Source organism: Nipponia nippon, unplaced genomic scaffold, assembly GCF_047370975.1.
Source record: "Nipponia nippon isolate SJK-2023a ecotype South Korea unplaced genomic scaffold, ASM4737097v1 scaffold_2, whole genome shotgun sequence".
Lineage (NCBI taxonomy): Eukaryota > Metazoa > Chordata > Aves > Pelecaniformes > Threskiornithidae > Nipponia > Nipponia nippon.
The window spans coordinates 44704872-44776796 of NW_028262336.1; the positions used below are offsets into that span (position 1 = coordinate 44704872).

The 71925-nt window shown below is 45.4% G+C and overlaps 1 protein-coding gene across 1 annotated transcript; it reads right to left on the minus strand.

Moving 5' to 3' along the window:
* Positions 1-10596: 10596 nt before the first annotated feature.
* PTCHD1 (patched domain containing 1) lies at positions 10597-48797 on the minus strand. The gene is made up of 3 exons (XM_087758489.1): positions 48315-48797; positions 34413-35073; positions 10597-16072 (listed from the first exon to the last, which is right to left on the minus strand). The coding sequence occupies exons 1-3, from the start codon at positions 48741-48743 to the stop codon at positions 14418-14420; spliced, it is 2745 nt and encodes a 914-aa protein (XP_087614615.1). The 5' UTR covers positions 48744-48797; the 3' UTR covers positions 10597-14417.
* Between the last annotated feature and the right edge of the window lie 23128 nt (positions 48798-71925).

Consider the following 71925-nt stretch of genomic DNA (forward strand, 5'->3'; position numbering starts at 1 on the left):
TTCTGTACTCTTTCCAAGTGTCATGCCCACAGTGTTCAGCTGAAGACTCATCAGCTCCAAGGAGAAGAGAAAAAAATGTCTTCCATGTCTTCTGTATGTTATTCTTTTAATAAACTGGGTAAGGATTATATGTGGTGGCTTTGTAACATTGCCATAGTTTTTACTCATGGTGAAGTGGTGACCAAGTGCAACCTCAGATACTCTTCTGCAGACCTGCTGTTTAACCAGTTTTTCCACACCTTGTGTTTGCACCACTGACTTCTCTTTCCCCTGTGAATTTGCCTTTTCTGAATTTCTTCCCATTCTTCCAATGTCAAGTGCATTTTGACTTCTGTTCTCAACCTTTGAGATTCTGCAGTCCTTCCTGACTTTTAGACAATATTTTATTAATATAGTCTCCCTTACACTATCCTTGCTGGTAGTAGTGAAAACATTGAATAGAGCTGGCCGTAGGCAGCTGATGTGGGATCTGCCTTTCATGTGTCTGCTAAGGGTGACATTGAGTCCGCAAAATATATGCATACAGACACACAGTGCAAATGTGTAACGGTAGAGTACAGAGATGGAGTTGAAATTTGACATGATAATTCCTATTGTGCCGCAATAACTCTGGGATGAACACAATTAAATGTCATACTCATTTTTTTTCCCAAATAGTGCCCTTTGACACTGTAATTGCTTTGTATTCAAAGCACAGATCAAAACTGCTACCACAAAGAATACTATGATTCTGTAACCATTGAAAAAAATAATGATATGGCCTCTCCACATATGATTTAATTCTAGCACTCACTGTACTTACACTAGACTCACAGTACATTTTTTGTAAAAATTAGTAGCATGCTTGCCCCTTGCTTCCTCAGCAGTATTTTGGATATCAGTCGTTAGATCATCTTTCTCTGTTTCTGTGGTTTAGTGAGAAAAGCAGAAAGTTGTTCATTTTGCCAGAATTACAGATTGCTTTCCCTTGCCAATGGAAGTTCTGTTGGCTCAAGTTGGAGGGGAATGGGCTGAGATCACCCTTTTGCACTGGAATATCTTATGTGGATGTGTGTGAGATAAATGAGGATGAGAATAAACGAGGAGAGAGAAGGAGGATGGCAGTGCAGGAGGGCAAGGTACAAGGAAAATCTTTCTCTACAGAAAGACAGAGCTGTCTGGAAATGTGCCCCTCTCCCAGAGGAGAGGGGGAGAGTCCTGCTGGAGGTCTGTGAAGCAGTGACTTTGCATGTCATGGAGACTTGGTGGGACTAGTCCATGGATCAAACTTGGGCAAACTGGCAGGAGCCTGGCTTTCTGCAGAGCTGCGCGTCACCTCCCTGTTTTTAGGGCATGCTGGAGATTCACCTGTTCTCCACCCACACATGGAAGACTTTTTTTCCCCTCTTCTTTTCCCATGGGCTTTGTGGCCAAGGAGAGAGCCCAGGCATTAGAAACACCCTTTGGTATTTCATTACTGGCAGAACAGACCATAAACACATTGCTGGAAAAATGCAGTCCTTTAAGCAGTGACCTAGTTAAGGCTCCTACATCTGCAGAAATTTGGTTTTCCCACCTAGGCAGCTCCTAGCTAACCCCTGGTAAGCTGCTCCTTTTCGCTCCCACTTTCTCTGGAAGGCCGTAGCTCTCTCTTTGCAGGTGTAACTCAATCAAACAGGCATTGCATATTCCTCGCTAGTCATTCCCTAGTTCCCCAGGCACTGACTGAGCCATTGCCTACCCATCGGCCTCGCCAGCGAGTTGCATAATGCTGCAGAGACACAATGGAGAAAGGGATATTTTTAAATGTGTGCTTTATTTTTTTTTAAACCTGTATAAATAAATACAAAATGACAAAGAGGTTCATGTTTACTAAACATTGCATTTGATTGTATGACATTACACAGTGTGTGTCACAATAGTTCACCTTGTAATTGTGTCCTTTTAGCTGTTGGTGCATAATTCTATAACTCATAGGATACAATTAGTCCTGAAGCTGCATCCAGCCACCCTTTTAGTGGAACCCCTGAGTGCTTACAATTGCAAGAGTGTATTAGGGGAGCGCTTGAGCCAATTGGCTGAAATTGGGGAATTTCATAAGAGAGCTCTGGCATAGCAAAAGAAGAAGCTAATGGGAGGGGTAGGATAGATTCTCAAGAAAAGAAAAAGTATTAAAGCTTCGGAGCATTTTTATTTCTGATTTTCTTCCCCTTAGTGGTTAACAGAAATATATCTGAAGTAATCAAAGTCAGCAGAGATCACAGGTTCCTTTAGGAATATGATTTTTTTCACGCTCACTGAGAGCAGGCAAATGGACAAACCTTGCATGATCAGTTTTTACCTGAAGAGCTGGTTCATATTTTGATAAGGGTAAAAATATACTCAACCACTTGATGAAATGCTGATTCTCCAAACCGCTTACCATCCTCACCCAGTAAAGGTCAACTGCCAAGGTTTTATAGACATACTCGGGTCATGATTTGCTTGCTTGCTTCTTTAAATTGCACTCCATGTGCTTTTTCACATTCATTCTCTCTAATTCTCTTCAGAAGGCTTGAATAGAGCTACTTTACCTTCACATTTAGAGCATATAAAAGTATTTGCTGGAAACAATTTTTGCATTCTGTTCAGCCTGTTTAAAGCAAATTGTTGTTTTCAGGTAGATTAGAATTTTGTATAGATTTTTCCTGTTATTCTGTGAAATATATATATTTCATATGTATTTTAGGAATGGGCGTAGCTGTAAAGGATGACCCTTGACTACTTGAGATCTATGATTGGACACCTCAGTATGGTTTATATTTGCTCACTGGCTAACTTAATGTATATTTATGGGAACTATGTCTAAAGAAACAATTATGGATTTGAGTGGTGTCAGCACCAGGGAGCTGGTGACATTACACATAAACCATAACAAGAAGTTAAAAACTGTAGAGAGGTTTTGGACTTTGATGATCTTTCCCTGACTTTATTTTTCCTGGATCAGGGGATTTTGGGTAACATTTAGCTGATTCTGCATTCAAATCCTTGTTTCCATACGAGTACCATGTTTGCTATTGTTTGCATTTGCTATTGCCTTCCTGTGAAGTACTGCTCACTTGAGGTTCATCTTCCCCATCTTCCCCGGATGGTGGAGTTACAGCTCAATACCTTCCTTCCTTTTGGCAGCATTTTGAAATAAGCTTGGTGGGTATCTACCTTACCGGGGAACTATTTACCACTTCACTGTTCCATAAACCGATTGTACCCAAACACAGGTACCCCGCTGCTTTGATGCTGGACATACTGCTGTTACGTGGGTCTGTGACAAGGCTGAGACATTATAGAAGTAAGTCAGAAAAGATATGTCTTTTCTCAGCTCACATTCTTCCTCTCCCCTCCTGCACAGAAGTTTTTGGAAACGATTTTATATGCTTCAAATTTGTCGGACTGAGTAAGACTTTCCTATCAGGACAAAGGTAAAAATGTGAACTTTTTTTAAAAAAGAAAACCCAATATTTTCTGCTGAAAATCTCAAATCCAGCAACTCTATCCTCCTCTCCTCCCCTTTCCAATGTTTTATTTCCACTGGGCAACATGTTTTGAAGCCAGCTGTTATACTCTGCTTGGAGTATACTGAAAACCCATAGTTCTTCCTGGCTTAGGAGTAGAATATTGAGCACCTTTTGCAAATTTGGTAGTGGAAAATGAGGCTCACAAAATCACTGGTAATTGAGCCTCATAAAATCAGCTGCCACTTAACAAAAATAATGGGACTTTTACTTGCTTTCCAATCCTCTCCTTCCCGCTGTGGCCACCTTCATTTCCAAATGTACTGACAGAGGACAGAGATGGCAGGTGCAGAAAACCTTCTGGGGTGAATAAAACAGTTCATATTTAAAAAGATTTGTTTGATCTAAACAAAGTCTTTTTCACCAAACAGTTGTCTCAATAAAACCTGCAGTATGAATCTCAGATGGGCTGCGTGGCATGAAGCCAAAGGCTGAGGGCTACCAGGCACTGGAAAAGCGCAGGCATAAGTATGCCTGGATGGCATCCATAGCACATCTACATCTTAGCACATCTACAGAATACCACAGAGGCCAATTTTTCTTATAAGCTTTTAAAGAACATTAAAAATATGAATGCTCTCTTTTGTATGTCTCTCTGATGAAGGAGTAATAGAGCTTTGCCCTGCAGTGGCTGGGTTATGGGTTGTTTCCCATTACCCCTGTGCTGGTCCGTGCTCGCCTCTGTGTCCCAGGTCCTCGGTCACTTGGGCAGTGCCAGAGGGACTGTCTGCCTTAGAAAGCAGACTGACAGAACGAAACTCAGCCTTTGGCTACAAGGGGAAGAGGAAAACAGTTGTCTGGAATGTGATGGGCCGTGCTTTAAAGAAGTGTTATTAGCTATAACTCCCGTGAAGTCTGTGGAGAGGTGCTGATGTACACAAAGAGTACATCATTAAAGTATTTTTCCCATCATTTTTTCCATTTCTCCCTTACCCAGACTCCACAGTTTAAAGCTCTGTTGGTTGCAGTTGTCAATAATTTAAAACTCTTACCTTATTTTCAGCCTGGTGCTGGAACAGGCCACCTGAAGAGCTCTCCGGGGCTGTGAGTACATTTGGGAGTTTTTCTGTGTAGGTTGTTATGGAGTTCTCTACAATAAATTTAAGCATTTCTCATCTCAGTCAAATTTTTGTCTCCCTTGAATTTCCTGTTTCCAATATGTATTCGTCTTTTCTACCTATGAACGTTCTCCATAAACTTATTATTTGCTTCTCACTTCAAACATTTTGTATTCTGAGATCTTGGCTTTTGAAGCACATGCTGGGCAAAAAAAGGAACTCACTGATGTTAGCAATCCTTTCCATAATTCTGAAGTCACGTATCTCAGCTCAAAATTTCCCCTTTCTAAGCCCAATTCTTTTAACCTTTTCCTGTAAATTAGATTCTTCAGGCTTGGTGTCACCACTGACTGCGAGGCAATAATTCTTCCTTTGATGGAGAGGTCTGGAGAGTGACGAATTAGTAGTTTAAATGGTGTTCTCTCTCTCTCTCTTTACTCTCCCCATTTCTGCAGCTTCTATATTATAAATCTGCTGTATAGCATCCACACAGATGGTGATATTAAACATAATATTATGATCTGACACTGAGCTTTGAATGTTTCTCTTTTCTAGATCTAACAATATATGGTACATCACTCGTGTATATTACAGGTATGTCAGAGCAGCAAAATGTTCTTGGCTTTCCTCCGCTAGCTGCTGTAGCCACCCTTCCAGTAAGATCCAAGCTATTGACAGAAATGGCTCCCATCGGAGGGGCTAATGAGCAGGAATAATCCTGAAATTATAATGTGGCCACTGCCTCTGGAGCCAACAACGGGAAAGGCTCAGCAGAATCCCACCTCTCTTGCACGCAGGGGTACAGTATACTGATTGGTAAAACTGTCAATAGGCAAGTCTGGAACAGCTTGCAACAGCATGCTGAGAGGAGAGAAAAAGAGAGAAATTCAATCGCAGATGTTCTTGACTCAGGAATCACCTTAAGAGAGCCGGTATTTCCCACTTCCCACTGTAGGTAATGTGCCTGAGGGCTCACTTTGTCCAGAAAGAAAACTGATCGTGTCTTCAAAAGAAAAGAAAAAAAATCCCTCCAACACATGAGTATTTTATCAGGAAGGTATGGCTATTTCAGAAACATTAAAAGTCAGCTGCTCTTCTCTAAGAATTGTAGTAAAAAAGAGTGAGGGTCCATTTGTTATTTTTCAGTGAGTTATGAGCCAGAATCTATTTGACTGATCTCTTTTTCTGTATGATATTGTATATATATCATGCTAAAGTCTCCAGCTCTGGGCTCCAGAGTAGATTATGAATGATATCTACCTTTTATTCCGAAGCAATGAGGTACTGAATCTATATTTGAATTCATATAATTAGGCAGCTGTGAATTGTTATTTTCCGTACATGGACAGACCCTGTCTTTTATTAGACAGCCTTAATATACATTACAGCTGCAAATCTTACATATGCTCATATAATTTTGCTCACTCCTCATTCTACCTTAGACCTTCCTTCACTTTGCAACTCAGTTTTATATATCAATTCTCTTCCATCCACCTGACAAAATAAAACCTGAGTATTTTCCCTTCTCAACAGCTCTGCATTTCTGCAGCTAGTTTCTTTGTTCCTAAACTCCTTACCAACTTCTCTGTTGCTCCCCCCTTGCTGATTCATTACTAATTTCAGGACAGCTAAACCATTCTTCCTACCAGCTTTCGACTACGTTTCTGGGTTGGCTTTTCCTCCTTTTTCTATGGAGCCAACTTGAGTTGGGCGTATGAAAATACATAATTGGTATGGGGGTGTATGCACTATATATATATATTAGTGGAGCATCTCATTTTTCTGAATATAGCTGACACATAAAATCATTTTTACTTGTACCATCAGTGAACAGATTGCTTATTATGAAATATAATCAGTATGTGAAGGTATATTTTTTTGAAAATTGTGTTTTCTGGCATCAATTTGTTTGTATACATTTAAAATTTTGTTTCCAGCAAACTTCACCTGCGCAACTCGGTAATTTCTAAGAGGATAAGCATCAGTCTTGCTCAAAAGTATGTCTGTTCACAGAACAGATCATATTTAAGGGGACTGAATGTGGCCAAAGAGAATCAGAATAGAATATTCTGCATTAATTTATAATATACTCTATTGTATATAGTCCAGCTACTAGAATCTTTAACATGATCCTTATATTTTCCATATCTATAAATTTTCAAGTGGACTTTTATTTCTGCTGGTGGATTGTAAGATGTCTTATTCCCCATTTCTTTGTAGCTAGGTGCTTGGCATATATTCCAGTTATTCTCTGCCAGTAAACTGAAATCAGAAAAAGAAATCCAGTTCTTCTCAACAAGTTCTATATTGCCATTAACCTTTACATGTTTAAGTGATGTTTACAGGATGAATGTAAATGTGAGCACACTTCAGTTTTGAGTCCACAGTCTTGCCTAGTTCTGCGTGCAAATTAGTTGTACAAATAAAGAAATGTGGTATTTTCGAATGACAATATTCTGATTTGCGTGCAGCAGTGCAAGAATTGCACGTGGAATTGACGTGCTGTTTGTGAACATTTGTTGGGCTCAGCTATATTCCTTGATAACCTAAAAATCAGACTTAACATGCCTCTATTCTGAAGGTATACATACAGATGAATTCTCAGAATAAAACGTACTGATTACACATTTGGAAAGCCTGATTTTTGTAAATTAGGTCTATGGAGAATTGCATGAACAGCTCTTGCTAATGTAGACAAATGAGGCACACCAGCCTCGTACTGGAGTTTTGCTCTTTGAGTTCCTGTGCGATGCTTAGATGTAGCCTCTCTTACATTGGATTAGCAGTTAGAAAATGGATATAATTTGATTTGCTGTTTCAGCCAGAATTTCTGCCAACAGTGCTTGTGGATCCCAAATTTAAGGCAATGCGAGAAAGAACGACTGGAAGGGACAAGGCCAGGAGCTGTAACAGGTGACAGAAGTCACCTTTAAATTGCAGACCCAAAATTCCCATTAAACTAAAGTGGCTGAAAGCCCTTGGCAGCCAAAAGCCCACCAGCTCTCAGGCCTGCTGCTGTTTGCAGTGACTTGGGCTTGGGTCTGGCTCACCTGCTTTTTAGAGTAAATTGATTTTGATCTCATTGCTGCAACCAGGTGTGACAGAGCAGCCATAACTATCACCCTTGTCACTCGGTGCAGTGGTTTCCTTCTCCACCAAAGCAGCTGGTCCAGGTGGGCCTATCGGAGTGCTGCTCTCCTTCCCCAAAACATTAGGAAAAGGTGTAAATGGGTGGTCTACCTGGGTGTAGGAAGAGAATGATGGACCACAGTCATCAGAAGATCCTGGGGCAGTGGCTGCGGTTCTGCTGGGGAGCAGGAGAGGTGGGTCTCTCAGTTATGACGGGGCTTCCTAACTTTGTGGATGCTAAGGTGTTGGTAAGAAAATTTCTAATAGTAATAATTCTGTTCAATGGTAATACTTCAGGTCTACCTACCAGATCTCGGTAGGTCTAGTTCTTGTCTGAGCAGATAACACTAGTTTTTGGTCAAATCAATTTGAGATTTTTACCTTAGCTGTTGCTTTGCCTGCTTGGGCTGGGGTTCTGCTGCTGGATTAGCCAGGAACGCCCCCCCCCAAAATGACTTGGATCTCAATAACATGGAAATGAATAGACGTGAAGTGAATGCATTTTCCCTGTGCTTGTTGCTGAGCAGTGTGCAGCCTGGGACAAGAGGGGCTGCTGAAGCAGTGTGCCCTTTGTCTCTGGGACGTCGCCGGCTCCGTGCTGCAGCAGGTGCCCCTGAACTGCTCCACCACTCCTCCCTGATGGGAGCTGGAGAGGATGCACAGCCTGATTATTTGGGTTAGGCCAGGTAAATTGGTTTGTTAGGTTGGTGATGGCATGGGACTTCTGTAGCAGTTTGGGAGCACAGGAAGCAAAGAGAGAGACAGCCATTTTATTTTAGGCTTATGCTATACATTGAGATTCATTATACAATTTTTTCCCTAAATTAATACAAAAATAGTAAAAATAGGTTAAAAAAAGCCCAAACGAAAACCCCTGACATCTTGCAAGCCATTTATTTGACGCACAGATTAAGACTTCTTGGAGCTTAAGTAACCTAGAATTATTTATGCTGACTTTTCCTTTTCTTTTCCCAAATTAAAAAAGGTGATGACTTGCAGAACACCAACTACATCAGTCTGATTCTTGCCTGAGAAGTGGCTGCCCCAGGCAGCCGCAAGTGATGCTGAGGTGCCCTCTCTCCAGGCAGGAAGCTGTGCCAGGACAACGGGGCGAGTGGTGGCACTGTGGGACATGCCACTCTGTCCCAACCTACGTGCCATGGGCAGGAATACGTCTTCGAATCCCCTCCTGGGATGCCTTTGCCATGTTTTTCTCTCCCCCCCGCCCCCCCCCCCCCGCCAAGTTCTCACTTGTGCTTTCCTGGCAGCAGACGGGTTTCACAAGGGCTCCCTGGGGACTCACCCCCCCCACCCCCGCCACAATTTGGAGTTAAAGCTCCCCCCCCCCCCGCCCCGTTCTCTAATGGGACTGGGAAGGGGGTGAGGGGGGATGAGGTTTCCCCTGCCCTAGGCTAGGGTCCCTGGGGGTGCCCTGCGGTGATGGTGTGGTGCCTGGCCATGGGTGGAGGATGCTGCCTACCTAGGGAAAGGGGCTCTCTCCCCTCCACACCTCCTTCTCATCAGAGCTCTGTGTACCCCAGGAAGGCTTACTTATTTCAAAATATTTAAGTAAATAAATGACAAGTAGTTTTTGTGATAAATGTAGGAATAAAACCATGGAAGAAATACTTTGCCCCTACATAGCTAATTGTATAATTCAATTTGTATGGATCGGAGTTTTAATACCCACGAAGGCAGGGGAGGAAAAGGTTCTGGGTAATTCTTTCTGACCAGGGTCTTCCCAAAAGTGGCTTCCCACAAGGCTTGTGCCTTACCACATGAGCTCTGGTTCAGCAAAACCCAGCAGCACTATCATAACGTGAGGCAGATGAGGAGCTAGCTGTGCGGGCTGCGCACACCCCTGGGACCTGCCGGGCCGGGCTGTGGGATGGTGGCATGGGAAGCGTCCCTGCCACAGCGCCTGGTCTGGCGTCCCCAACGCCCATGCAGCAGAGCCGCCCCTGCCCCTCCTGCGCTCCCCTCCTGCCACCAGCTCCCAACCATGCGAGAGCGGCTACAGCAATTGGGGGTCCACAGTGAACCCAAGGCTAGCTCCCGTTAACTCTGCTTCCCTTCCCTGCATCTCCTTGAACGCGCTATCTTCCAAAGTTAACAACTAGGAGAAACACCAGTTTGCTAAATTTTGAATCAATCAGTTCTCCCACAAAAACCACTTGCTAAAGAGCTGTTTCTGGCTTTCTCACTGCTTTTAAGAGAAGTCACGGTCTTCCTACTGACTCTCCTGAATTCTGACCAGTTGTGTCACCACTCTCATTTGTTTTCCCTTTGAATAAAAATAAACAAGGTGTTGGCTGAGGTGGGATTTGGTGGCTCACAGGAGGATAGTCAGCCTAGAGAAAAGCATTTAAAAGTACACCTTTCAATTTACAGTACATGTTTTACCTGAATTCAGTGCTGGCTCAGAAAGCTTCTGAGAGCAGATGCGAATCCTCACATGGCTCAACGTAACCTCAGGCCACTTTGGTACTGTCTTCCCTCCAGGTTCATGCAGTTGACACTTATCATGTGTGTTTGCTTGTCTTTGGAAAAGAAGGTCTTGTTCTTTGCCAGACAGGTTTTTCTCAGCCTTCACAGCTCTAATTTTAATCTAAGTAGAACATTTTCACTTAAACCTTTGGGCAGAAAATTCTGGCTTCAGCAATTTATTTTTATAAAGTAGTTATTCCAGCTATACCAACTTTTCTCTCTTCATTTTTCCTCCAATTAGAGTACTTGTAACTTGAAAATGAACTTGTGCTAAGACAACATTAGGAATTACGTTACAAGAAAACTGGACTGATCGTGATGGTCATATGCACTTAGGTTCATTCTTTTTCCCCGTGCTTACCCCATAGTAAAAATATACTGTACACCATACCTTACTGTATGGAAATTTTAATGTTTGTAGAAGATATATGTGCTCAGTGAGCCACAGTCCTATATAGTCTTGTTAGCCTTCATTAAAATTTTTGCTGTTAGATTTCAGTCAGTGCCTGACAGTGTATAATACTCTGTTTTACTCGCTGAATTTATACAAAAATTGGGTCATCTATATTGCAAACAAAACCACAGTGATACCTGGGCTAAAAAGCCACTTAAGAGTATGACAAAAAACTGCTTAAGCCTAGGTAGTCTTCCAAAATGGAGGTTCACCAGTAAGGGTAAAATTTTATGCACAGTTAGCCACTGGGAGTGCTTTGGACTGAGAACAGGGCACAGCATCCGCACCTATTAATCAATCGGCGCAGTGAGGACCAATTGACTTTGGTGAAGATAATTGCTCCAGACGAAAGAGTCAAAGAGGAGGAAGGCCAAAGTGGGTTAGCATAGTCTGAAACCTTGAGAACATGCCGTTTCTGGTTCACGTTGAGGTATTCAAGCTACCTGTAGAGAAGGAGTATTTGGTGCCTCTCTCAGACACATCAGGATTCAGGCAGAAATCTCACGGACCTGGGCTGAGGATGCCTTGGACATTTTCATGGCTTTACCTCGCCAAGCCTGGAAGTGGGGAGCGGAGTGGCAGCTTGAGGTGAAACACGGTGAAAAATGTAAGTTGTTTTTGGCTCTGTTTTGGGTTTCCTCTGCTTTGGGGATGCTTCAGAGACTGTCACCTGCCTGGCCTGTCCTTCCCTGTGCGGAGAGGGGCACGGCACCTCTTCCCCCTCCCAGTCCCAGCTGGTCAGCAGGAGTTACTAGTTACTGGTGGGGTAACACGGCACTGGGGGGAACTGCTAGGGGAGGAATCTGCCCTTAAAAAAATTTTTAAGAATGGGCTGGACAAACATCCTTCAGAAACGATATAAATGTCATTGGCTCTGCCTTGGGGCAAGGGGGTGGGCTGCATGACTTCTCACTCTGTCTTCTGTGGACACCCAAGCACATCCTGCGGCACTTTGCCATAGGAGTGCCTCCACATTCTTTTTCTGACAGGTTTGGAGATAGAGGATTAATTTTATCACTGGTTTTATCACCTTCCTTGAAGATCTCTGAAGGCCTCACATGCTGAGATTTAATGAGAGATCTGTGAAACTACAAGCTTGTCTTTGGACATCTCTTTAAAGACGCTCCTATCTATGCATTTCAATTAGATATGAAGAGGTTTATGGTAGCCATCTTTGCGTCAAGTGTTTGCAAGTGATAGCATCAGGGATAGCAGAGGTGTAAAATCAGTGTTTGCCACGTATTCCTCTCTGCAGTATACAAGCAACCTCTTTCACACATCTCGCATTTCCAGGTGTCCCACAAGCCAGTAGATTGCTGCTGCCAAAGTGGTTTGCAATCCTCTGTAACTCTCAAATAATTTGCTAATGCCCTCAGAAGTTTAAAAGCCACTGCAGCTGCCTGTTGAACAGCCAGGAGATAGGGTGACTGTTATTTAAATGACATAACGACCATCACAGAAAATCTACGGTGAATTATATTTGAGGAATGATTTTTGGCTGGAAAACATAGCCCCAAGCCTGAGTCTAAAGAAAACAGGGGAAACAGATCTTTCCCCTACCCTCACATTCATTTGGCTGTCTTCAAGGTGTCCGCCTGATTTCTGCCAAGGCTGAAGTTGTTGTTACAGCTTCCCAGCTGCTACTGCAGCAAATGTTGCTTGTCCAAGCAAAGAGCCTGTGCATTCCTGGACACAGCTTCCTTTCCTTCTGGTCAGAGAGGGGACTTATCCAGGGGAAAGTAAACGTTGCCTGCTGCGCTGCCAACTTGTTTTGCTAGTCAGTATGTAACATTTTGCTTCAGGGCAAAATACCTGGTTATCTTATTTTCTGCTAGGGAGAAAGCTTCAGAAGTATCTCTGCTTGAAAATTAATATTCATGAGGTGCAGGTTTTGCACAGGGCATTTGGGGGGTCACTGGGATTGGATGCTAAAGAGAAGTTTCATGCAATGAAGCATACCCTGGGTGCGTGACCACAGATGTGCTAATCACCGTGTGGGTAACACAGGCAGCCCCCCGAGGCACAGCGCTCCCCGTGGTCCCAGCCCCATGGCTCCCGCAATATCCCTTCGCCCTCCAGATACTGTGATTGAGGCAAACGCTGTGCCAACTGCCGGCAGCTTTTCAAGTACTCTTACTTTCCGGACAAGCTGTAAAAAGGAGTCCGGTTGCAATACATTCACCTTGCACCAGAAAGCAACAGTCCATATATTCATGAGATCACCTGACACACCAGCCAGCTTCCTGCAACTGGGTTTTCAAAGGCAATGTATAGCCGGAATACTCTCAGCAAAACCTACAGAACTGGCTTACGTATCCCCACTGGGGCTCAACCGCATGATAAAACCTTACAGTAATGAGCCTGTCGCTCTTAAGGGTGGAGGGGTGGAGGAGGAAAGAGATGCTGCTTTATCTGTATTACTCCACATCACAGATGCTGACAGAATTATTGATTTAGAACTCACAGCTCCAAAAAGACTCAGTAACGTAATCTTTTTAAGGTTTTTTTTTTTCTTCCCTCAGATGTGATATTTTCAATAGACCCCTTAGATATGGGCTCTTTGGGGACGTTGTTAAACTTGCCGCTCCTAAACCGCAGTCCCAACCTTCGGTTTGTTCCATACAGCTCTCACGGTCTACTGCCTCTTGGAAGAGCCCATAGCTGCAAGGCCTATTGCTTTACAGGTACTCTCGGAAGATTGAGGGATTAAGTTATACATTACGTAAAACTACCCACTAATCCTCTTAGTGTGCATTACCAGTGAATGGCCTGAAATAGGCTCTCATTAAAAGAGCCCTAACATTCACTTTCTTGATGACATTTTAGTATTTGAGGTTTGTGTCATGGATTTTGGTGCTGAAATATTCAGTACACCATCTTCTGTCTGCTGCTAGATCCACTTGCATGTGTTAGTAGAGTGCTAACAAAATTACAGTTGGTAAAGCAGATTACGTGTTTAACTAGTAGCGAGATGTATAAAACAGAATTACGTATTTTCTAGAGTGACAGAGTCACTGGGATTTTTTTGTTCTTTTTTTTTTGTTCTTTTTTGTTTTTATAAGAAAAAGAAACAGCTATAAAACCATGATTAAAAATGTTACAAGGGATGATTTACATTTTAAAATGATATTTTTAGAAAAAAAAAAAAAAGTGATTCATAACATAAAAGGGTTTGGAAAGTGTTTGGTTGCTGTGTACTGCCTTCTTTCCCAGTACAGTTTGCTATCTGTTATACAGTCTTGCATAAATGTTTAGATTAAGGGAGAAAAGAAAAATTAAATGTGATGGCTAAGACCTATAAGAGCTGACTCACTGACTTGAGTTATTGCTGTGCAGAAAGTTTGTAAAGCCTTTACATCCAGCGAACATTTAGTGCTACTTCAGCCTTGACAGTTGACCTTTCAGTCTGATTGGGTTTAGCCACAATAATTGCAGGATCTGCAGTACTGGCGATGCAGACAGCTGCTTAGGAACCCAACTTCTCTCATTAGATCTTACTTCATGCGTCTAAAATTCAACCCCTCTTTGCATGTGTGTGCAAATTCTCTCTGTTACAGGAGCTGAGCAAGGTACAATCCCCCAGCTCTTTTTTATGAAATTTATTTTTAATTTCTCCCATCATTTTGAATATTCCTGGATTTAGATTAGAGGGGGGAGGGAAAACCTCCAAACCCCTTCCTCTCCCCAGATATTTAGTCAGTACTGGTTTCTTTTTTTTCTTCAGTAAGACCTAGTGTAAAAAAGCAACAAACAAACAAGTTAGACTGTTGTAATTTGGTCAACCACTCGGGTGCTATCCATATCCACCATTTCAACACACTCTATTTCCTCACGGTTTTCAGGATTCTTCTTCTCTTTCCTCTTCTTCTTGGACGGTGGCAGGAAAGTCAGTATCACAGGTAAAATGGCAAAGCAGTGAAAGAAGGTGACTAATGCTATTAAAAACAAGCACCTGAACAGTGTACGGGTCAGATTTGAAGGCACAGCTGCAAGAGGAATCAGACCAACAATATAGCAGAGGTAGCTCTGCAAAATAGCTACCCCATGCACTTCCAGGGCATTTTTCACCCATTTAGTTCTTGTGAACTCTTTGCCCAGGACAAAGGTTGATAACAGTGGAGCACAGTTGTCAATTGTATAATTAATTCCGTAAATTAAGCACAACACAGAAATACAATCTAGTTCCACTTTCCACAAGGTCATAAAACCTATAACTCCAAACTCAACCGAGGCAACAGTTAGAGTGAGCCAGACATTTATCAGAGAGTCTGCCACCAGGAATGCAGAGAAGAAGAGCAGAAATAAAGCACTAATGCAGGAGTTTTGTAAGGGGGCTCCCACTGAAGAGGCATAACGATCCATGTACACAAACGATGGATTGAAAACAATGAATTTCACCTTGGAGGTGAGAGAGAGCTTCCTCAGGGTCTCCAGGAGGTCATAAAGTTCTTCCCTCTTGGTTTCCATTGTCTTGGCCACCAAGAACATCCTGGAGGCCACGACATCAACTTCATTGTTGTATTTCTTGGAAAAGATGATATCCTCTGAAAAATGGGCAAACTGAGGGGCCTTCAGGAAGGAGTTCCTCAACATATCAGTGAAGTTTTTCTTGGGCAATCCGGTAGATATGTTGAGTTTCCTAAGGTAATTTAAGTAGCTTTCAAACCAAGATATCCTCACAAAGCCCTTGGTATACTCCAGCACGTCCTCCTGGACACTGGTGTTCCAGTACTCGATCGACTCGTAGATGTAGAACCCAATCACTGGGCTGTAGTTACTGAAATACTTTTGCTGGGCAGTTGTATACTCAATGGTCCGTGTCGCGGTCGCTACGATGTTGCTCAGGTCTGACCCTTCACTGACCTGCAGGTAGCCCATTAAGGCAAAGGAAATATAAACAAGGTAAAAGAGAACTACAAAAGGCTTGACGTAGGTGTTTGTTATCCAGTCACAATAATAGCGTTTAAGGAACCACACCAAAAGATGACTCTCGTAAGTGTTCGTTTCCTCTGAATCCGCTGTGTCCTCGCTGAATTTGGCTGTCAGAAGAAACCTATACCATGCAGGCTTCTCTTGCAATACCTCTGGCTTTGGTACCTTTCTGCAGAAGATACTATGCTGGTAGTTGTTTTCTATGTAGCCAGTAAACACCAGGCTGGAACCATAAAAGGAGAGTACATAGAGGTAGTTGAAGAAAATTGCAATACAGGAATTGCAGCAGAAAATCCTGGCTGCTTCAATGTTAGTGAAGGGACTGGCACCTATTCCAAAAGTGACCAGGTACATGGCAGTGGTGAGAGAAAACGAGAGCATGGAGTCTGCAAATACGGCTGCAGTCCTCTCTTTAACGTGTTGGTCTTCTCTAGTTTTTCTCCAGGAGGACAACATTTCAAAAGTCCCATATAACCCATGACCTACAATAGAGAACAAAGCGAGTGTTTAAAGTACTTGAATCAACATGCGGAAAAATGTAATGTGGACATGTTAAAAGACTCAAAGAAGACACAGCTTGCCATTATCAATGCTTGAAGTAAACGTCCTGCAGAAGAGAGACATTATTATGGTGGTCTAAGCCACAGGAGCACATTCGCTACCTGACTAGCAAACCTTACTGCCAGAGTTTGAGGAGAGTTCTGCATCACTGGTGCAGGGTTGATGGGTTAAAGAAAAAGGATTTTTTTCTGGTTGGCTGTTTCGTTTCATTATTTCGGAGTGCCTGTGATGGAAGACGCTTTGAAATTAGTTTTTCCTGGTGATGGGATTTGACCTGTGGTGAAAACAAAGAAATACGACCTTGAAGTGCCTGTGCTGGAAGCAGAGCATTGGTTGGCTGCTTTGTAGGACATCTGTAAAAAAATGAAACCTTCATATAAGCTGAACATTGTCAAGTAAATCAGTCACTGATTTCTCCACTTCCTATACAAATTTTCCACCAGGAAAAAGAAATCCTAGAAATAGAAGAAACAAAAAAAGCACAAATAAATTTTAGAGATGCAGAATGGTAGAACTGATATGGAACTGCTTAAGGCATTGGTCTTCTTACTTTAATATATCTAAGGGCTTGTAAAACCAAATACAGCTCTATTTTTCTTGGCAGTTCCTACATTTTGTAATGTATTTAATTAACTCTTAAAGTGGATATAGCATTCATGAAAGGAGATAAAGACCTGCAGACCTAAAATCCTGTGTTTAACCCCCAAGTGCAGGTAAATCGGGAAAAGTGCATGGTTTTATCTTAATCCCTGGTTGGTCATCTTCTTATGGTTTCTTTTTTGTGACTGATAACCAAGGCGCATTTGGACGACACAGACCTCTGCTCTCTCATAGTGGACCTGAGCTGGGAACGCAGCCATCAACCAGCTATCACATGAGAGTGGCTGAGATAAAAGTAGGTTGGTGTTTTACACAGAGATGAATGTAAAAATATAGTCTTTGTATCACACCTAAAATCTAAGACTTTAATATTTTCTCATAATAATTCATATCATTTTCATCTTTACTTAATAGATCCTTTCCATCTAATCCCACCCTCTTTGCTGCCTTTTTCTTACTCCTCCTCCTTATTCTTTTGCTGGTTTTGCTGTCCCCTGTCTACCTCTCTGGTCTGCTCTTGCATTATGTCTAGAAATGCCCAAAAGCCAGCCCACAGTGTTTTGCTCTTACCCATTCCCTGATAACATTAGCTAAAATGATCAGTGCTGAATTAGTTGCTGATGACACTGAAGTGCAATCACTGGATTTTTGAAGCTGATGCTCCACTCAGGCAGGTCAAGGTAATTCAGAGATCTTTGTTAGAATTTCAGGCTGGCTGCAGAGTACCAAAATTGCTGCGTCGGCTCTGTTCTCTCCACCTGTAGATGATTATCATGTTTGCCACAAGGGCTATGAATATCAGTTAAGAAACCCCCAAACAAATGAGGTATTCTGAAGAACCAGAAAACCAGAAAATACATTAGGGAGGGTGGAACTACATGATCTTTAAGGTCCCTACCAACCCAAACCAGTCTATGATTCTATGATCATGTTTATTCTTAAATGCCTGATGCAGGCTAAATATTTAATTAACTTGACAAAATAACCCTTTTGTGGTCAGTCCCTTTTACTGTAGGGGCAGCTGTATTTGATTCCCTCCACCCTTCCTGCAAGGAATATCCTGTCTACATTTTAACAGATGGCAGAGCTGATCGCTCTGTTAATGCCGAAAAGAATAGGTATGAGGTATTTTATAAAGAATTCAAAATACAGAGCTCATAAGATGAGATAATAGGACAGCTGGTTTATCTCCTTAGCATGGTCACCTGGTATTTAGAGTAACAAAGTCCATGTTCTCATGTATATCAGACATCTTACCTATGTTGTTATTTGGAGTCCCGACATGGACCATGACTGTCCAATTTGTAGCAATATTATGCTCCTGGTTTTGGTATGGCATTTGGCATTCATCTTAATTTTCCCAAACAATGTTTTACAGCTGCTTTCAGAAGCCAGGTCAAGACTGTCAATTTGATAACTAGCACCGTGCCCCCTCTTAAAGCTAATGGGGAATACTGGAACTCCCCAGACGTAAAATCAAGCAAAAAGCACAATCAGTGACTGGCACCCCGTTGCTAATTATGCTTCAAATAGTTACGTTCTAGGCTCAGTAGGGAAAGCTATTAAGCTTGCTTTCAGTGTGTTCTTTGTAAAGACAGACTGACCTTTATTTAAATGTAACTGATCACTTGCCAAAGCAGGGAGTGAGAGGTTTAATCCATTTATGGCTCCCATAAGTCCTGCAGACAGGCTCGTCTGAGAATTTCACATGGCATCATATGCATTAACTTTGAGTGAGCAAAACAGTATAAAATGAGGTCATTGAATATTACAAATTACTTCCATCATGAGCTTTAGCTATAGCATGTTTTTGTAAAAAAACATTTCAGTGTTAATAGGCTCTTGCCTAAAAATACTCAAATAGCTGCATTAATTTGGAAAGCCTTTGACTTTGCAATGAATAACAGAATTTAGAGCTAATTGAATATGATGCTGAGCATGACTTTTTAACAGGTATAAGATTTTGGATAATGTCTGATAACATGACTCCTGATACCACACATTTTCTTGAAGTAGGAAACATAAAGCCACAATTTGCTCTTACATAATCTTCGAGACTACCCTGAAATGGAATCTGATTTAGAGAACTGTTCAAGTAAATGCACGAAGAGGCGTCACCGAATGTGCTCCACAGAGCCAAGAGAAAAACATTTAGATACCCTTCTATTTTAGGATAGGTTCCTTTTGTTTTTTGCCACACAATCTGCGTGCTAGGAATTGGTATCTTCCTTCAATTGTACAATTTGTGATTCCTCTGTCCGTTGGTATAATAGCTACAAAATTCTCATTTACCTTTAGGAAGACAAGCCTAAATGACAAACTTGCACACTTTTTGCATCAGTGGCACTGCTGACTTCATCCAGTACCCTCTGAGAAAAAGATTAAGCCCAAACTCGTGCTCAAATTAGGCATGACAGTCCAAAGATTAGCCTTATTTAGCTAGAATGGGATTTACCTAACCTAATTTACTCCTCTAAATACTGACTACAAGCACAAGTTGGGGTGACAATCTCCAACTTTGTCTAACTAACTCGCTGATGCTTGTATAAGTCTAACCCACAGAGATTAGGGCACATAGCTCCATGGAAGCATTTTGTGAGAATTTCTTTCACTATTCTGTCATTTCAAAGTTTCCATTTTTTGTATCCCTAGCTGATTTGCACCAATTACCTCTATTTCTCTTGCTGGTGCTCTCTCTTCCCTATATAATATGAATTAGAAGAAGGCAATTTTTTTCTTGCAAATAAATTCTGCAATTGCTTTAACTGATTTTCCCTTTTTACTAGACATTTAGCCACAAATCTGTAATGATTTAGAGCAATTTGTTCATTATTCACAGTCATTCAGTAAATAATAAATATGAACTCAAACAGCTAATGGGCTACTGGAGATCTTTTCCTGTTGACATTTGCTATTATGATTCACTGGTCGTGCCCTACAGTCAGGCTGTACAACCATGAGCTAAGAAGGAGGAGTACATAGCAGGATGGCTTTTTTTAAAGTAAAAGAGGTTCTGAATGAGCAAAGGAAAATCATAGCGGAATAGGAGAAAGGTATTGGAGAAAATGGGGACCAAAATATTTTTTTCCTTATTCTCTTTTTCTACTACTTTGTATGGCAAGAGATACTCCTACCACATGTCTTGGATGACTGAGGAGAGAAATTCTGGCTTTTGTAGCCAAAGAAAATGAAGAAGATAGATAGATAGTCACTGTTATTTCTGAGGAGCTTAATTTTTTTACGGGCTGAGGTGGGCCATCTTTAGTTTTAGAAGCTAATAACAATAGCAGCAATAAAAACAATAAATTATGCCTAGCTTAAATACAGCACTTTTATGAGTAGCCTGAAAATGCTATAAAAAGTTTCATTTGCCTCCTTCAGGATCAAGTCTTGAAATTACACGTGCTCCGCAAAATCAATGCAGAGCATGCATGAGAGAAAAAAAAGCACTTGTATGAAGTTGTGAAAACTAAGGCAAAATTTTCTGTTGCTTAAAATTATCCATTTATTTACCTCATTTTAAACACTACTTATGTGCAGGCACTTAAACTGTTCTTTTTAGTACCATTTTAAAATCTCAAAAAAGAAATGCATCCTCTCCCCTACTAAGTGGTTGTTCAAGCAAGAGGCCTTTACAAATGGGCATCAGCAGCCTAGGCTCTAAGTTGGCTCTGCTCCTGCCTGGTAAATGGCAGGACTGAAGCAGAGAGGAGTGAAAGGATTTAAAGCAGCGCCAGAGCCTGTGGGAGGGCAGCGAAGTGACCTCCCAGTCACCGGAGTCACAGGCCAGCTCTCTATTCGCTTGGCTTAATTGCTTCCCTAAACCAAAGGCTGCTGCCTGCTTTTATTGTTTGAAGATTAAGGGTTATGTTCAATTTTGCACTAAAATCATATGAGGGTTTGATCTTATTGTGATAAGATGAGGTTTGGGTATTCAAATAGACTTCTTCTGTAAGGGAAAGTAAGGGGAATGACTGAGAACAAGGTTTTGGTTCCTCCTCTTGCAGTTTTACCCATCTATGAAAGTAGAGAATAACAGTATGCTGTGGCTCTCATTTTTTTGTTCTTACTGTTTTGAAGGTTGTCTGTGTGTGCACGTGTGTGTTTGATGCTTGAGTACAATCTCTCTGAATACAGTCTCACTTACAGGTTGTGAAGTTCCAGCCTTCTGTGTGGAAGGTCGCGTTTCAGGGGTAATTAATTTTATTCATCCCATTTTAATGCAGTGGCACACAAAACGCTAATAATGATTGATCTCCACCTCGGTGAGGCTGAATGCTGCACCAGTACATATGTTGCCCATTAACTGCCAGAATTAAGACTAATAAAGCACCAAACTGTCTTCCTAAGGGGGCACACTCCTCTAGCGGCAAAGCTGGGTTAAGCGGTGTTTCCCTCTGCTCAGGCACTGCTTCCCCTCTGCTACCAAAGTTTGCTGCTCCCTCATTGCTACTAATTCACCTGTTTCTAGTCTAAATTGGACTAAAGGAATGGTTGGGATGAGAAACATCAGCAACATTTTTTTTGAGGGTTACTTTTTAATTTGCAATCTTTTCCTGACACTGGTGGCACAAAAGACTGGCTGAAATTGGGAATGAGTCATGGTAGGAGGTATGGGAGCCTTGTAAACCGGGTAGGCAAAAACCTGAAGTGGAAGCATGCTCTGACGGAGTTACTGAGGTTAAGTCTGGATTTTGATTTAAGGTTTTTGCTTGCATTGTAATGGCTGCATTCTTGTAACACTACCCGTTCAGCTGGACGAATGCTGTCTCGCTTACGTTGATTTAAGCCTGAAATCATCCCACTGAACAGGAGCACTTGTCTGCAAGAGGAATTTAGTGTGCTGTGAAAAAGTGTGTGAATTTACAGAGGACCAGCTATGTTGCACCAGCTTTCTTTGTGGAAATCTGTGAAGGACAGCTTGATTCACATTCAAAGTGGAGTGAAATATCATCCGCAGAGACAAACACCAGATGAATTAACATGAAATAGCTAGGATGCTACAAATTCATATCCCAGCTTGCTGCCAATGCAGGCAAGGTCTCAAGAACTGCACTTGTGCAAAATTAGTATGTGGGAGATCAGAATCATACTGCAGGAATTGCCCTTTCCAAAACGATACCTGTAATAACATATGATATAATGAAGGTGCAATGAAATTTCCTAGCTGACAGTATTAAAAATAACAATGTACACTGCTCCGCTCTGGGATTGCTTTTCACAGTAATGTCAACAAAGAGGCTGAGATAATTCCCCCCTGCTGACTTATTTTTTCCAGCTAGATCAGTGAGCTCATCAGCTCCCACCTTCTGAAAAGCCAAGTGAAACTGCTAATCCGGACTCCCTTTGTCACAGGAGTTGCAATCAACCAGTTGTTGACTAAATACGCGACCTGCCTCATGCGGCCTCTCCCAGCAGGCACAATTTTAACTCAGAACATATAGCAGGTTCAAAGTGAATACTGAATATGCAGGCAGAGCATCAGAATTTGCATCCAGTTGAAGCAAACGTCTGGCTTCGTACACTGTTCTTACTAAATAATAAAATACTGCAGCTAACCGAGATCCTTCAGCATGCAGACAGAATTAGCACCGAGCCTAACTTACACGACAGTTTTCACTACGTTTATAGCAATTTAGTGGCATGGGTTAAGCCAAACAGTTAAATCATCATTAGCGTGCTGTTGCAACAAACTGTGGGTTATGCTAACCAATGTCCACCTTTGAGGTCCACAAGCGGCGCTGCAAAACCACAGTTTTGCTGCATGAATGTCAGACCTCAAAGAGGGTGCCTCTCGTTGGACATCCCACCGCGTGCAGACTTGCCCATCCCAAACGTTTCTGCTGAGCAAAAAAAATGCACTGCAAATCCTACTTGCTTTTCCTACACTGGCCTGAGCATTTCTGGGAGCCCAGTTCACAGTGTCGTGTAAAATCCTACAGGATACTAACATCATCTGATCAACTGTGTTTGCAGGCAGCAGTGTTTGTCTCAGGAGAACTGTGGCAAGGGGACTGAGGGCTGTAGACAGTTGAGTAGTCTTAAATGCATCCTCATTTGCAAAGTGAGTGAAGTCCCAGTCACTCAAGCACAGGCTGACTTCATTTCATACCTCCAACCACAGGTTCAAAGGGCAAGTAAGCCTGAACGCTACATGCAGGCGTGGTACCTAGATTCAGAAGAACACATGAAGAGCAATACGGGATGGGATGTACTGGTATAAGCACAGGCTGGACATATTGCAACGCTTTCTTTACCTCCTGTCACACCGACACTACATGTCAGGTACTACATACCTGAATTACAGCTATGACAACATACCTCAAAAATATGATGACAATGCTGCCGGGTACGTTCAGTATTTGCCATTATTGTTTTAAAGACTACTAAATTTTACGCATATATTACTAAGGTGTACTATGCTTGCAGATGTTAACATCAGACTTGGGATCTTCCCAAAAGAGAAACATACTGAAATTAGATATGTCAGTCTGTTAGACATCTAGGCATGATACCAGCAGATCAGTCTCTGGGATTGCTTTACGTTTGAATATTAGCCATTCATCCTCAACTATCAGGCTGATCTCTCCAACCCTGCTTACAACAGCACTGGCCATCCTAGTCAGAAAGCCCCAGGCATGCCCATGTATTCCTCAACTTACTACCAGGATCAAAAACACGAGTGTCTTGGCACATACACATCAGATAAAAATCTGCCTCAGTCTCCAAAGAGAGAGTTGTGTTTTGTGCTGTATCTACTCGGCAACAAAATAAGAGAAACCAAAATGTTTAATAATATGCTTCCAGTATCTGCTGCGTTTCACAGCTGTGGGCGGCTGTGCCCACAGAAGCGCACCGCTGAAGAGAAAGTGTCCCCGTACAACACACTGCATTGGTTGGCGCATGCAGAGAAGAAATCTTCAACTGGTGCTCAGCGCTTCATGCTATGAGACCACAATGTTATTTTTAGTCATAGATCCTGCAGAAAGACTCTCCGGGCCGTTAAGCCCGCGCTCAAATTGCTTAATGCACAGGCAGGAAAACAGGGTGCCTCTGGAAATCCAGCACCAAGTTTATGCCTCATTTAGGTCTTGTGTAGTGCTGCCAAGCACAGCTTAAAAGGGGGCTAGGTTCCTCGTAAGACTCATATGGATCTGCTGCACCGGAGTAATTTTGATTCCAGTTTTCTGGCAATGAACGTCTGCCATAATATCCTACATTTTCCATGTTTCTAAACTTAACGTTCGGAAATGCAGCACAGGATTAACTCTCTGTTCTCCTGTGAAACAGTCTGTTTGGGTCAGGTGTAGCCCCTTCTGAGTTACACTAAAAAGTACACATTGGCACAAAGAAGGCACTGACAAAAAGAAATCACCCTCACGCTCTCGGTCTCACCTTAAATGGTCGGGACACAGTCAGCGATGCTTGGGGTACATGATGCATCCCAATTATAAACTCCCCAGAACTATCTTTTCTCGTGGCAAGCAAGCAACAATGAGACAATGTTTTAGAAAATGGTACAAATCACAAGCTAATTTTAAGAGCATGATCAACATATTACTATTGAAATGAAAATCATTCTACATATAAATCCCTAGCTCTGAAGAAATACATACACATACACAAGACACATGTAGACATCCCTGTCATTCTTCTACCTATATGAGGGGAAAAGAGGCAAAGAGAAGGAGAAGTATTTTAAATAAGTAGGATTAAAAAATGTCTCAGTATTGATAGTCCTAGTCTTCACCATGATCCCTAATCAACAGTGGCAGTAACATGGTTTGCCACTTTTTATTTTTGGAGTATGTGTATTTTAAAGATATTCATTATAAAAAAAGTCTTCTCACTTAATATTGCATTTTCAAATTATCTTTTTTAAACCTTACCAAATTAAATTCAAATTAATAGCCTCTTATTATAATGATTATATGGGTAATTCAGCATGTACATCGTTAATCTTGAATAGTCCCATTGATTTCAATAGAGTAAAAATTACTGATTTAGGCTTTGGGAAAATGCTGAGTTTTTTGCTTGGATCACCCTTTTTTAGTATTGAACCCATGCAATATTTGAGATTTTGTTGTTATAGTGATAGCAAGAATGTCAGATAAGTACATTTTAAAAACAGAAATACATTTGAGAGAAAACTTGAGTGGCTCTTTTATTTTGAGAAAGACAGATAAGCAAAGCAAGTTATAGTTCAAAATCTACTTTTATATATAAAGTGAATATTTAATTCCACTTAAGAATCGGTAAAGGCTTGTTTTGGCATTTAAATAGCAGGCTGTCAACTCTGTTTAAACGTGTGACTTGCTTTCCTCTGTTTTCATGAAAGACCTGGCAAAAGTTAAAAGTCATATTTCGTTCAGTGCAACCGAAGGAGCTGAGCGTTAGCGAAATCTGGTTTTAGTTGCTGGAACATTTACGTCTGCACGGCGTGCTCATCTACCGACTACCCAGACCTCGTGCAGATCCGAACCGAAAGCAGTTGAGCCAAACCTGTGCCGTACGTGCAAGCCTCTGGTTCTGGGGCAAACAGCAGCGGAGCATCTAACTCCTGCTGGCCTTCAAAGGATCTCCCTGCCCGGGATTCCCCCGCTTTTCCCAGTAATGCCTCTTCGCAGTCTTTAACTCGGAAACATCAGAAAATGCCCCAGGAAGCACAGCACCCTGCCTAAGCTGTTATTTGATGAGGCAGGGAGAAAGGCTTAGTTTTGTGGCACGGAGGATGAGAAGAGGAGGAAGGCACAGGGCTGTGCTGCCTGCCACTGCTGCTGGCACAGGGCACGGACCCCGGGGTGCACAGGGGGAGCCAGGACCACCCTCTGCACCAGGGGAGCCGCACAGGACGGGAGAGTCCGATGCCAGGGTAGTAAAGGAATGACAGATGTGGCCGGCAACATGAATTTCCCCCATGATGCATGTACCTCAAGCCTCACTAGCCAAGGAGGTAGTTAGATGTAGAGTCAGTATGTTAAGTACCACCAGGCTCATCTCACATATGACATGCTTAGATTCGTGTCAGCAGACAAAATCGCAAACTGATTTTCCCCACAAAGTGAGTTTTTGACAGATTTTATGCACGCTGTGTAAAAAAATTACTTAAACGTAAATGAAAGCTACCTGCAATCACCTGTGAAAGGTTAATGTTTACCATGTTACAGAAGAGCCAAGTGACATACAGTACGTGACAGCTCCCGAAGACAGAGTAAGACACAGTGAGTATATCGGCCAAAATCATGTCTGAAATCCGTTTTAAATTTCTAAGCCCACAAGCCAAAATATCATTTGCTTCTGGGAGTGTTGTCCTAGTGGAATATGGGCCAGTGGAATATGGATTGGTTTACCACACTTCAAGTTCCCCTTTTCTGGTGAGAAAGCTGCAACCAAAACATCTCAGGCATACCCTTAAATTCTCCTGTTTAAGCGATGTTTGTCATATTACTCTTACTCATAATATATAGATCAGCCATATGTGAAACACAATGTTCAAAAAATTGCAAAACTTCAGTTAAATCACATACAACCTATTATTTTTACTGATTAAAAAAAAGAAAAGAAAAATAATTACAAGTTTGGAACTCAGCTTGGGCTTTCCACCAAGCACTCAGACTTATCCCAATTTAATTTACTCCATCTCTGCCAGCGTCCTCTGCCAGAACGCAGAGGTCTCATGACCTGAAAATGGCAGGCCCCCTCCCTACCACACGTGCCTCTCGGCTATTGCCTATTTTGGGGATGTCACTTATTAGAAGCCCAAAACGTGCACCATCTCTCTCTCAGAAAGACCTAAAATGAAAAGTCGTGTCAGTTCCTGCTGACCTTCCCCAGGTCTTCACTGACCATCCGAGTCCAGTATGCAAAGTACACCACAAACGTATATATGTATTTCCTACATGTATATGTAGAGATAGCAAAAGAGTTTTTTTCTCTAACCTCTGAACTTCCAATATATTTTCATATATGTGGAAGTAAGTTTCTCTTGAGGGACTTCACTACCTGAAGAAAATCAGGACGTCAGAGCCAAACTCTCAGTACCTTTGGCAGTTTGGGCCTTCTCTGACAAGGCCCTCCGTGCATGCACTGACTTCTCTGCAGTTAAAAAAATGCAGGCTGTAAAACTATAACATCTGTCTGCTACTCTTTGCATAAATGTATGCTCATTAATTGTACTGCATCACCTGTAACACACTTTTCATATGAAGCAAGTGTATATTGACACCAGTGAAGAGGAAATGACTGATCTTACTCAATGACTGAACAGCACTTGATTTCAATATTAAACTGTTCTCTGGACTGACTTCCTAGGGACACAGCTCCCCTTTTCCAAAAAGCATTGTATTTACTGAGTCATCAACACTCTTCTGAAGCCAACAAGCATGTATGCGTGCAAGGATTTCACTGGGGTTTGTGGTGGTGAGGGGGGAACACGGACACATGTTGGCTGCTCTACTTGCTGCTTTTGCACTGCATGGGAAAGGGCTGGTCCAAATACTCTGCCCCCATTTGTATTTTAAGCCTATTTCCTTCCCATGCATTAGTGGCTTCTTGGTGTTTGGGCTCCTCAAGGGGCTTGAGGCACCATCCTTCAGGAGGACTGGGGAGAGGGAGACCAGCAGGTGGAGGAGGTGGTTAATCACCTCGCCTTTGGGTGGAAAACACTGACTTCAGTGAGAAGACTCATTGGTACATTGAGTAAGGAGGGGTTCCCTGGGGGCCTACATCTGCTCTTCCCTGTGAGGAACAGAAATGCTGGGTGATGCTTGAGGGACTGCAGAAGATGCATGGCTGCTTAGAGAACTCAGGAAGAGATTAAGGGACTGAGGAGAGAAAAAGGAGAGGAGAAAGGAATGACGAGGAAAGTGACATGCCTGGGATTCTGCCTGGGGTAGATAAAACCAGATAATTTTATTTATTTCTTAGAAGAGGAATGAAAGGAACAAAACACAAAATGTTTTAGGACTATAACTGAGCTGCGCAGGGTTGAAGTGGGAAAGCTGGGCAGATGGAGTGACAAAAAAAAGAAGTGTACTTCCAGGGCACTCTTGGAGTCCTTTGGCAGTGTGAAAAAAGAAAAGGATGAATGGTGGAAATCACTGGGAAATCTGAAGCAGCTGAGATACAATTGCAGGGTATAGTGGGAACCTGTGTGGGAGCCAATGAAGTTATTGAAGAATATAGGGAAGAGGGTAGGAGCAATGGGCCCAGCTGTGGCTGAGGAGAGGGGAGCATGGAAGAGAAGAGAAATTAAAAAAAAAAAAACAACAACAAAATGGCAGAAGGGACACACTGGCAAGAGTAGGGAAAACAGGAGAAAAGATGAAGGAAGTTTAGGGAGACCAGAAGATGCTGGGAGCTGTGCAGGCATCAGGAAGGAGATGCCATGGCCTGGAGCAGGGAGATGGGTGAGACCTGCTGGAGGAGGCTGCCGGAGATTGCAAACGAGATGGATGAGATCGGAGAAAGGGGCAAGGGGACAGCAAGCTGAGGCAGCCAGCTGAGGGAGGACGCGCTTCTTCCCAGCACGAAGGGATGGCACGGGGGCAGCCAGACAGGGAGAGCGAGAAAGCTTAGCTTGGGGAACAAAAGCAAGAGAGACTCACTAAGCTTCACATTTTTATTAACTGACAACAGGAAAATTGGTGGAAAAGTACTACAGAAAGTCAAACATTTGTGTGTGTGTTTTACCTTTGTGTGTGGATGGAAGGGCACCGGAGAGACCTGCACAGGGGCTGGTTCTCTCTCATTGAAACTCTCTATATGTAACCAATGTTGACACTTCAGTTTTACTGAATATAGCAAACACTTGGATGCTTGATAGGGAGGATAATGAATGCTTTTAGGGCGTACAAATTTGGCATATGTTGCAATTCCCTACCAGCATGTTCTTCCAGAAGACTGAAGAAGGAGCTGGGCCGGGCACCTTATTGGCACAGAGGCGCAGCTCCAGCGAGCCACTTGTGCTGGCACGTGCTGGCCCACGCACCCTTGTCCTCTCAGGGATTTCTCACTGGTTGTTAGCTGCCCTGCTTGGTTTAGCTACCTGTTGCCTTCACGGTCCCTAACCTTCAGCAATCCTCTCGCTTGCCCTCCTGTGCTTTTCACTCCCATCATCACACTGACCTCCCCTCTTCTTCTGTTTCCTAAAGTTTTCCTCCCATCCTCCTTTCCCAACTGTCTCTGACCCCAGATCCCATCTTTGCTGCTCCAACTTTTTGCGTCCATAAAGCCCTTGTACAGATATTTCAGCTCACTCCTCCACCAGCACAGCTCTACCCCAAGCAAGCCACGTGGAAGGCGCACATCCAACAAATTTGTGTTTCTGAGAAGCTATCGGCACTCCTCTGCATCTGTGAGGTGCTCCTACAAGCCCTGGTTCCTGCAGGTACCTCCCAAAACATTCTGCACGTCTCCTGCTCCCGTGCCCCCTCCTGCCAGACGCAGGCCTGTGCGGTCTCCTTCTCTCCCTGACTTTCCCTACACCCACCCTGCCTGGGTCCTGCCCGGGTCCTGCCCGACACTTCCACCTGCTCCTTCCCAGCCGTCCCTCTCCAGACCTGCTCTGTTGACCATTTTCCCCTTCTCTCTTCCCAGAAAGGGCATACCGACAGGGCAGGAGATGATGGGAGGATGAAGGGAGGCGATAAGAACAGGTATTTGCATTCGTCCCCGTTTTGCCCAGTTTCACACAAGGCTGGCTGTCGTTTGCGTTTACAGCAAGCTGCAAGCTCAAGCCGCTCTCGTAACTGCTAACTGGTTTTCCCCTGCCAGCATCGGAGGCTAAATATAAGCCCGTGGAGCCAGCCCTGCGTCCCTGCCCGTATCTGGCAGCGCCTGGCATTCCACCGCGATTTCACAGAGCCGATGCTTTCCACGAACTTGGCAGCTGAAGAGAGCTGCCTCTCCCCGAATAAGCTGTAGGAGTTTCTAGAGGAACAGGAAACAGATTGCTAGTTTTCTCTTCAGTGCAAAGGGCAATATTGCAATTTTCTTTTGAGTCCCGAAGTCAAATGCTGCACTCCACCTCTGGGAAGTAAAAAAAGTCATGCCAAAAACTTGTTCAGCCAGTGCTGCTTGTTGTCCAATGGTTTGTTTGGTAACACTGTGCTTTTTTTGAGGAAACTGGTATTTTTAAAGGATTGGCAGTTATTAAACAACATTTAATGCGTACGGGAAACTTACAATGAATATGTTAGCATCTGTGCCAGACCAAACATCTGTAATTTTTAATGGAGCAAGCAATAGGAAATAAGAATTTTAATTCTGCTTTTCAGCTGACACTATAAATCAGCTATTTTAAATTCAACCAAATTGAAGAATGTCATTTTTTGTTTCTTAGGGTCAAAAATGAATAGCCTTAGTTCAGCAAAGTATTCCACATGAACTAGGCATGTGAGTAATCTTGTCCTTAAATAACTTGTTTACACACTGATAAATGCAGATGATGATAGTTTTAAAAAACCACGGAGGCATATGCTAATTCAAAATATGCCCAGACGAATGGTGGGAGCCTGCCAAGTTTCACAGGTTTTAGGCTTCACTTTCATGTTAGAAGTACCTGTATAAATCCAGAGCTGAAGAAGAAAAGTTCCCAGTTTGACTTGACAAGATTTCCCTAGAGAAGAGAGCGGCTGCAGCCAGCCTGCCCTCCTCTGCTAGCTCGCCCCCAGCGCAGCCCCTCGGTGGGGGCTCGGCCAGCCCCGGGCACTGCCTCCTGCCTTGCTCTCACAGCTGGACCGCCGGTGACCAAAGGGGACCCCTGCTCTTTTGGTACCTGCTGGGGAAGGAGATCTCTGGCAACATCTCTCCTGGCTTCAATTTTTGCCATTCAGTTAGCCACCAGTGAGGGCTAAAAAGAAACCTGCCGCCACGTAAAATCGTCACGGTAGTGACGTACTCAGGCTGTGTATAGCCATCAGCGGCTGAGATATTCTGACTTAATGAGTTACCTTTCGTGAGCTGGGTTACAGTAACCCGCCTTAATTAAAGAGTAAAATAAATTAGAATAAACTACCACGAGGGTGATTAAAACCAAAACATGAAGTGTTTAAATGAGTATGTCATACTTAACAGATGGGGTAGGCAAAAGATACTCCTGCCTGCACTTACACAGCCTGAGCTTAAGAGTGCAACTTGGTAAGCCATGGTAATTTAATAACTTAAAATTGTCCTATTGATGCAAAAGCTAAGGATTCAACACCTACAGAGGCTGGTACCCTTCACTCTAGGTTGTTTGTTCTTGGAAATGGCTGATGCAGAAGGGATGTTACAGCAAACAGGATGAATGAAATAGAGTATTAAAGAACACGTTGAACGGAGTATTTTGCAGACATATTGCCTGAATTATTAGAATGGGCTTGTGACTGGACAAAGTATTTAAACTACTCAGAAAAGTAATTCTTGAAAATATGAAAGAGCAGATAATGGCAAAACATTGCTGACCAACTTTAGTTAATGCATCTTGGAAGGGCAGTGATGGTATCAAGATGAACTTAATGACCAGGAGAAATGGTGTGAGATAAACAAGCTATAATTCAGCACGGACAGGGTAACCTTCTACATGTTGGCTGGAATAACTGATTGTGCAAACAGGGTAGAAAGCGACACGAAGGATCTGTGAATTACCATGTGCCACCAACCAAATGCCAACCATTTCATACTGCTGAGAAAAAACTGAATGTCATACGGGGATGTATGAACAGGAGTGCCATATGCAAGATGTGTGAAATCATCCTCCTACTCTACTTGCTCTACTCAGCTTGAATCCTGCGCCCAGATTTAGGCACTGCACTCCACGGAAGATGTGGAGCAGCCAAAAGCAAGAAGATTGCTGGAAGTCTGGTAAGCGTAGTCTGAGGAAACCTGGGACAAAAGGGAAGAGGACGGGGCAAGTGAGAGTGGCCCCCGGTACGCAAAGAAAAAGAAAAGAAATTGTTTTCCAGATGCAGTGGATAAATAAGGAGGACAGCTGAGTTACAAAAGGGGAATTCAGGTTAGACATGATGCAAATGCTGTAGTGGTAGTGAAACACAGGGGGAAGCGGCCCAAGGAGGAGAGAAAGTGCAGGGTGAGAAGCATCTGTTAGGAAAGACGTAATCTTGTCCTGTTGCAGAGGGCAGATGAAGTCTGGAGAGTGTGCCCCCTGGCTCTGTGATGCTGATGAAAAGTTAAAAATCCTCAGCTGCTATAAACCGGGGAAACTTCATTAATGATTTATACCAGTAAAGGGGCCTTGCCTGGAATGTGTCCAGTGTAATCATTTTTTCTACCTAATTTTTGCTTTTAGCCATGAGATTATGAGTAATAGCTACGGGGCTACACTGTTAGCCAGAAATCCTTTAGCTTTCTAAAGGTCAGTTAATCTATGATCTAATCTGATGGTCACTGAAATTAAGTGGAAGTAGTTCAGTGGGCTGTAATGGAGGGTGGTTTGTGTCTCTAGCCTTCAGTTACCTTGAGTTAAACCATCCTTTATAAGCAAAACAACATAGAGGCATGAAATAAATTTTGAAATGCATGCTGAATCTTTCTGTTGCACTGCAGGAAAAAAAAAAAAAAAGGAAACCCTGCCTTTCTAGCTATCTGCTGGTTTAAAACAGTCCTCATTAAAAACTCCAGAATGTCTTTAGTGCCTGCTGTTCACCTGTTGATATCCCTGTCCCTTGGGAGATTTTATGCAGCTGGGGAAGCAGGCAAGATTCCCATGAACGCGGCTGCTCTGTCTTGACTTGTTCACAGTGAGAGCTGAGCTGCATATTTGAAACTTACTCCTTTTAAGAGTGGACTACTTCAACTAAGCAAGACCAAAGAAAAAAAACCCAGGACACAAAAAAAGGAAAAGAAAGGCAGAGGTGGCTGTACAGCTCGGCAGTTAAAGAAGCACTAAAATAGAAGTGTGAAACTTTTCATAGTTAGTTATCTGTAAGTCTTCAAGGATTTCAAGTCTCAGCATAGTCACTATTAGTGAATTAAAGATCTGAAAGGTTGTCCCAGCAAGCAGATGCTTTGATCCCTAAACAGAGCTAATATTTCATATTTTTGAGTCGCTTCCCCCAGGTACTTTCATTTCATATGGCTGGACTTTAGACTGCTTTTCTACTACTCTTGCAACCCACCTGGAAATCCCCTCCTATGTAATATTATATGTAATATACGCTACTTAGTTTGAGGAATTGAATTTACAATACATGCACAGGCATAAAAACCCACAAAAGAAACCAAAGACGTAGGTCAGAAAGCTAACCTTCCTTTGGCTCTGACTTTCTTGTGCTGCATTTCCTCTAGATTATGATACAGTTTAATTTTCATGGATGTCATCTGAAAATGAGAGCCGAGGTAATGTAGCTGAATTCTCTTTGTCACTGAATATATTCTGTACGTTAACTGGTAGTGCAATGCACTGAAGCATAGTCTTTAATTAAAGTGCAACAATACCACAGCTGCAGTACGGGCATGGCACGGGAACCTGGTGCTGGATATAAAAACAGCTGTGCTGAAACATGTCATATCACTACACGATGTGACTGAGTCAGTGGAGACACTCTTACACTTGAAACCTGAAGTATCACTGAGCACTGATTTTCATCTGGGGAAGCTGTGATCAAATCAATGCATGTATTATTCTCCACAAATGAATAATGGCGTGAACAAGGACATATTAAACACCTACAGCGCACAAAGCTTTTCACACTGGTTATGAACCAAACACAAACAAAGAGGCTGTGAACTCTCCAGAGCTCTCGTTTTGTCTCCCGTGAAGTCCTCCTGCCTGTTTGGATACAACGTGCGGCATCCCCACAAACGCCCTGGTGCCAACAGGAAAGGGCACTGATTTCACGTCGGGAGCAGGCTGACTGCCCTTCTCTCTTCCTCTTTCCTGCCCTCGAGGAAAACAAAACAAAACAAAACCACCCCGTACCCCACAGTGAGTGAAGGCGGTACGAAAACGGGGGAGATGAAGACGCCTCTGCTGGCACCAAAGCCGGGGAGCGGCCAATGCCGCTTCCCTCCGTAGCCCTCTGCTGCGGGATGCACTGGCGCTAACTGGACGGGTCTGTCCCTGACCGGGGGAGGCAAAGCTCTCCACCCCAGGGCAGCGAAACCCTCCCTACGCTCGCTCAGCCAACACAGGGGTTTCAGGAGAAACGCAACCCAGAACCGGCCACTGCCCTTATCCCACAGACAGGCGTCAGCCAAGCCAGGACAGCACCGCTCTGCTCTCTGCAGGAGCCAGTGCTCTCTAAACGCCCAACGCGTGCAGCCCCTTCGACTTGCCGGCACAGCTGATGCTGTCATTGCAGCACGGGGACCTCTGCAAAGGTTTCCCTCCAACGCTGGCCACCAAAACCAGAATCAAACATCCACAGGAAAGCAGCCGCTGGGCTCCCTCTCTGCGCAAGGCACGGCATTCACATATCCTTGTTCCCCACTACCGTGCAGGCACCACAACCTACGGCAGGGCGCTACGCCACACCGGAGCCCCAGGCATGATTTTAACATCTCAGCGCGGTACAAACAGTTTAGGAAAAGAGGACGTGGATTTGGCGCAGGGCAGTGTTGCAGGGAGGAGGCACCGGGAGCCATGCAGTGATGCTTCTCTGCTTGCTGGGAAATGCATCAGGGAGGCACAAACACACAAAAGAGAGAGGAGATAGTTACCTAACATGACGAAGGGGATTCCCAGGAAGGTGGAATTGTATTTCCCACCAGTGAGATTGATGATCCCAGCTGCAGTCAGGGTGGCAAGGGTCACGGTCAGCAATCCCAGCAGGCCAAGCCAGGGTTTGCTGCGGACACAATCCTGCATGGAGCAGCAGAGAATGGCCAAGGTGACCACAAGGACCAAGCTTGTGATCAGGTAGCGTTCTGACACCCTGCTCGTCTTCTGGAAATCCTCCTTCAGCGAAGAAGAAGTGAAAGGATACATTTTGACTTTCCTGTTGGATTTCTGGAAAAGTTCAACAGTGTCACAAAAAATGGATTCCCACTTCTCTGCTACCATGTCATTCAAGGAGTTGATTGCCTGCAAGTAGTAGGTGAGCTGAATGGCTTCTGCAGACTTCACCCGGTCTTTGCTGTGCACAGTAACCCCACCAAGCTGATGCCCGTTATACACTTCCCTGCCATCCTTTAAGTGAGTAATCGGATAAGTGATTGCAAAATTAGTTCGATTAGAAGAACGAGCAGCCTTTAATTCCTCCAGTACATGCACTATGTCGTCCACTATGCATGTCTTGTCATTGTTCAGGATACATATATGGGCAAACGTGTAATTGAAACCAGGTCTTTGAACTTGGATCCTGGTCACAGCAGAGTGCAACTACAAGGGAAAGAGAAATCACACACGTTATTCATCAGTTCATCGCGCACAGTAGCAGCCAGAACAACAGCGGCTCCTCACCTCCGTCCCTTTCCTATTTGATCTAAGCAACAACAACAAAAGTTCTAGTGACTGCAGTATTAATAGCACACTCATTGCAAAAAAAGGAAACATGCATTAAAATAGCAGTATTATTCCCCCGGTGTCCTTTGCTGGTAACTCGGGTGTGTTGTGATTTGCATCTGTGCCATGTGCATCTGCCATTCGGCCTCTCTAAATAAGCAAACTCAAAAGGCCTGGACCTCCACTTTCAAGTGATCTGGGCGAACATAAAAGGGAGAGCTATAGCCCGACTGTTTCTGGGGACACTGTCGTGCTTGGCGTTGCCAAATTACTCTCTGGACAGATAAACTTCAGGTACAGAAGGCAGAAGAGCAACGTGACCGGGGGTGCCACCTGCGTGGGATGCACCGGCAGCCTGGCAGCTGGCAGCGGCAGGGGACCAGCACTCGCTCGGAGTAAAGGACAGGCCACAGCTTCACGGCCTAAGTGCAGAGATTGTTGGCATAGCAGGAATAAGATAGCTGGCATTAATTAATTTGGCCTCTTTTCCCCTCCCTCTTTCCCCCATCAAACCCTCTGCGAGTCTGAGAGCGGGAAGTAATGGCAGAGAATGACACTGGTTTTCTCCTTCTCTCTCCAGGATGTTGTGTCAACCAGGGAAGGCCCTAACTTTAGGGCCTGCAGGTTATTACCACTTATTGGTTGGTCTAGCAGGTCTTAGTGCAGCCTTCTTTGTAAGCTATTTTGCATCCTTCTGAAATATGCCATGCCTGAGCTCTGACCCAAACTGCATTCCCTTATTTTTGAGCATCAGAAGGGCAGAAAAGTTACCCTCTCAAAAAATTGTAGAAAACTCTTGCCACCTTTTCTGAATCTGTTTTAGTCAACACAGAAGAAGCAAGAAATCTACAAGACGGTAAGGGAATAGCCCCAACAGGCTGAGGTTACAATATTTTTCAAAAGTAGAATAATGAGTTTCTAATGTTGGGAGCCTTAGCTGTTTTTTTGCACATTTTCCTTGCAAAAAGTGCAGGCCTCACCCACCACCATGACTAATTAACTCCTTCTGTGCTGCTCTAGTTGTGCAGAGAGTACCAAGACCTTCCGTAGGGATGCTGCTGAGGCCAAGGCGATGTTACCCACCGCCAGAAGTCTTCTTTCCCTGCGGCTGTGATGTCCTTCATCCTGGGTAGCCACGATGTTCAGGAGAAGGCTCCTTCTGCTCTTTTCCAGCTGGCACAGGGGGTACCTGGCATCCCAAATGCTGGGGGGCCCCACACGCCGCTGCGTACGTGCTTTGTGCATGGCTCGGTGAGATACGCGATTCTCTCGAGGCATCAGCAAGGACGACACAGGGGGTCCTGCCCCCCTCGTGCCGCCTGGTCCCAGTGACCCCGTGGACGTGGCAGTCCCCACAGCCTGGTCACTCGGGCGGGTGGCCACGTCTGCTGCCATGGTGGGAGTAAATCACTGGATCTGCTCTGAGGAACTGCATGGGTTTACCCTTTGGTCCCTTTTACACCGAGGGAAATGGTTGCAGGAGCATTGCAAAGGCGTGGCGACACAACCAGGGCTGATAAAGAAGAAGCCTTCCTTCACCTGCAAAGCAGGGAGACCACAGCTCTTCCAGGGAGCTGAAGAGCCAAATTAAGAATGACTATAATTTCTTTTCCTTAAAGGGGGAATAGTTATTTTCTGCCTTCAGATTTTGAGCAAGACAATGAAAACTGGCTACGGAGAGATGATTCCTTTTTTCTTCTACTTGCATATGCTGTTTTCCATTGCAATCTGAAGAGGGCAGGAGGCTCTTATGCCCAGTAAAGAGGCTGGGATTAGGTGATTGATATTTAATGGAACTAGTTCCTTCTTAAGACAAACACTGATTAAAAAAATAGAAGATAAGGTACACGAGAGCAGTAGAGCTTTCATACTCATCTGGTGGCAATGGACAAAATGTCTAATAATCATGGCTAAAATCCTGCGTCTGTTGAAGTTAAATAGTCATAGTGACTTTTGTGTGGTATTTCAGATCTACTTGCAGAAAAAAAAACATTTATGCAATACTATGAATCTGATATTGTTTTGTGATTACATTGCATAATCTGTGATGGGTATAAATTTAGTTACGCTGCCTCTGTTCCTCAGGATGACATGACATAATATAGGGAAAGATTACAAAATTCCTGTATTCTCAACTTGCTTCTCTAACAGGTTGGGGGTGTATTTTTCCACATTTGAGTAGTTTTTATTTTCGACAGAACAACAGTTCAATGTTGACATTAGAAAGATAGTCTTGAGGAATGAACTGAACTAACAAATCTTTTCACAGTACTGCGAGAACACAATACCTGGCCATGGTCAGAAGCAAAGTTCTCCATCGTGGTGGGAGAACAGATAACTGTCTGTGCAACAAATTAGGGGCTTTTGCACAACTTCCTTCTAAACTGAAACAAATTAAAAGATTTACAGGAACATACCAAAGAAATGAGCCTGTATGGGGAATTCTTCCTGTCTTTCCAGTTTGCTTCTGCAAAGCTCCACTTTGCAAGAGCTGTTTTGGGGTACGAATTCAAATGTATGTCACTACAATTTGCGGAAAATGCCCTGATTTACCGAATCAAAGACAGACATCTGATTTAAATTTTTACAACGACAGCTACTGTATGGTTTTCATTGACAATGGTTGTAAAATCAGATGTCCTACAAAGAAGCGCAGCTGAGGACAACTAGGAGGAATAGAAGGAATTTCCTGCCTGTATTAGATTCATAATACACCTCCTTCAGAGAGGATCCATCGGTGACACAATGCAGAAGAAACTAAACTGTCATGCAAGTTTTATCAACGTGTGTTGCTATTTACCTACCCTGCCTCACTGCTGCATTTGCTTCCTTCTACATCTGAAGCACTTTCTTTTAATACTTAGGTTATAAAATAACCTCATCTGTCACAGCTGTTACTTCATCTTTAGCGAAAGGCTAGAAGCTAAATGTCATATCCAAAATACTCATTTCTTCTTGGAAATGATCATTTCAGACTCAGGAGCCTGTTCTGTGGCGGTTGCCTGGTGCTTCCCACGAGGCTGTGCTGGGCTGGACCTGGCGCCACATCGGGAGGACCTGCCCATCGTGCCTCCCACCGATGGGGCTCTGGGGAGGAGAGGGGAGCAGGCAGCCAGCTCTGCGTCCTGGCACATCCCGGCAGCCGAGCAGCCCCCAGAGCCGCCTGCAAGCTTGTTTAGTTTAGAGCAGCTCTGAGACGCACTCTGAGCTTTGCCAGTGGCCACAACATTTGGTCTTGAATTGGAGGCAAACAGGTAAAGAGGAGGAAAACCTGCCATTCCCTTCATCCCAGCGAAGTATGCTGAGCACTGCCCCAGCATGCCCAAGGATTCAGCTCCGGGAAGCCTGACTCAGACTTTCATCCTCAAGACAAACACATCACTTTACCTGCACTTTGCTTTTTCAGACCAGATCCTAGAAAAAAACCCCTCTGTCACCTCAGTGCAGGGCAGGGGTGAGCTGCAGCATGGCTGCAGGCTGTCTCTCTCCCTTTGCTTGCCCATGGCAGCCTGTGCGCCGCGGGGCTGCCGCCTCTTCCCCGCCGAGAGCTGCAGTCCCACGGCACTCTCCTCTCTGCTGCCATGCTGGGGATTCAACTGTGGCCACGCAGATTTTTCCACTCGCATCCACAGCCCACACCCATAGCCCTGGGTGACTGGCTTCCACAGAAAACAGAACATCCAAGAAGTTACAGGGGCACATCCTACGAGTTCAAGGTATTACACGGTCTGCGATTTGGCTTGCCTGTAGTACACCAGGAGGTCCCCCAGGAAACTTGTTTGTTAACAGGAGATGGTAAAGGCTGTTGTGTGATGGGGACAACATTGGCAATATGCTAATTCATAATGCATATTGCACTCCTCAGTGCAGCAGATTTTAATAGCAAGTAACCATATTCTGAATAAACCTGGCACCTAGTACTGGGACAAATGACTGACCACCAGATTCTCATTTATCCAGCTGTTTTCTTATCCTTACCAATTCTATTAGGTGAAAGGGAGATTTAAAGGAATAACAAAGGCTGAATGAATGGTTTTTCTTGAAGGGAGACATGCACTGCTTGCTCATCGCTCACAGCTTTTTCAGCTAGCTAACAGTGCAAGGAACCAAAAAGCAGTTTACTGCTGAGATGCCAGAGCACTGCAGCATGAGAACTGCACGGCATCGCCTAAGCTCCCTTGCCACGGTGGCACGCTGTCCCTGAAAGTGCTCAGGCATGAAATAATAACTTCCACCTCCCCCTTTCATCGTTGTTTAAACAGTGACCATCACTTGCAATTCCCCTCTCCCTTCCGAAAATGGTGTTTATGTGTGTCCCGTACCATGCCAGAGATTTCTAGAACAGAGTTTTCTCTTCCTCCCGCCTTTAGCCATTCACATTTGGTAACATCTTGGTCTTGGTCTTTGTTTACTCTAAGTCCCATGCTCACTTGGTTATTTATTTCAGACAGAGAGGAAAGATGGCTTCAACCGTGAGACAAATCCCTTTCTGCAAATACCTCCAGTTGAAGGCTGTACTGGTCTCACGCCTCCACACCAAGCCACGCTTCAGCCTGTGGCACAGCTGACAGGTGAGAGGTGGCAAAATCGCACTGCCCTGCCGGCTGGTTTTGCCCGTGGGCCCAGGAGGGGATGCCAGGAGGCAAAACATAAAATCCCTTCACTTATCCTAGGCTAAACCGTTTGCTCCAGGGCTTCAGAGAGCTGTGGCTGCAAAGATTTCCTCAAGCTGTTTTTGGCTGCCGGTCCTCCTACCTCTGCCATCAGCACAGGAAGGCAGGCGCCGGGAACCAGAGCTCCCCCATAGGCTCAGTTTGGCTGTCCTGGGATGGCCAAGCACCGCTCCGGGCTCTGCGAGACAGCTCTTCCCCGTACAGAGCTTGGCACAACCTTCAGCAGCGGCAGCAAAGCTGAACCCGCAGGCAAAGGGGTTGTACTTAGAGATGTATGATCAGGACAGAAAGGAAAGCTTGATTTTATTCTTAAGTCCATGGAAAAGATGCAGGGAGCTACAAGAAGGGGTGAAGAAAACATCTAGCCCCTTTGCTTTGTTGAGAAGTCCTTTCTTTAATTCAAAAGCGAGCAGGTATTACCAGAATTTTGTCAATTTAATCAGGTAACAAAAAAGTCTGCAGCCTCCCTGTGAAGCAAACAGATCCCATCCCAGCAGGGAGGGGTTAGAAACTGCTGATTCATTTGCAAAATGGTCCAGTCCCAGAAATCCTTTAAGCCCAGGTTACATAATCTGCTACCCCGATCAAAGCTGTGGGCAAAGGGGACGAGGCACGAGGACCCAGCGATGGCCACTGGTGTCCCACACGGGTCTCGCCTCGCTGGCGGCACGGCTTTGCTCCCCAGGAAACTCCACGGCGAGAGCGACAGCAACATGCAACAGGACACTTGAGTCTTGACAAGCTCCTATTTCCAGCTCATGGAAGGACATCCCAACTCCCGTGGGAGCTGGACGAGAGTCGCAGCCACCATTTTTAATATTAAGGATGTGTACAACTACCTCCTGCTTATCATATATACTGCAAAAATGTGTTTGGTTTTGCTGCTGAGCGGTGACGTGTGGTGTTTTATAGGGGATATTGCTCATCGTAAGGACTTGACTATGGTTTGTTACTTGACATACAGGCGATGAATAGCCAACTAGACAAAATTAGCTACATACACAGATGTCCTCCTGTACTGTGAATGATCTGGCACATAGAGAGACATGTTTTACTCACACGAGTAAGATCTTTGCAATGCCATATTACTTTTTTTGTTGCTGTTGCTATTATTTGCCTCTATTTAGCCTTTCAATCTACATCTGATGGTTCAAATTAAAAATGAGCTTTACTCTAGTCAGTGTTGCCAACTCTTACAATTTTTTTACTGTCATTTTCCCCAAGTCTGTTTTTTCTCTGAGCCCTGGAGCCTGAAGTATTGTGAGTTTTTAAAAAAAAATCTCAGCTTTCATTATAAAAAAAAAAAGAGACATGTCTGATCTCATGGTTATGGAGGAAAGCCTGAGAAGGCTCAAAAATAAAGTGAAGAATGAACTCATTATCTGTTACTGCTTAAAATCTCATCACTGTTTTGGGTTCAAGACTGAAAAACTAGGAAGCAGGATGAAGACAATGATTTTAAGTATAGGCTTCATTTTCATGTGAAGCTGGTTTACTCTTTTGGTAATTTTTACAGGTAACTTGTGCCAAGGAAAACGAAGAGGAGAAAAAGCCTTTAATGGATAGCTACAAATTTCTCCACTTCTACGATCTCAGTAATCTCTGGCATTTCATGTCTTTGCAGAGTGCTTTTCTATGCGCTTCAAGAGACGGCCTCAGTCAAAACGTAAAAGGGTTATGAGAGGGAAAAGACTTGCACAGCTCCCAGCTTAATTCACGAAAGAAAACATCGTGGGCTCTGCACAGATGGGCAGAATTAAACTATTAAGAGTGTATTTTCATCAGAAGAAGGTGCAGAGAGGAAGGCAAGGGAGCCCCCGGACGGGGGGCAGCAGCCTCCTGACCAAGCCAGTCTGGCCGAGGGACGGAGAGCGTGGGTGCAGCCGATGGAGGCAGCCAACAGACCCCAATGGCTCAGGATAAACAGAAGCTGATGCTGGAAAGTGTGCAGTGAGGATCACCATGGGTAGCTGGGCTCTTTTTCTAGCAATCAGGTTTCCTGAAGAGATGCTAAGATACTAATTATACAAGCTATCTATTTTTGCAACTTATTTTTTCAGTTGTCCAAAACATGGTGAATTGTATTTTCTCCAAACAATTTTCATGTAAATAAAATCTAAAAATTGTTCAAACTACAAGCCGTCAACTGAGGGACAACTATTAGTGCTCCAAGTGGCAGATGTGTGTGCATTTACATTTCCATCTGCCTTCTTGGTAGCTACAGAAAATTGCTAGATATGATTTTTTTTTTCTAATCTGAAGTGGAGAAGCTTTTCTAATGAATACTGTCTTAATTCTGACAACCGCCCTGGTAGTTCTGTCTGAATTTGTCCCACCAAGAGAAGCCCACTCCTATTTCCAGGTTGACCGCTGCTGGAGGACGGGATGCCTGGGCAGCAGAAACCCCCCTGCGCAGCCTGGTGCGCAGCTCCGAGATTGATTTTTCATGATGGGGAAAAAAAGATGAAAACTTCGCTCCCGCAGCTGATCTTGCATCAGGTCCACCACCAGTGGCCTTCTCCATGCACCCCAGACCTCTCCATAAACACCGCTCCGTCCTTACACTGATTCTCAGGGGGCTGGAGACACGGTGCAGGCTCTTGCCAAGGGCTCCTCCAGCAGAAGCGTGATGAATGGTCCCTTCCTTGCTGCAGGGAAACCTCAATAACTGCAAGCTCACAGCCACAGCCCATTGCGCTAATTAACGACTCGGCTCCTCGTTCTCCCTTCCAACAGGAGAGAGGGGGTCCTCCTGCTGTAAACCTCAGCTTAAAGGCAGGGCCCAGTCACAGCTTTTGGTAAGCCCAAACATGGTCGCTGGGGAGGCCTGGCAGCTCTCCTCAAGCCTTGCGGCACTGCCTGGGACACCGGTGGCCTGGCCTTGGTGGCTGTGAGACATGGAGGTCCCTGACCTCTGGATGCCTGCCCTGCCTGCTCGCTGGGCTTTCCCGGAGGGGTGGTGTCCCCCGTCACACACATCCAGCCATGTATTGAGAAAATCTGTCCCCCATGGGCTCTGTTAGACGGGAGGCGAGGTCTGACCTTCCAAGGCAGGAAAGGCGACGCAGCACGGGGCGCTGGGCATTCCTAGCACGGGCTGCCCGGCTGGTGGCAGCTCGGGGTGTACAGTCACGGGGAGCATCGCACCATGGCGCGAGGCAGGAGGGAGAGCGGAGGGGCCCCGTCCCGGCCGGCGCTGCTGGAGCAGGGCAGGGGGGCGGCGGGGACCAGCGGGATGTGGTTGTCCCCCCGTGCACAGGCAACTTAAGGACTTCTGCTCCAGCCGCTGGCCGGTGCCTGCGGGAGAGATCAAACCCTCTCGCCTGCAGAAACCATGCCGAGGAGCTGCTTGCTGCTGCCATCGGGAGCTCAGGGGGGTTTCTGCACAGGCTTCCACGCTGTCCTTGCAGCGTGCTATTTATCCTCCCTCTTCCCTGGCTGTGCCCAGATCTTACCTGCGTATCTTAATTCTCATCTGTTTTCGCATAAGATACATTTTAGCCCTGCAGCATTGTGCTGCTATGACAACAGGCTTGCACTTCTGCTGCTTTCACACCCTTGTTTTTCTTCTATTAGGACTCTTCCCCTCATCTTACAGCATTGCTCTAAAGACATGACTTCATCCTTTATTTTTTTTTTTTTAGCAGAATGCACAATTTGTTCTGTTGACTGTTTCCCTAGAAGTCTTTCTAGTGCTGGAGCTACCTAGAGAAGGTGGAGACCTACTATATCCATTGCTAGATCCAGAGTTGACCGCCTGTGTCCAGGCATTCCGAAGTCGTCGAAGTTTTTTTAAAATAAAGGGCACCTTGCATTAGCCAGGATCGTGACAGACCAGCTTTCGGCTCTGCTGAACAACCAGAACCTGCTTCCACCGACTTTGAAAATAATGGCTTAAGCGTGCCATGTTTGTACAGCAAAGCAACTGGAAATACCACAGACACGGGAACATAATTATGGTTATTTCTTCCACGAGTTTCCTCACATGTAGAAAATAAGTGAGGAAATCCGGGAAGACGGTAGACAGAGCGTGCAGGCGCACACATTAACAGGGACATACTAATTAAGGAGCAGAGAGAGGAAATAAAATCCCAACAAGTATGAGGTCTACAAAATTTTGAAGTTAAACTGTTTTGTTCTGCAGTAATCAGAAGTTATGCAGTTCTTAAATAAATGTGTCCTTAAGCAGAAATACCTAATTTTGTCATTTGCTTGCATGTTCAAATAGATATTTAATCAGTTATCTAGATCTATTGATGGCCAGTTTATATGAGAGGGGCGATGCATAACCACTGTCTGAAAATATGTAGTTAGGAGAGGTTTCTTTAAAAAAAAAATAAACCTTCATCTACAGATTTTCATAGAGGCAAACTGCAAATACAATCCCTGTCAGTAAGGCAAGTTACATTTCAGTCCCTTTCCATCTTTGCATCTTGTCATCTTAAGTGGAGTTTTTGCCAGAAAAATATTAGTACTGTGTTATTGTTACAAACACAATAACATAAGTGGAAGAGAGGATATTCTTTTGCAAAAAAGGAAACCTTTCATTTAAAAAAAAAAAGTCTTTTGTAGTATAATGCAGTTAACTCACTGTAAGTATAGAGGAATGAACAGGCTCAAAAGGATGGGTGTCTACAAATTCTGGCTAAATCAGAATACATTTTCTGGGGTTCAAAAATCTGGCCGGGTGTGTATTTCCAGTGAGTCTCTATGCCTTCAGCCTACCAAGTTTCTAGCTGCAAGTGGAAATACCACCATGAAATGGTAGGGGGCTGCTCTAACACTATGTTTAGGTGGGATTCTAGGCTTAGACGATTTCTACAGACTTTACATAATCATCTGAACTTCTGCACCGATGGTCCACACCAAATACCCCAATTATTTTTGTTTCTCTGACCACTTCTTGGAAATACAGGGATAAAAGCACACTTTCTTCAGTTAGGTGTTTTTACTTCCTACCTCTCTCTCTTGAAAGAGTGAAATCTTGAGGAAGAAAGGTCCTGCACACCGACAGCACAGGATGCCAGTGCCCTGCGCTCAGCTATAGAGCAGGTACAGCAGTGAGTGAAATTTCATTATTGCCCTCTCACAGCATCTCAGTCTCGGGATGCATCTCTTGCATATCCGAGACTCTCCCGAGGCTTTTCCTTGGATCATCTATTCAAGGCCAGAGATTCAGGATGTTTCGGTTTCTCCCTTTCTTCTGCCAATGACTATGCTAGCTGGAAACGCAACATCGGGATGGCAGGCCTAGAATGGTTTCAGTATTTATGGGGAGTTATGAGAACTATGGATGGAGGTTTATACAAAAATAAAAAAAAGGGTACTTGGCATCATCTCCAAGTCAAAACTATTGTATAAGGCAGCCACACGCCTCCCTGCTAATGAGCAGGAGAGACCTTGTGTGGAGCAGCTTGCACATTCAGCAAGACCTGCCACTGTCACGTAAGCAGCCAGCGTCGCGCTGGCAGACGCATGCTGTCAGCGGGGAGGCCTGTGGCAGTGCCTGCTCTGGGAGCGCTGCTTGAGAGCTGGGCCCGAGACAGCTGTCAGGCTGAGCCCTTCCCTAAATCTCTTCCCAGCCAGCCAACGGGGTATCGTGCCGTAGTGGTAATAATGGCGAGTTTCTCGGGCTGATAACGTGCCCATGAGGAATTGCACTAAGCTAACCAGAGTATTTTAGAGATGCCACCAAGAAGTTATTTCATTAACTAATTAATTGATTAGGATGTTAGAGTGATTAACCTTTGACAGTACCAGCTATGTTTCAATTTCAACTGCTCAGACCCCAAAACTTTGTATCCCTTTACTAAGGGGACAGTAATGGAAGCTGACTTCTTCCTCTGCCGAAACCAGAGGAAATCTTCTCCTGCCCTTGCCACGTGACTAGGGTAGCTGTAGCTGTTCAAGGCTCATTCCCGTCCCTCCTTGGCTGATGAGGTGGGATACGGCAGGAAAGGAAACGGAGAAGCGGTGCTGCAAGAGCAGCCGGCGCCTGCCTGGAGCAACCATCCTCCCGGGTCTCCCATCCTCCTGCTAGTGGGTGGAGATGCAGCAACAACCGTGCAGGAGGAGCCAGTGTCCAACCTGACACCTCTTCTAAAGCAAAACCTCTCCCTTGGGGAGGTCATCCTTCTCCAGAAAAGGAAAGATAAGCAAATGCTGCCGTATAGGTTCTCTGCCCTGACTGTGCCTACACGGCAGCATTTTCATGAACGTAGGTGGGATTACTCCACGGTTTCACCCAGGACACTTATTTACAAGCACAGCACCTCGAGTTGGTTGGCTCTGGACTGGGGCTGGAGCTGCCTTTGCTCCCTTCTCCCCTTCATGCAACTGCATATATATATAGGAAAACCCTGATGGCCACCTTTGCCTTTCTCCTTCCCTTGGCGAGCCCTGTTGACACAAAATGAGGTAGCCCTGCATCGCTACGGATATAACAATATTGGGAGCTGGGAGCCCTCCCTCCTGTTTTGCTGTGCTTTGACCCACGGGGCTGTCCACAGGGTTGGATGGGCAGCTGCCTGAGCCCGGCTCTGCCCACAAACAGAAAAATAATTAGGACAAAGGACATAATCTATTCTGCACAAGGTATAGTGGAATTTATTAGATAAGTAAAGAGCTGGAAATAATGCATCAAATATGCCTGACAATGTCAGATTAACAGTAAGAGTAAACAGTCAAATGGCAGTGGCGTTCATTATATCTCACTAAATGAAAAATAATCATTTTGTTAGCAAATTCTGTCTATTAAAAATGAGGCAGTGTTAAATACTGACAGAACTTTCTAAGTTATAGCTCTTTCGCTGATGTGATAAATCTTATGCCGAAGTTTGCTTGCGGAAAGATTCTGAGTACCATTTATTTGTGTGTCACTATGCTATTGATAAAACTACAGATCTCTAGAGAAAGCAGCACAGAGAAAAAAATCCATTATCATTATTATCCTATGACTGAGTAAATGTGCACATACTGGATATGAATGCAATTCATGGTACAAGAAAATGAAGGAATCAAAATCATCTCTCTGGAGTTTTCTCGTTTGCCAGTAACATTCCTGTTAGTGTACTTAGTGAGTCGATGCTCATTCAATCTGTTTGCTGATTACCGTTGGGTAATATGTCAACAGCAAAAAAAGGAAAACATAAAATACTGCGTGGCTCTGTACTATAGTGCTCTATGTGTCTACAGTGGAAACAAAATACAAATAAATCCACTGTAACAGTTATTTCCTTGTTTAGTAAAGAGCGAGGTCTCCCTAAAGTCTGTTACAATAGGTATTTGCATCTATTTTCTGATTTTAGAAGAGACACTCCCTGAAGCGATTAAAGAGAATTAACACTGGCTTTTGTATGGGCTGACAGTTTGACATTCAGTGAGGGGGAAAAAAAAAAAGCAATGCTGAGTCTCCAGGGTGTCCACAAGGCAACAGCGAAAACGTGCAGGATCGAGCTAGCCACACCTCTGGCTATTATTTGTAGCTGTTCCTTTCCTTTTTCTTGGGTGAACTTGACCCTCTTAACACACAGTTTTTGCGTCTGTCCTCCCTGGTTTTCCTTCCAAGATTGTTCGAAACTACTGGGGTGTAAACTAGAGTACCAGCTTCAACAAATGCAGATTGCCGACATGTTATGACACATAGTACGGTGAGATGTCCTGTTAGATCGTGACTCGCACGCTCCGTGCCGCTCAAGTGACAGGGAAAGATGCTGCCCGCTCTAACTTGAACCGGCAGCGCAGGCTGCACCATGCCTGCAATCTACAGCTGAGCCGGATTTTTCTTCATCTATGAACCCAGCATTTTCTGTGATGGTGGGTTGGGAGCAGAGGGGAAAAATGCTGCCCGCAAAAAATGATCAGCCGAGTTATGTCATTTGCCTTCATGAGCAGTGAGAGGGAGGTTTTGTGCTGCCCCTCTCCAGGCAGAAGTGCGGTCCAGACACAGCAGCAGCCCCCAAAAGCACCTCGGCAGCTTGGCAGCTTGGTACCTAACTGTTCCTGAAGTTTGAGTTTACCGAAGCCCGAGTCGCCTTAACTCGGGAGCACGACTGCAAGGCGAGCGCAGAGGTACCGAAAAATGATTTAAGCCCGCAGCCTGCCCTTCCCGCTCACCCAAAGCAAACAGAGCCAAAATGGGGAAAAAAGAAAAAGGTAAAAAAGCGGGGGGGGGGGGGGGGGGGAGACGGGGGGGCCCGCGGGCCGGGAGCGCGGTGCCGGCTCCCCGCGGCGGGCAGGCATCCCAACTGTTGCCGGGAGGTGACCGGGCTGCCGCGGGGACCGCGGCCGCGGCGGGCGGGCAGAGGCCGGCGCGCACGGGTGGGTCCGTGGGCGCGGGCAGGTGCGGGGAGCAGGCTCGGGGCCGGCGGGGAGCGGGGCGCGGTGCGGCGCGCCGGGCCAGGCGGGGTGGCGGTGCCCGGGGCCGGGGGACAACGCCGCGGTTACCTTGAGGATGAGATCGGTGTGGTGCTGGTCCAGCATGTTGGCCTTGCGGAAGGAGGTGATGATCACCCTGCCGTACCTCCCCGGCGTCTGCAGGTCGGAGTAGAGCCGGTGCTTGGAGCGGTTCACCGGGAAGAGGCTGTCCACCAGGTTCCTCTCGATCTTGGCCAGGCTGTGCGTGGGGGCCAGGAGGTGCTCCACGCTCTCCTCCACCTGGTAGCGGCTGAAGCTGGCGCCCAGCAGGATGGAGATGAGCACGGGCGCCGAGGCGAAGAACACCGGGTGGCTGGCGACGAAGTGGCCGAGCCGGGAGAAGGACGTCCCCAGCCCCCTGTGCAAGACCTGCCGCAACATCCTAGTGCGGAGGGCGCGCAGGAGGGCGAGCGCCGCGCCGGGGCCCCCGCAGCTCCCCCACGGCCCCCGCAAGACCATGGGGCAGCCCCGCCGGGCGCCGCCTCCCCGCCGGCCGCGGCTGCGGGGGGCCGGGGGCCGCCGCCGCGCGTGTGCGTGTGTGCGCGGCGAGTGTGTGCGGTGCGTGTGCGCGCCCGCCGCCTCTGTGCCTGCGGGGGGCGGCCCGGGCGCCCGTCCTCCTGCAACGCCGCCGTGCCGGAGAGGAGTTTCCCGGCGCCTCCTCGCCTCACTTGCCAACCCGCCGCCCCTCGCCGCGGCCGCGGAGCGGCGGCGCGGACCGCCGGGGGGAGGGGGGGCAGCCCCGCCGCCGCCGCCGCGGCCCCGCCGCCCCTCGCCGCGGGAAGGGGAAGGGGCAGGGGCAGGCGCCGCTCGCCGCTCCCCGCCCCCGCCGCGGAGTTTGCGCGGGAGCGGGGCTGCCCGCAGACTGCTGACTAATCCCCCGGCCGCGGCAGGCGGGGCGGGCGCGGAAAGCCCTCCGCGGCGCCCCCGCCGCCGCCCTCCGCCCAGGGCCGCGGGGCCACGCCGGGCGGCGCCTAGCTCGGGGCGGCGGGGGGCGGCGCGGCGCCTCCCGCCGGGGCCGCCCCGCGGGCCGCGCTCGGGACGCCGCGGCGCGCCCCGCCCCGCCCGGCTGCCGGCCGGCTCCGCCCGCCGCCGCCGCCGCCGGCACCGCCGCGCCGCCACATCCGCGCCCCGCCCGGGCCGCCGCCCCCGGGACGGCCGGGCAGCGCGGGGTGCCCGCGGCCCCGACGGGCGGGCGGGGGCGCGGGGCGGCCGCCCCCCCCTCCGTGGAGGGGGAGCTGGGTGTGTTTCGCGGGGCGCTTCGGCCCGGGGACCCGCCGGAGAAACGCCTGGGCGCCTCCCCCGGCGGCGGGGGCGGGCCGCCTCCCGGGGTGCCCGACGGCGCGCCCCGCGCTCCCGCCCCGCAGCTCACCGCGGCGGCCCGCCGGCGCGGCACAGCCCGCCGGCCCGAGTGGGCATGTGCGGCGCCGCTCGCACATGCCCATTAGGGACGGCGGGTGCCGGCGGCGAGGCTGCCCGTGCCCGCCTCGCCGTCCCCGGCCGCCCGGCGTCCGCCCCGGGCTGCCCCGGCGGGGGCCCCCGCTGCCGGGGCCGGGCCGGGCCCGGGGAGCGCCCCGCCGCTCCTCTGAGCGCAGGCCGGCAGCGCCGGCGGCTGAGCGCTGCCCACCTGCGCGCAGGTGCGGCCCGTCCGTCCCCGCGGGGCGCGATCGGGGGGCGGCCTCGTTCTTTAACGCAAATTGCAGTTAAATAATAGAAACGAGCAGAAGCGCTCGTCTCGGTCCTGCCGCCCTGGCTGTTGGCGCGTTTGGGCACGCTGACTCCTGCCGCTGCCAGCTGGCCCTGGCTGGCCCTTCTCAAACCAAAGGTGTTGGTGTTGGGCGTCCAGTTGCTACCCAGGCCGGTGGTTTTACAAATCGGCGAAAAGGAAGTTTCTGTTTGACAGCTGTTACACCTGTTGCCGCACGAAACAGCAGCAGCTCCTTGTTTTGGTTGTTGATAGACTGACAGTCATCCTTCCTTTTACATTTCGGTAGTGTCTGACCTAAGCTAATGTTTTATCACGGACGCTTCATGCACAAAACCTCCTTGACATCATTCCCGTCTCCTCACTCACAGCTCGGTCGCACAGCTTGAATGCTAAACTCTTCCCACGTTTCACCGCTTCTCGTGTGGCGAGCGAGCGAACGGCTTGATTGAGCTGCACCGAGTTATGGCCAGTGAGGTTCTGGGGTCTGTGCCCGAGGCCGGGAAACGCTGCCGGCAGCGCTCCGCCCGCAGGGCCGGCGTGGCTGCACCTGGAGCGCCCAAGCCAGGGGCACCGGGGTTTGTGATACAGTCGTGCCCCTGCTCGGTTCCACTCCCACGGAGGTGGGTCCCCGCTGCTTGTATCGGTCCTACCTCAGTTTAAGAAAAAAAATTTAATTTGAATGTAATTTGAAGAACACCTCAAAGATGGAAATAGAGGCCGAGGCGCAGACGTGGGGGAGGATGGGGCCCAAGTTTGGGTGAAGTTCGGCATCAGGCCGGGCCTCGGGGCGTGGGTCTCTTGTCTCCCCGTCCAGCACTCTCCCCTCGCTGCCTGTCGCCAGCTGCACGCAGATCACAGCGTAGGCTCGGTTGCGTTACGGTGTGTTCCGGGGAAACACCAGGATGTGCCTCGTGCTTTGTGTCATTAGCAACAAGTAAAGAGCTTTTGTCATTGCTGCTGACAGTTTCATCTGTGCTGATTTGGGTTTTTTTTTTTTTTTGGTCTCCATTAAACATTTTATCATTATTAAAAATGAAGGGGATTATTAATTATTTCAGTAACCATCCTGTGGCTGATTCACAGTTCTCCAGGGTACCTCAGGAAAAGTAGTTTGAGGACCTGACATCCAGCCCAGTTCTCAGCACGTTAACATTGGGTAAGCTATAGGTGACCCCAGGAAGAATATATCCCTTTTGTGGGGGCAGACAGGAAAACCGATGTATCTGCAGTTCCGCTGGATGTTGCTCTGTCTTCCCAGACCAGTGTCTGTTTTATTGCCTATCGTAACCAGCATCAGACTGCACTGTTGACTGCGGTGGAAATGGTATCTTCCCAAAGGCAGTCACGGGTTTTCACCCCACAAAATTCTGCCTCCCCATGGCCCAGGGAATTGCCCCGCCTTTGACTGAGGGGTTGCCCATAGGGGAGGGACATACAGAGGTGGGATGTGAGGCAGCTTGACACGTGCTGCTGGAAACACAGCTCAGCTGTGTGTGCTCTAACCGCACTGAGTGAGAACGTTACAACGCCGCAAGTGTCCTGTGGGTTTTACCAAACCGGAGGGGAAATCTTCTGTGTATTCCTGACTCTGCAGATCGTGAAGTCACCTTGTTATTGACCATCACTGCTCTGGCACTCCAAAAATTGCCATCAAGATATGTTATATGGTAATATGGTTGTCAGGAGGGGAGCAGCTGGAGGCCTCCCGCTGTGCTCTGTGAGGAGCAAAGCACGGTTGAGCTCTCGCCTCTGTTGTAGGGGAAAGCTCCAGTCACTACAGCTCTTGCTGGTAACACGTGCCGGGCAGTGCACGTTAACCTGCTGGGCATTAACCAGCTCTGCCCATCTTTCGGAGGAAATGGAAGGGTGGGATTTCTGTCACGTGTACGCGCTACTCTGCTACAGCTCTGAATGGCACTTTACAAAATAGATAATGATGTCTCATTGCTCTAGAGAGTTTCCAAACTAAATTAAGAAGAGAACGATGGGAAGAGATGACCATACAATGAGGTGCAGATGCTGGGAAGAGGGATAATGAGGGGGAGGACAATACGATTATGTCCTTTCAAAGCAAACGCCTCAGGGCAGCTACTTGTGGGGACAGAGTGTAAAAGGGAGATGGGGAAGATGTGACTCATAAAGACGGCACCTGCACAGGGTTCACGTCTGCTCTCAGGAGCAGGCTTGTGTGCTGTGAAACATTTGTTGGCTCTCAGACCTGTGCAAAGAGACTGCCTCGACCCACGCTCAGGAGCTCTCCAGGCCAAACAGCGCCGGTGCCTTAGCATGAGGCCATGGTGTCGTTCCCGGGGCCTGCAAGGTCTGGATGGGTCAAGCACCCCACAGCCCAGGCCACAGGGCTTTAGCTCTTTGCAAGCACAAGCAGGATGCTTTGAACATCCAGAGATGAGCATCTCCCTATGCATCTGCTCAAATCTTGGGACAATGGCAAGTTTTATACCTAACGTGAGAGGAAGAAGTGGACAAGGTTTTATTTAAAATAAGCTCTTCCTCCTACCTCCCCAAAAGGGGTCAAATGAAAGAAAAAGCTGGGAGAACTGTTGGAGGAGGGGATTCCTGATGAGTAACTTCAGATGAGTGCAGAGGGCCTAGGGGAAAGGAAAGGTGGCAGGAGCAGCTGGGATGGCTGTGGGAGGTATGCAGAGAATCAGGATTTTGTGTTGTTTAGTTAGGCATGAGGAACCAGAGAAGATATTTTAGGAGTGTGTGCAGGGGATTTAGTGCTGCGAATGGGGAATGATTTTTGCAGCAGAGCACTGAGCAATGTGTGGTGCAGGTTCCAGCTGGAGCTTGGAGAGAATGAGGTTACCCACAGTGAGGAGATGGGTAACAAAGTCCTTTTTTTTAAAGGGAACTAAAAAGAAAATTTTCAAAGAGAGTTTAATAATTATGGATAGATTCTTAAAGGACGCAAAACCTTTTTCACTGAAGTTCTCTGTGTTGTGCTCGTTTATACCTGCTGGAAGTCTGGCTGGTGACGTGCAAAGACATTGTGCTTTGTGCCAAGGGATCAAAACGACATGTAGCCAGCCCAGGATGGCTGCGGAGAGCAGTAGCTCTCATTCCATCACCCGCCGGAGCTCTGCTCTGTATTTCTTGGCCTTAGGTCTGGGACCTGGGCCAATGCCAATTAAATCGGTGAGGGCACAGACAAGGTTAACGATAAAGTTAATCTCCCATTGCTGACTAGTGAGGGAACCTCACAACTTGTAGCTTTTGTCTGTTTGCAGTTAACAGAAAAGCGAAGCAGAAGGAGGCCTGCTCCTTATTTCCAGCCCGGGTCCCGTCACAGTAGGAAGATTACCCAAAGGTATCACTCTTTTCACTGATACATGCAGCGCTTCTCCCACATGGGTGGCAGTTTGCTCACACTGAAAAGGGATTTCTAGAAGCAGCCACTGGAAATTGTAAGCCGGTGTCAGTGCAGTTAATAGTTTGTATTTAATCAATGAAACTGTTCACTTTTCTCTTTCTGTCTCCTCAGTCCCACCTTCTCTTGGCTGGCACCAGAGTGGGCACGAACAGCATGATCAGAGTTTGAGAGCCCAAAAACTAAGGTGATTTTTTTAATTCTGCAACCAGAGAAAGCAGAAATGAAATAGAGGATCAAAGCAGAATTATTAGCATGTGTGACGTCTCTCAGAACAAGTCCTTTGGGGCATGAAGGATGCGGCTATCTGAACAATGGCTGCCTTCTTAACCCCGCATACAAACCATGAAGCAATACCCTGCCAAGGGATGGCCACACATTTCGCAGTCTGCATCCACAGATTTCATTGCCAGAATTCAAGATGGCTGATTTGTTACCTCCTGAAAGAGGCTACTGACAAAATCAATTGTGTTTAAGTTTTTCCTTCAGCATGTGTAAGCCCCTAGTGTTCACCAAACGGAATGGAAGAGAGAGGTAAAGATGAGGAAAAGCTATGGCTGTGCACGCACTTTGGCGTTGCGCTCCCCAGTGCCCCGACGTTCTGCCACCCGTGACAGGACATACATACCCTAATTGGACTTGCTAATGCAGATCTTGGGAGAAGTCACAGGAACCGGAATATCTTTTTGCATCAGCTAAAAGGCAAGAAATCCTCCCTACTGCTCCTGCATGACAACATCTCCTTTTTGCAGCCTGTCCTGTAAAATGCAAATATGTAAATGCTCCTTGCTGGCCTGTTCCTCCTACTGGATACAGAGATATATAAAAAGAATGTAAATCACCAAGAAATCCTTTGACAGCTGGCACCTGATTCTTTCCTGAGTGCCCTGATGGTCACTCTTCGGCAGCTCTTTGCTGATTCATGAGGACTGCTAAGAGAAAGCGTGTGTGACTTATCTTTCATAGAGTGCAATAAAAAGAGGGAAGTGCCCTGTGTGGCTGGAACTGCAGTTCTGTGGTCTGTCTCTGAGATGCTCCATTAGCCTGCTGCTGGCAGTGATGACACAAAAATTGGAGATCCCCGATTGTACCATTAACATGAACAGATTGAAAAAGCAAACTGGAATGTAACAGGGAGCCTGTGTTTTTTTCTCTGCTTGTATGAAAACTCAGTGGAGGGGAAGGATGGTTCTGTTCCCTCGCATGTTGGCATAGGCTGCACAAAAACACAGCTCTGCTTTTATTAGGGTTCTCCCATGTTATGTTAGATCTAGATTTACTTCTTAAGCTGCAGCCTTTGAACCCTCACTCTCTGGCTATATTTTTGGCTAGGCCATCTGATGTTTGTGATTGACAAGATTATTAATCATGGCCTCTCACCTGTTTATTTTAAAACAGTGACTGCTGACACTTGTGTCAGCCTTAGGGAAGGGTCTTTCCTTCGCCAAAAACAATAACGGCCTAAAAAGAAGTCTTTCCTTGCAGAAAGATGGATTAAGTTCTTATTTTGAAATGCAGCCTAAATGGGCCTGATGTACTGGAATGTTACAGCTAATATAAGCAGACGAGTCAATTTACAGCTTTCATACTACATTTTAAGAAACAAAACAAGCAGACAAGACAGCACAATAAATCTGCTTGGTGTCCCAGTCTGGTTGTTAATTGAACGCAGTTGTATCAGATAACTGGATGATGCAGCTTCCTAAAAAAATAGGAAATGCATGAATTTTGTCAAGATCATGAATTTGTCCAAAGAAGCAGAGGACAGACTTAAACAATATATTCTTTGGGAAAAAAAGTCTGTGAGCCAATGAAGAAGCATAGCTGTGGATGTGCTATCATATGTACACAATGCAAGGTTCATATTAGAATAACCCTGATGATACTAGAAAAACAATTGTATTATTCGGGATTCAAGGGAGCAAAAAAAAAAAGAAGTATAATTTCTGGATAAATTATTTTAGAAAAACAGGAATTTACAATTTAACTATCACAGTTAAGTGTATAAAATGTATGGCTTCTTTGCTTTAAGAGTAAAGCACTGCTTGAAGAGACAAACAAGTTTTAGTATAAAACAAAACATTAACTGGGCGTTCAGTAAATATGTCTGGAGACACTGGGATTTTGGCAGAGTGTAACTCCTAGAATAGCGTGAATGTTTTTCTATTTATGTGTCTTCATGCAAAACTGGGCAAAACAAGTAAGTTGCAAGTGAAAGCAGAAGAAAACACATGGAACTATTGAAATAGGTTAGCATCTGATTTCAAATTTAGGAATAAATGCATACATATGCACACATATATACACATATATGTGAATGCACGCACACATGTACACCGTGTATATATATATATGGCACATATGTAAATGCTTATATATGTCTTTACATAGACAGGCTTAAATGAAAGGAAGGGACATTTAAGTCAGATACTAGCAAAACTTTCTAACAGTAACATCTTTCTAATATTAATGTGGAGCACTAGGGTCACCTGAGAAGGGTGTAGGCTTTCCAGTATTGGAGGATTTTAAAAGCAAGCTGGATGAATGTGCAAGGTGGGATGTAAGTATTGCTAATCCCACCTTGGGGTGGAAAAATGGAGTAGGTGTCCTTGAGGTCTCTGTCAGCCAGCACTATTTCCTGTGACTCTAGGATGCAGCCAAAGGATAGGTTAGGTGTTACACATCCACATCTGATGAAGTACAAGAAAAACAGCCTGTGATTTGCAGATGCAGAGACACCTATTACTGAGCACAGAGGACAGCTCCTCCCTAGCTCACCTACAAGAACAGGAAGCATGGGCTTGGTGGTAGTCCCTGGCACAGCAGCCAAACTGTATAGACAGGGCTGATCAGCCTATTTCTCCCCTGCCTTACTGCTTCACGTTCTGACTTATGTCCTTTTTATAGCCTTTGGCTAGGCTTTGTGTCTCTAAAGCTGTTAGTAAAGACAATTATCTAAATATAAATTACAGATGTACAGCTTTGGGACAGCACACTCTGACTCAGAATCGTCTTCATACTGCTCTGTCACGTTCTTCCACCTGCATCTAGATTGCATATTGAGTCATATTGACAGTGTAGTTGGCTATAAAGTAAGAGACCTTCAGTAAAGGACATTTAAAAAAAAAATCTTAATTTTTCTCCAGTCTTTCAGAATGTGTGTATGAACTGGTATCAGATTGACTAGATTTTAGACAATACCGCAGAGGTTTTGCATCACTTACAGGATGCAGCAGAGATGATGAACCAAGGACTGAAAGCTGCAGGAATCAGGTTCTACCACTGCTGTATGGTCACAGTCAATTCACTGTTAATCCCCCCCTTGCCTCAGTTTCCCCATCTTTAAAACTGGGATGAGAAGGTTGTCTGCTTCTCACAGGGAGTGGAAGGAGCATAATCAGCAATTTAACAGCACTTAGGAAATACAGCATGATATACCACTGTGGAGTTGTATTCAGACCAGAGAACCCTTATTTGTAAGATCATTCTTAACATTATGCTTTGTTATGCTTTATCAATTGTTATTAAATGTCAAAATGAGCCAAGTAATGCAATGAAAAGTAAAGGGGAAGAGAGTTTTAATTGCTCTTTAACCAGCCCATTTTCAGCTTCCCACAAAAGTATGGATCCCATATGGCCATTGTCACAGTCCTGCCCCAGTGCTTTCTCAACATACATACACCAGGCAATTCCACCAGGCACGTGCTTGACAAGAGTTCGGATGTACCTCCGTGCTGTTTCTCTGCTGTCCCTTGAGCTGCTGCTGTCCTTTCTTGTCTGTCACAAACATGTCTTTCCCCTGCATTGCTCTAAGTACCCATGAATGAAGTCAGGGACTGGCTATAATCAGGAGAAAACAGTAGAAGAGGACCAATTAGGACCTTTAAGTAGCAAAACAAACAAACAAAACAAAACAGCCACATTATTTTAAAGCAGGGGATTGGCCATTCATGCATCCCTTATGTTACATGAGATCACAAAAAGCGTACCACAGCCATATTTGAATAGCTCTTAAAAATGTCCTGTTACTTGCTTACCCCATGTTACCATGTAAAGAATATGCAGGACAGTAGCTGAAGATTTCTTTGAGAACTGTGTTTAGGGTAAGACAACAGTCTGCCTGGTTTTATTTTTAAGCACTAAAAATCTCCCATGACAAAGCGTGGAATGTACAGTGCTGGAAGAAACCCACTGCAGTAAGTCACAGGTGTACATTTTATGAGCAGGTGAAATGCATGCAGCATTTGATACAGAGCACTTATTCTTCACTCATTTTCAGTTCAGAAGCATTAGATATTTAAGCAGGTGTGTATTCAAAGTAAGAAAACATCAGATTCCTTTTTCTCTTACATGCTTTTCATAGGAGTGGCTTGGTTTTCTGATTGTTCCTGATGTTCCTGAGATAAAAACAGAAGCAGGGAATTACCCTACTGTACAACGTACACTTGATCTTTATAGGGTTTTTGGGTTTGCCTTCTATGAAAGCTGCATTCCAAACAGCGCTTTCTGCTCATGAATATAGAATTATATTATTACTGTAAATGTAACATGCTATTTTACATTTTAATCGAGGAGCTGGTGTTCTACCCGGGTAAGTGCCCATCAGCATTAGATGACACACAATTAAAGCAGAGTGTCAAAACCTAATTTTCTAAAGCAAATGTTTAAAATCGCATATGTGCCTATTTTTGGATCAAAAACCCTTATCAAGCCATACACCGGCTTTCCTAGTGAGTATGAACGTGCAGACCATGGCAGTATGAATCATCAGCTTGCCTCTGATCAGAATTCAGGGTATATTCTGGTTTGTGTATAATACTAATTGAGTTTGGCTTTGCACCTGAAAGCACACACTTTATTTTGACTGCATGGGAATATCATATGAGGAAAGACTGTTTTATATTTCAATGAAATTTACTGTATAATTGAGGAAATCATTAAGAGTATTTTTTTTCCTCAAGGCTGCTGCGAGCTTACATTTTGGTTCATGGGAGACGAATGTTATTCCTAAGACTAAAAACAGTATTTCATTATTCTGTAATATTTATGTCACAGTAGTACTTAGAGCCTCCTCTTGCTGTTCCTGTAAAATTCTTCCCAAATTCACTAAATCATAATAATCTCGACAGTCACTATTTGCACATGCTTAGCAGATGGTTCCTAAGAGATGGCTGCTTAAACCACACCGTATTTAGCATGCTCAGTTTGGGGCTTTGCAATTGCTTTTTTGGAAGCCAGGGGCTGCTCTGGTCCCTGGCAATTCTGCTGTAAGTTCAGGGAGATTGTTTTCCTGTTTTTTTTTTTTTTTTTTTTTTTTTTTTTTTTTTTTTTATGCTTCCTCCTCTGATATCATGGAAAGTGAATTAGTCTGACTGGAATGGAGAGGAACAGAGGTGCACGGAGATACAGGTATCTTAGGAAGCTGATGGGGAATAATGGTGCAGAGGGGAACTGGGACCAGCAGGTGGGATATAACAGCAAGAGGGTGAATCCCAGGCTTGGGGAACACATTACTTACAGGAGTGGAAAATGAACAGGGAGATGTATCTGTAACCACCACCATACATCCCCCTCTTTGTATTCCTGGGTCTCTTCTGTTGCCAGAGAAGAGCAGCGACAGTCACAGTAAAGGGAGTGTTTCATCCTCCCTTGGAAAGTTTCCCTCTCGGCTTGTGAGGTCGAAGTCTGTATATTAAGAGTTCAGATCTGCCAATGGGTCCTCTGAGACAATGCTGCAGGCAGGAATTCATGTGGGGGAGGGGAAGCCATTTGCTTTAAAATCACACACACCCCCCTGCCCCCCGTTCCAGAATTCATATACAGATACATATTTAAAGAGCATTGAGGTTGGAGAGTCAAGCACTGAAATGTTCAGAAACACCTAATTTGAGATGCCAATACGATCTTAATTTGGCCTCAGTGTGCACACACATTTTACTTATATGGTAACACAGTAGCTTTTTTCAGGATTAAGCCCTTCCTTTTTAGGTGTCCAAGGATCAATTAGGGAAGGAGTCAGAGTTGCATATGGAATGAGTCTCTGTTCCCTGGAGGCCAGACCCTGCATCATTTGCTGTAGGTGCTGGAAGGAAGCTGTGACTGGAAAGAAGAGGAAAGAGGGAAAGAAGAGGAAAGATTCATGAGTTACGTAGCTGTATACCCTCTTGCAAATCAGATTTTGTCCTTGCTTCTCACTGCTGTGTCTGACTGCCTGGGGACTCTGACACTTGGGAGCTGGGAAGCACGATTTTGTCTGGGTAAACGTATGGTAGGAAAGGGCTTGAGTAGGGAAGAGCTGCAGTGAGGTGAGTGAACTCAGCCTTAGCTTCTGAAATTTGTTATCTGTCTTCTTGTCAGGGCCGGGAGATCCTCTGAGTGAAAGAGAAAATCAAGATAAGTGACACTAATCCCTGGATCACTGATCTGTAGCCAGAGGTCCAGGTGGCTTGGAATGGCCTGGACAGAGGTGAAACTGGCTGCAGCTCAAGGGAGGAGGAAAAGGAGCAGGATATGAGGAATGGCCAGGCTTTGGCACAATCAAGCTCACAGATGTGCGAAAAAAGGTGATGAGAAAGGGAAACCTTCAGTAAGGTGGAGTTCAGGGTCAAGAAAGATTGCTGAGCTCCACTGTCTCTTGGTAAAGCTTCATAATTTCTTCTCATTTGCCATGGCTGAAGCTCTGCTGCTTTCAGCGGTCATTGGGGATGCCACCAGCCTGCCGATGCATCAGCTGCCACAGGCTGTAAACAGAGAGGATTACCTGGAAAAAAAAAGTCGATTGGTTCTTGCAAAGAAAACAGTGTCTTCCATTTACACTGACTGCGATGTAGATTCCCCTCACCTCCAGTTCGTGGAAAGAGCCTGCGAAGGAGCTCGCTGGCACACTGGTGACGTGCTCGGCCAAATCCCGGCCCTGTGGAGAGGCAACATCCCCGCTTCTGTCCGGCTGGTGCACAAGGCGTTGTCGCGCTCTATTTCCACATCAGATCCTGAGTTTGCTGCTCTTCCTTGTCCTCCTCTACTCCGTCCTCAGTTTTCCTCTCCTCCTCCCCACGCCTCCTCCCCTCAGACCCTGCTGTGGGCTCCCACCGCCTCCGCCGCCCGGGGCCGCCGCGGGCCGTGCCCGCCTTCCCAACGGAGAGCGGGGAGCCCCGCGCGTTTCCCTCCGGGGGGAGATAAAAAGGCAAAAAAGGGGTGGCGGGGAGGGAAGGCTGCGGCGGCTCCCGCCCCGCCGAGGCCGCGGAGGGCGGCCGGGCGGCGGCGGCCGCGGGGCGGCGGTGTTGCGCAGCGCTCCCGCGGGCTTTAGCGGGGCCGGGCGGGGGCCGGGCCTGCGGCCCGGGCCGGTGGCGGTGTTGCCTGGCTCGGGGGCCGGCCCTGAGGGCCCTGCCTGCCCGGCGGTGGATGGCACCGCGGCGGGGCCGGCGCCTGGAGGCCTCACGGGGCTCAGGCGCCATTTCTTGGCGGCGGGGGCGGGTGGCGTCTGCTGTGGCGGCCTGGCCCCGCGGCGTGGGCCAAGCTGGGCGGCGCGGGCCAGCCGTGAGGGCCTGCAGCCCGGCTGCCGCTCGCCCCTCGCTTTGCATTCACGGGCATTGAAGTTATTCCCGATGCAGCGCTGGCTGCCGGGCTGCGCCCTCCCGCCTGTTAAGGGCCGCCGGAGGTCGGCAGGGGACCACGCGTGGCCTCAGCGCAGGCTGTAGGGCTTCTTGTGTCATTTTGGGAAAACAAGTCAAGACCCCCGAGTCGGACACTTCAGCACCTTCGCTGAAAAAGCAGCTGGTGGTGCTGGTGTGAGGCTGCATTAACCATGTGAGTGTTACCCAGCCAGCATATCAAATACGAAGCAATACAATATTTCTACCCAAAAGAAATGGTCAGACCCTATTCTTTGTTGTTGTTTTTTTTTGGTTTTTTTTTTTTTTTTCACTGTCCAGATACAGGTGGATACTCCTGTAGAGAAGAAAGGCAAATCCAATGCCAAGGAAAAACAAGACAGAAGGCGTCAGCAGCTAGGGACAGCCCTGGTACGGCACTGAAGTGTAGGAAGGCAAAGCATTTCTGAGCAGCAGCAGCGGCGGCGGCGGCGGCGGCAGCAGCAGACGAGCGTCTCTGAGCAAGTGTCAGAGTGTCTTGGCAACAGTACAAGATGTCTGCAACTTTCCTTCACTTATGCAGAAAACACGTCATGTAGGCAGTGCGGTGGTGCGTGAACACAGCAGTGTAGGCTTGGTTTTTGAAATATTTGCATCAAGAGCAAAAGGCTTGTTTGGTCAATGTAGGGAGACTGAAAATTTTGTGACACAGGCTATGGCATTTCTCTCTCTGGCCATTAATTGGTTGTTACAAATCTGCAGTGCAGTCATGGTGTCCCCCCCGCCCCCCTTCCCTCTCCTTCAAATTATTTATTCTAATAGTAATATTAGTTTTAAGTGGTGTAGAACATGAACTAGTTTCTTTGGTAACCAAGTCGGTTGCACACCCACACAGAGTTAGAATCTGCTAGGTGCAGGCATTTTCACTTTTAGAAAAGATGTGGGTTTTGAAAACCACAGCAGTAGGGCAGCAGTATATGTTCTCAGGGAGTCATTCCAGAAAAAGTTCCATATACCATATGCAGATTTATATCTAAGTCCTGATCTTTTGTTTATACACACATATGGAATTTGAATATATTACCTATATATTGATTTCTCCAGTGACTTCAGGATTATAGACTTCTTTCTCATCCCAGTATTTCATCCTTCCCACTCTCCCCCTCACTCCTCTCCATTTGTAGAGAATAGGTGGCTGTGAAAGAGCATGCAGTAGGAATACAGCACAGGTGAATAAGCTTGCAAATACATGCTGCATTGCTTCTTACTTTTTTTGGTGTAAGTGAAAATTTGCACTGTTCCTTAATCTGTCCCCTGAAATTATAGAGGTGAACTGCAGTGGCTTTTGTAGCTTCTTTTTAGGGATTTAAATATAAAAGTGGCCTTTGTGTTCTTGGTAGTTTTTTGAAAGTAAACAGGTACACACAGGATTAAAATGAATTTGTGAATATGAATTGTAACAATTAATATGACTAATAATCCCTGTCATACTGTCTTGATCACGATCAGTAGTTTAGTCTATAGCAGAAGCAGAAGCTCGGAGACTTTTATTGCACTTTCTCTAGTGGCACGTCAAATCCCCACAAAATTAAATCATGTACATTTTTAAACATACTTCCCTTGTTCCTGCATATGAGGCAAGATGCCACTAGTACCTGAAAACTGAAAGGTAGCCATAAACAAAGACTGAGCCTGACAAGGCCGTTTCATTGTTCTTGTCCGAATGAAGTGTTAAAAAGGAAACAAACAATAAATAGGTAGGAGTGAATTAGAAGGTTTTACTTCCTTTCCTTTCCTGTTCTGAATCATCAGTCATAAAACAGAATAGTAGGTATGTTTTCAGTTAAATATGTTTTTTATGCTAATGCCATGCCTGTTAACTGCAGTTCTTCCAAAGTGGGAAAAGCCTGACACAAATATAGAGAGCACCTGGAAGTGCTCTTATGCAGTACTTGTTATTTTGTAACACCCTTTCCTGCGCTACAACAAAGTGCGTAACATGCTGTGCAATTCTGCACAAGAAGGCTGGAAAGGTCGCGTTTCCTGCTTTACCGGAGCCTGATGAAGATTGAGCTGGGTGATGTGCAGTAAGCGCTTTTCATAGTACTGCGTAGTTAAAATTTAATCCATTGTAAATAAAAGGTAATGAAAACATAAGCTGGAAGAAAAAGCCTGACTTGAAGAAAACAGACACGTATTGCTCTCCTCCTCTGGGTCACTTATGTCATCCTATGGCCACATCACTTTCTTAAGCCTGCAGGGAACATTTCCTTCCAGGCTTCTGCACATTCTGCTGTCTCCTCCTGGTGCCAGACACAGTCCTTTCTGCAGCATCGCTCTCCGGCGCTCCCCGTCTCTCATTGCCATAGAGACAGCGTGTGCCTATGAGAGACACCGCAGAGATGCGCTCCCTCGAACGCAGGGATGGCTGGAGGAGGCAGACCACCTGCGGACCTGTAGGCTTAAGGTGCCGCGGAGAGGGTTTCGTGGCCAGGTCCGGATCTGCGGAGCTGTTTCAGTACAGAAGGGCAACAGGCTCCAGAAATCCTCAGCAGGTGAAATGAGCTCATGGGGTGCAGCCAAAAGGCTTAAGGAACTCATTCCCAATGCCCTGGGTTATCTGAACCATGGCCTAACACTATTTCTGTTAAAGAAGATGCACAGCATTATTTTATATTCTCAGTAATAACCAAAATGCTGCGTAGAGCAGGAAGGCTGGGCTTGTAATACAAGAGCTAAGCAAGGACTCAAGTCAGCCTTGATTCCCCCCTCTGGCCCAGTGTTTCTGTGTGGTCCTGACCAAATTGTCTTCCTCAGTTTCTTCTCTTCAGAATATAGGTATTATTATCTTTCCCCCCTTTGTCGGGTAAGTGGGAGCCCATGGCCATCATCCAGCCTAATCTCCAGGCACATACACACTGTCCAGCCACTTCCACACTTGTTCCGGAACAGGTCTATTGCAGCCCCTGAGCAATTCAGCAAGCTTGAGCACCTCTGGTGCCTTGCCATGGACATGTAGTCTCCGGTATCCATTTTGGAGAGGCAGGCTCCAGGCAAGGTGCCTCAAAGCACGGTCCATCACCAAGTACCCTAGGTCCTGCTTGTAGTAAGTCACATTGGCACTTTGGGTCTAAACTGCAGTTGGGATAACAGTCGTGCGGGTGCAAAATACATAGTGGCAGTGTTTGCTGGGTGTAAGCCTCTGCTTAGTCCCAAATTTGAAGTAGCACCACTACTGCAATAGGAGCGTATGTGGTTACTCTTACGGTGAGCAGCAGCTATAGGGCAGAACATGGTTTCTGCTGAGCTGATGCGTGCCCTCTCCCATGCTTGCAGGTGAGAGTAGTGGGAAAGAAATGGGGAGCAGAGTGAGTCATGCCCTCCCTTCCCCCAGCTGGCCACAGCACTGGGGGAACTGGGGCAGAACACTGCCTCAGGGACACACCTAGAACATGCGGCATCTCTGTGTGTGGGTGCCTGGTGCAAAGACCCTTGGTCCTGTGTTGGCCAGGCAGTGTCCCTGCATGGTAAGAGAAGGTTAACAAACATGCACTCAGGATAATAAAGCTTGACTCTCAGTGGGGCTAATTAGCTTCTGTACAGCAACACGGCAAAATGAGTGGCAGCTCTGCAGCTAAATCGCTGGGGACAGTCCCATGCAGAACTGCTCTGCTTTCCTTGTCTGCTTGGGAGAATCTTCTACTTGTGCAGCAGTGGTAAAGCCACAAGGACAAGGGATGCAGCTGCCAGTAAGGAGTCGAGGTACAAAGGTGGTATCCATCATTACTGTTGTTTCTGTAAAGATAGCTAAAAATAGCTAAGGCCATCATTTACAGATACACTTTCGTATTGATATGCTAACACTTTCAGCCCTGGGTAGCCCCATTTTCCTGTTCTTTCTTCTTTTCTCTATCTCTTCATGAAACACATCTTAGACCACAGCAGCCCTTAAAAATGTATAAGAATATGTTAGTATGTGGGCTGCAGTAAGCACTACTGTTATCGACTGTGAAGAAAAACCAGCTTGTAAGAAAACTTGGTGTTAGCTGTACAAAGAAGCTCAAGAGAACCTGTGCCTACAAGGTGAATGAGTATGCAAACTGCCGAGGGATGTCTGGGGAGGGAATAAATTGCCCAAAAAAGGAGGTGATGGGGGACAGTTCCTCAGTTTTTATGCTCCCAGCCTTCTGTTGTGAATTAGCAATTGAAACTCATCATACGGACCTCATTCAGAAAAGCTCCAGTGTGAGCATTTATTACTTTTGGGTTTGTGTGTATGTGCTCACATTTGCTTATTTACTCAAGCCACAGCTGTTGGCCCCACCTTGAATGGAAGGGATGGAGGACATGGCTCAGCTACCCACAGTGTGTGGAAATCCTTCTGCACATCTGGTCCCTGGGTCAGGCCTGGGTTTCCTTTAATTTGGAGTCTCTCAGTGTTTAGGTTGCCAAACAACAACAGCTCTGAAGTAAAAGTGCCTAATGTCGCAAAGGCCTTATAAGAACTTTACATTGCTTTCATCATAACTTGGACTAAGCTCATAATAATGGCCTTCGTGTACTGCAAATACGTTAACGCACTTCTCTGAGGCAGAGCCTGCTTCCATTACGCTGGTTCCTGTGGCACACAGGAATTATTGCCTACCAGAGAAGTGTTAAGTGAAATGTCGCCAGGGGATTATCACCTCCCTTTCCTGCATGGTTTTGCTAAACTGAGCAGGAGAAGAGGAGCTCCCACTGCCCTGCTAGGAATCCTTGAGGACGAACCCTGGTTTGTGCTTTGTTTTTAAGTTTTTCTTCAATAAGGAGGGAAGAAACATTGCTTTGCTGTATGTTTTTCTGGTATGAAGACCTGGCCTTCCACAGCTCATTTCCAACACTTCTAGCTGCCTTTGTGGAAAACGTGGCATGGACCAGGAGGATTCACCTAATGCAAGGCTCTCCCTCTCCCACTTCCCTGCATGCTCCAAACATGTCTCCAACGGGGTTTTACTGTCCGTACATCGGTTACAAGAACCGACTGTAAGTTTAATCGCTTGTACCTTTTGAGTTCCTTGTATTCCTCATCTGCCAGCCTTTGCTGCCAGCACAAGCAAAGGTTTTTTGACCTTAGTGTCTTTTTCTTACCCTGGTCACTCTCATCTTCCCTAAGATTAATGTGCTGTACAGTGAACTCTGGTTATTATTCACTGTGATTATTGCCTAATTGTGATTTACGTAAACTGGTGTCACTTCAGACGAAGTGTATGTACTCCCTAGATTCTGTAGACACACAGTTGAGGGTGAGATGAAAATTGTTTGACATGTTGATATTTTGTGATGTTAGATGGGTACATCCTGGAACGTATTTCAGTTGTGTAATGCTGTAGTAGCAGGCGGTCATAAGACATTTTCTACAGCAAATATGATGCCTGGGACAAAGATACATGAATTTAGGCAGTGATAGATTAAAAACTAATTGTGGTGCAATGCTGATGCCAGTTTAAAAGGTTAAACATTGAAAACAGCATTTGAGGTTTTCAAGCTTCTGTCATAGCAGTCCTATCTTGGCCAAACTGAAGAGCTTGCCTCCTCTTTATTTTGCATTTTCCCATGTGCTCCCAAAGACACAAGGCACCTGACGTACAGAAGCAAAGGTGCAACTGCTGCCTGGGGAGGGCCCCGGGCAGGGCACAGGGTGAGCAGTCGTGGCCTGGAGCTGGGGAGGGGACTGCAAGCTGCTGCACCACTCATGCCTGCCAAATATGGTCCCTCTTCTTGCCTGGAGAAAGTATTATCTAATCTTTGTGAGAGAAATAAAAATCATAAGCAGGCAAACAGAAGCGAGGGAGGAGAGAAAGGGAGGTGGGGAAAGCAAGGATAACACCATTTCTCACTGTAGCATGAATGTATCTCGGGGTCCGTTTAATTGCAGCCTTTCCTCCTCCCTGTCTTTACCCTCCCGCCCCCTCTCCAGACAACTTGTGTGGGAACTGGAGTGAGGCGAGGGAGATGCTTTGGGAGTGAACTGAATATAAAGCAGCGTGTGGAACAAACCACAGGAGCTTGGGAAGAGACACCAGGTGTAGGGACACAAACAGGCAGATGTCCCGGGGTAGCTGAAGGTGACTTTCAAGTAAAGCACATACAGTCCTCAATCTAGACCTTTCCAGAATTGTGGCCGGGCATACTGTACTGAGAAAATTTAAGGATATTTAAGTTGGTGGTGTTGACAAAGCAGTGACAGTGGAGGCTGCAGAAAAAGTCCGTATCACAGAGGTGGCAAGGAGGTCATGTGTGGGACCCACGTTGCTGAGGGTACAGCTGGGGAGTTTGAACTGGCACCCGCGAGGTGGAGGAAATCTGCTTGTCGAGTTGCAGAACAACACCTAGAAAACTTCGGTTTCTTGTAAGGCCTCCTGTGAGACACTTTATTTTCTGTGACTCAGCTTCCATAACTGCTAAACAGAAAAACAGTGTATTTGTCAATGTCATGGGAGTCAGTGCATCAGTGCTGGAAAATGGCTGTGAGGTCTTTGGATGGACGGTACCATGAAAAGCACTTTAGTCAAAGGATCATCGTAAAAACACTTAGCCTGGTATTTTACCATTTATGTTTTAAAACAGATATTCTTAATACTGTGTCCCACAGAACGAGCTAGTGTTGCTGTTAATTTAAAAAGTGGCTTGCAATGTCTTTTCTGGTTTTGTGATTTAGAAAAGGTCTGCTTTGTTTTGCTTGCTGGCTCCTTTTTAAAAATGGAATAATATGTCTTTCTTCTTTTGATTTCATGTTTGGGAGATGTAAGATTAGAGCTGGATGAAAACTGGAGGGTTTTTTCCTAACATTAACTTTTATCCAACCAAGAAGCAATGTTAAATTATCAAAATTTAAAAAAAATAAATTCCGATAGGGAAATAATGAAATGGGCATATAAACCAATTTTTATAAATTTTGTAGTCTATTGAAAATGTTACTGTCATTATTTTGCCCCAATTGGAGCCAAATGTAGGTCTTGCAAGTAGTGGGAGAAGGTTATTTTATAACAGGGGAGACGAGTTTGTTCAGGAAAACTGGCCCTACCAAGGGTGAGGCATGGAGCTACAGCTCACAGTAGGGCAGTGTACCATCCCAGTGAAATCCAGCCAAACTGCTTCAAAATGTAAGCATTTTGTGTCAAAATGAAATATTTACATCTGAATGGGACTAGTTAAAACAAGATACTTTCAAAAGTCTTTGTGGTTAGTGAAAAGAAAAAAATAACATCTGATATTCCCTTTCCCACCAGTATTTTATTATGTGAGATTTGCACTATCTGCTGAAAAGTCTTTCCAACATAAAGTTTCTAGTCCGATTCTGCGTAGGATGAATCCAAAATACAGTGGGTGTAGTGACTGTCTCTTAACCCCTCCCATACTTTAACGTATTTGTTAGTCGCTACTGAGATGAAGCCTGTTCTAAAATGTTACCTATCTGATAACAGGGAAGGTTAATGTTATGAGAAGCATTTTGCTAAATTAGTAGCTTTGTATTTCAGTGAGAAGTATTTTAATGTTACCTTACTCTTTCTACAATTTGTTCAAATTAAGCTGGATTTAATATAGGCTGCATGATACAACGGTCAAGCTAGACATACACAACAAGACATGAGAGTTCAGATACATATGTATGTGATATATTTCTATATTTAAGAGAATTCTGTTAAATTGAAGACCCAGAATTTAGCCACCTGATATGATACAACACACTAAAAAATACCTGAATTCTAATTCTACCTACATGTCATTCCCCCAAAAAACAGAAGGAAAAAGTGATACGACATATAGGATACACCTATAATGATTTCATTTTCTGCAGAGTCATCCATCAGCAAAACGATAACTAGCCAACCCTTTAGTCAACAGAGCACTATTAAATTTATCATTTAAGTTGGTAGGTAAACAACAGAGTTAATGAACCAGAGACAAGTTGGTCATGATGGACAAGAAATATAGGGATTCTGCACTGCCTTCTCCCTTGTTCATCCTTTCATACCTGTGCTGTTTTGATTTGGCACCGATTTTACTCCTGTTTTACACTTGTCTTGCACTGCAGTAAATAATTACACAAAGATGAAGACAATTGCAAATCAGGCTTGACATATTTCACAGAGCAAATTGCAGGAGCCATAGTTAGGACTCCTTAGGTGCTTGCCCTGGTTTTGCAAATCACTTGCTATGCGACCTTGGACAATTAACCTTTCTGTGTTTCTGTTTATCTAACTGTACTACCTCCTGGGGTGTTATTAGGCTTAATTTATCAATCACTCAATATGATCTTATAAAATATTTTGAAATCTCGGCTGAAAGAGAGCAGGTAAGTGCTGAATAGTATCTAGAAGGGTAATTCACCTATTAAACTTGGTTTGTAGCGACTTCAGTTCACTAGGTTTTATTAATAGAATTTGACCCCAAATACTTAGCAAGTAGAGATGGGAAAACCAGGAGAGGGTTATCAAGATCATGGATATTTAAAAAGATGAAAAATTTCAAAAAGTGGTTAATGGGTCTCTTTAGGCATGATATGACACTGAGTCTTTCAAACCAGCTTAAATAAGTTAATATTTGCATTAATATGTATTACTCAGCAAAGTATTCTCAACGTTTTTAGTTTGCAAGCCAACCATGAAAAAGCAGGAAGATTTTTTAAAATGATCTGTAAATAAAGCTAGTCAGACAAGCCAATTTCCAGTTTTTCTTCTTATCTTTTAAATAAAAGTTTCAGTCACCTCAGAGAGAAGCAGAATTTGCAAGGTACTTGTCTGAGCTCACGCATTTCTGTGGCTGTAAGGTTTAAGGTTGCAAGTCCATGCTTGAAGTAGGCAGAAAAGGTTGGGTTTTTTTTTTTGCTAGAAATTTCTTCTTGGACATAGCAAATCACCTTCATAGAATCTAATTTTCTAATGAAGATGATGATTATTTTTGGTCAGAAAAATTCCTGCCTAGACTACTCTGTAAAAAATAATAAACTATAAACTCTGTCCGAAGTTTCATCCACTGGAGACTATTATGTACTCTCCTTACACCAGGACAAACTGGCAGGGTTTTGCAATGGCTGCTCCAAGATTTGCACCAGAAGAAGTGAGAGCAGCTGGAAAATTAACCCCAAACTCACAGGTGCCAAGGGAAAGCAGAGCAGAAACTAGAGACTTGATGAATGTATAAAGCAAGGTGCAGGTGTAAATGCCAATTTTTCTGTTCACTGGAAGAGCACCCCAGCATTAGTGGGGAGGAAAAGAGCAGAGCACTTTGCAGATAGCCTGTTGGACACGTGACATTGTAAACAGGTGACGAGGAAGGAAAAACAGATATGCAGCCATCAGGGAAGGTAGCCATAGAAGTTGAAAGAACTACTATTTAATAATGAAGATTCGGAGATGTATGTATTGTACATAAAGTGACTCAAGACATGATGTTAAGTCTGCATATTGTTTCATTTAGAAATCAATCCTGCATGCTAAATAGCTGTGGTAACATCATTTCTTTCCTGATTAACAGGGCATTTCTCCCTCTTCTGAAGGCACAGCACTGAAAAAAAAAATATCCCTTATTTTGCTTCTTGCAATGTATATTCTAGGATTTGGAGAACTTGCTTCTCCACCCAGGGAGAATAGCCGGGAGCCCAGCTCGATGCCAGGCTCAGGCTGCTGACTTAGCTTTTCTTCAGTGAGCACTGCAGCCCTTTTGCCTCCTACTCCCATCCCGAGCTGCAAACTAATAAGGTTTTTTCTCCTGCTGGCTGCAAAGAAAGCAAGCAATTGAAAGAGTGTCGTACCTATGCTGAAATACTTGGGAAGCGCTGGCATATTATGGGATAGGAGGGTCATAACAGTGCATGGATACAAGAGGATGATTAAATTGATGTGAGAGTGATTTTTGCAGTTTGCTCATTCTTAAGCTGAAGGCACATCTTTACCTTTACATCTATTCTGGAAACACCGTGGTTTATTCATCTTTAGCAGGAGCTTAATTTTGTCTGATTTCAGGTGAACGTTTTCAAGCCCAGCAGACGAACATCTGATTCTCCACTGCCTCGTGCTCTGAGTAGTCACTCAGGTTTGCAGAAAGCGCTCCTTTGTGCTGCCAAATCTGACCCTGCCATTCACCTTTGTGGCAGCATTTCTGGCTGGGGTATGGGCACCACCTTGTTTTTCATTCTGCAGGGCAAAGGAGACGCAGAGCAGGGGACAGGAGTCACAGTTATGTTGGTGCTCTGTCCTCAGTATGGCATATCGTTATGTTTTTCATCTTTTTCCTCTAAGCTGGGTGAAAAGTGGTTCAACTCTACGTGACCTTCTGTTCAACCATCACTAAGTCTGGTTTAGGGGGTGCAAGTTAAAATCTCTTATGCTTTCTTTGTGGGCACAAGCTTATTAGGGACAGGTGCTGATAAAGACTGTCCTTACAAGTTAGAAGCTTCTGTGTGCTGCTGCTGCTACTGGGCTGCCACATTCTGATTATCATATCTTGAATGATTAGTGTATCTTGAGTGGTTGAACACAGGCAATTTCTTTTATTATATGGTCTTTGAATACAGGAGAGAGCGGAGGCCTGAATTTCCACGGAATGAATGCACTTTTACCTCTGTTAGCAGACTCAGACTGAGATAACTTTGCCGGTAGAGGAATGGTGTCCAGGAGCACAGCATCAGGCTCGATGAGTCACCCTGCTCTTGCTAAGTGGCTCGTGCACCATTCCAGGATCCCTTACACAGGGTTAATAACACTAGCACAGGGCAAGTTGCTCTCTTGCTGGGTAACACTCCACTTTCTATTCAGGACTGGGCTCATCATTATGCCAGTTTTTTTATCAGCCAAGAAGCTGTAGGAAGCAAAACTCTTTGAAAAACAAAACTTATTCATCAATAGTTTATACATCGGTTGTTGAATAAATTATTTGCGAGCATCACTGCACTGCTCTGTGTGGAAGAGTTATAAT

Excerpts from the sequence above, each read along its gene's own strand:
- PTCHD1 (XM_087758489.1), bottom strand. The coding sequence starts at position 48,743 with ATGGTCTTGCGGGGGCCGTGGGGGAGCTGCGGGGGCCCCGGCGCGGCG. Across the intron at positions 35,074-48,314 it reads ACACCGATCTCATCCTCAAG|TTGCACTCTGCTGTGACCAG; the intron begins GTAACCGCGGCG and ends TTTCCCTTGTAG. Across the intron at positions 16,073-34,412 it reads AATCCCCTTCGTCATGTTAG|GTCATGGGTTATATGGGACT; the intron begins GTAACTATCTCC and ends TCTCTATTGTAG.